Here is a 72,089-nt window from a genome sequence, read left to right as displayed (position 1 = left end):
GATGTAATCTAGAGACGAGTTCGAGCACCAAATCCGGCACCGGCAACACTTCCTCAGTTGTGGACGGCTACAGAGGCAGCATGGCTCAATATTTCCGTAGGGGACTTCCAAGGACTAGTCCACGCCACGTCGAGTTTCTGACAACGCCTGGCAAAAGGAGGTCCGACACGGTGTTAGGAGGGATCACATGACTTTCCTCACCTCAGTGTAAATTATCACTCACATTAGCTATACGATATATAGATTTGAGTCAGTTTCATATACATGTTAACTACCTTTTAACTACATCAAACAGAAGTCGGGGAGACTGCGGAAAAACCTGCTCATTTCCAATTGCTCTACAACAACTGTGATTTTGTAAATGACTTGACTTTTTCTTTCATTTGCAGATACTCCTTACGTGTGCACTGGGTACGGTGTAATACGACTTCAGTGAGCTGTGTCAGCCTCAGTGCGGACAGGACGCTTCAACAGAAGAGCCGTCCAAACGCACACTGCCTGGGATGTGGGGAAAGCTTCGGCGCCGGGTGCTGGGCTCTGACTGGACTGACGGCCGCTGGGCTACCAACCACCTACTGTGGGCCACACACTTCCTGGAGGGTTAATGTTGGTTAGAACGTTTATTGCCTTGAACATCCACGAAACGTTTCTGTGGTGGAGGATGATTCTTAAACGGTAGTACCAGTTTCTTTGAGCCATTCTTAAGGAGAGTTTTCTAGAGGAGATAACTGAATTTAGTGTCGCCCGCTTCCTGAAGACTCACTGTGGTCAGGCGCAACCTGCTAAAATTTTGGTGCTGTGGACATCCGAAAAAAGTTTATCTTGTGGAAGAAGGAATGTGTATTCAGTGTAAATACTGAAGGAGAGTGGTTATATATTGACGTGTTTGCTTTCAAGCATGTTTACTACTTGCACTTTAGTGTACACGATTACTTAGAAACAGAAGGTAAGTAGTTATTTCGATATTCTGTACAGTTTGCATTCAATTAGCGATCCAGTGGTGGATTCAGGAAAACATCCTGTATATTTATATATACACCCAACGCACGTGGCTGTTTTTGATTAAAGTGATGCACCAACATACTGCCATTCTGTACTGGGCGATTCGGCTGCCGCTACCAATGTAGTTTTATGCAACCCCCACTACGTCTGCATCAGGAACTGTACACAGACAGGCGACAGCCATCTAATCGGAACAAATTCCTTCTCAGAGCTTTGGGATACTTTTAGCAAACGGAGTCACATATGCAAAAAGACAAGCGAGGATTGACGATTAGCTGCACGGCATTTATGGACCAAGATACACCTTACTGCACGGCATTTTTGAGCAAGATATACCTTACTTCTGCCGTACTCATCCAAGTGTCTCCAATCTTTTGGATGTCTCTGTAAGTTTATCGTGTTTACAGTACTTTATCTTTCACAAATTGTTGGCAAAAAATGCCTCATACAGTGCCTTTATTATTGGAAACATGGAAGTGAACAGAAGGTATCAAAATGGAAAGTATGGGAGTAACAGATTTCCGGTGTATAACGCAATGAAAAGATTAATATATGACTCTCCGAGTCAATGTGCAACAGCAGTTTTATAAACAAAATTTGTACAATAAATCCAAGAAGTCTTCGTATGCTTTACCAGTTATTCTCTTCCGTTAGACAATGTGCATCACATCTCAAGATCAAAATGACGAACAACTTTGGCCTGTCATATGGTGTTGCATAAAGGACATCGGTAGAGACAGGTGAATCGCCCTGTGTAGAGAGAGACAATCAGTTCTTAATATGATTTCCTCATGGACTGAACACTTTCCTCGAAAAGAATAATGAGGAATTACGATTGTAGTTCTAAAATGTAGAACAGACAGGCGGTACCACCGTTTGACGTTGTGGACAGTGTTCTGCAGAGATAAAAAGAAACTGTTTAATTCCTCGCAAAATGCTGTTATTAAAACAATGAGATTTGTATCGTCTGTTAACAAGTGTTTTGCGATGTGGGAATAAGGTGCCACTTACAGTTCCTACTGTACACTGCTATGCTAGTAGTGATTTTATTCTGTATTGGAGTGTACAGGATGGACAAATATCTTAGTCTGTTATCACACGAATCATACACCAATTATAATTCCTGGATTCCACTGATTTAGAGATAACAGAGACAGTACAGAAAGACGAATTGAAATTTGCAGCAGTAACTGTAGATCATGAATGTAACTGCTAGATGTACAAGAGGGATGACATCACAAATACACTTAGAAAAAAAACATAATATAACATGAGTAATCGGAATTTCCGATAGAAGCTGTAGGACTTTAGTGCAAGCAACAAACATTTTAGGCTTGATGAGAAGCAAGCGGTTAGTACGTACAGGAGATGTTCCTCCGATGGGTAAGCACCGATGGCCTTTGAAATCCGTGGGTGTAACTCCCTATGTAAGAAGACAGTTCAGAAGGCCAACGAAAAGATGGAGAGAGAGAATCCACGAGGACTTGGTGCATATTGGCATAGAGGGTAACTGGCATAGACGATAATCCAATTGAAGGACACAACATGCGTGGCTTAATGGTGGAGACTTCTTGTCAAGACAAAAGTGCCATATTTTCGTACACCTATGCAATTCTGCACCAGCCATAGATACACTCAAAAAAATTATCAGAGAAGCGCTACAAACCGTTTCCAGGAAATATACAAAAGAAAACAATGGCTATGTCATATAACGTAGAGTTGGACAATGTTAACATTCATGACCTAAAGGAACGGGTGCCAGAACTATTTCATCATCTATGTGTTGACAGACAGTCATCACATTATGCATGTGGATATAACACAAAACTTTATTGTGCTTTTTAACAAAATTGAGATTTCTGACTAAATTACATGAAATGAAGACTTCTGAGTAGAATGAGAAGAGTACCAGTGATGTAATTTTATTCTAAACAACGGTAAAGTTGTTACAGCTTCATGGGGTAAAGATCATTGTATTACCATACAGCGAGACACGATAGAGATTACCATGAGTTTGACCTTGCACCAGCCTATATATATTATTGACAAAAAACTGTATATTTAAAAATATTGTCACTGTTCTCTGTACCAATTACCCCCTCCACCTTACACTGCCTATCATGTTGCCAGTGAAAATTATAATTCAGACTCCAACGAAAATAGTAATCTTAAACCTCTCCTTATTCAATATTTAGTATATAAAACATAAAAGTAGCACCAGTGACGTTCTATAATTTGTCTAGTAGGGATAATGGGAAAATACGAAAGGTGACCTCATGGAAGTACATTAGGGCAGAGAAATTGATATTAACTATTCCCTGTCAGTATATAGATTTAATTACACGCCTAAAAAAACAGGAGGAGATTGATATCACAGACTATAGAATTATTATATGGAATTACTAAATGTGTTCACAAACTGCAAATATGATTGTACACCTGTTATTCGAGTTGCTAGTAACATGAAAATTTGTGCCGGGTAGGGACTCGAACCTGGACTTGGCGCTTAAGAGCATCCGTCACCTAGACTGCTTTGCCTGTCCGTGCACGTCCCACTGCCAGGACCAGCTACAAGTTCATTCAAGACAAAGAGCTTCACAAATTGAGAATGTCAGTGAAAACTTAGACCACCTCAGGCCATTATGCAACTGATTCACAGAGATCATGGGACACCCTGCCAGATTCTGTCCAATTGACGCTGTATATCGTCAGTATCGCGATATGGTTCATAACTGGGGAGCGATCCGGCGACATTGCTGGGCAAGGAAGGGCTTAGCAAGAACAAAGACAAGCAGTAGAAACTCTCACCGTGGGTGGGCAGACATTGTCATGCTGAAATGTAAGACCGAGTTGGATTGCCATGAAGCACAACAGAATGGGGCGCAGAATAAAATCGACGCACCGCTGCCCTGTAAGAGTGCCGTGGCTGACAACCAAACAGATCGTGCTATGCAATAAAATGACACCGCAGACCGTCATTCCAAGATGTCGGGCTGTACGGTGGGCGGCGGTCAGGTCGCTATTCTACCGTTGTCCGGGGCGTCTCCATACACGTCTCTGGCCTGAAATCTCTCTGGAGTAGGATTGTCCTCAGTTACGAGTCCCGCTCTGAACTGAGCCCCATGACAAAAGAGGATGTGTCTGGCGACACCACGAATAATAGTGCGATACCAACTGACAAACCAGAGACTGACGAGTGGTTTACTGAACTGAAGCATTTTTGAAGCTTTTTCCCTCGAATAAATCATCCATTTTTTCTGAAATTGTAATCACTTGTTTGCCTGTACATGTACATAATACCTAAGCTTTCCGTCCCATTCGGTCAATTACTTCGTGTTGCGTCGACGTTTTTGTTCATAGAGTGTATTAAATGAGGGTAACGTAATTTTACACAGTTTTGACGTAATTAGTACATAACTTTGACTTTGACATTATTTTAATATTATTCTAGAGGTATGTACGTGCACGCAATTCTGGGTACGTAATAGCACAATTTTTACAGATAAAAACTGCTCTCTTTCCGCCATCTTTCATTCCTAATACTTCTCTGTAATTGATTAGAGACAAGGTAAGGGGAGTGAGAAAAGGTGTTGTTTGTTACTGATACTATTCATGATATTGCCTTCAGCCCTGCATCTATCAGTCAAAAGTCTTAAGTTAAATTTGATCCAGAACCTCACTACAGTAGTACAGTACAAAAATATGGTGGTGACGGACTGCTGATAATACTACTTCCCCAAGTTACTTAAGTGACAATTCGGTTCGAAATAACAGGATGTTCAATGTTTTGTGTAAGTTATAACGTGGAACACGAACACATACACTGTAAAAGGAAGACTGCACTCAGAAACCGATAGTAAAACTCACCTCCACAACCGGAAACTTCCGTGCAGAGAACGCGTATTTAACAATATTATTCGGGGAAGTTATGCGAGATTTGAATTATTTCATTATTTATGCTATTTGCAGTCAATAAATAGCCAAACATGTGCGCAGAACGTGGCGTAGCACAAAAGCTACAACAGAAGCATACATAAATATTTAATCAATGATTTAAGGCAGTGGAAATGAGAAGCAGCGAATGCAGTTAAGTGAGACACTGAGCAAAGAACACAGGCCACTTAGCTTCCATGATAAATGTGGAACGTAAGTTGATATCTGAGTCAGCACACAGATTCGTATTTGTATTCACTACTTCCAGAAAAACACATAATGATGTAACTGGAGGAGAGAGTGACGAAACTGAATGCTCCAGGTTTCGAGTTTAATGACCAGAACACCATCATGTAACCAGTATTTTGCTCACAGAACATACAAAGACTCTGAATTTCTGTAACACCTCGCACCAAAATATCAGCTCGTTTTGCAGTTCATCACAAATTTAGCTCTAAAATTAGTAAAAGGTAACCCGTTCGAAGCGGACACCACACTAATGAACTGACCGCCGGATCCTCCCTGTTAGCAACCACTTCGAATAAAAGAAACGTTCGCACCAAACCTGCCGAGCGGTCGCCAGCGGGTCGGGCCTGCGTCCATCCATAACACGTCTTCCGGAACAAGTTTCTGTATGACACATTCGTGGGCATTCCCCAAAGAACAACCTGCTAACTGACTGGCCGAGAGCGAGTGGAAAGACCAGGGCAACCACGCCTCTAAAGCAGCATGTCAGACACAGACAATTCAAAGAATGTAACGTTACTGGTCACGCTACAGCTTTGTTAAAATGGTGAAAAGACCAGCCAGTTCATGAGCTTTCAAAAGTGAAACTACTGAAAAATTTGAAGTGCCACTTAACACGCTGCTTCCTGTATTGACACAGAGAAGATGTCGACAGTTTTCCATGGGTCTTTCAGTTGATCTTTCCATGAACATGAAGCTGTATCCAGAAGACGGTGATAAGCTCTTGCAAGACAAACACAAATGCGGTGTTGTACTCAGAAGTTAAGCTCTGCGGGCGTTCTTACTACTGCTGCCTGTGTGTAAACAGTGTCGTTCGTACCTGAGAGATTAACGCTGCTGCGACTACGGGGACATGGCCCGCCGGGGACAAGGCAAACACGGGCACGAGTAAATTTCTCGCGGTCGCCCGCTTCTCGTGGCGAAGTTATGCAGGCGGAAGCTTAGCATTATCTCCTAACTCGTGCCGCCGTCTACGTGACGCGAGCGCTAATGTGCAGCCTCGGTCATAGCTACAACTGCACTTAAACAACCCACTGCCACTACCTCACCTCTCGGGTTAGGTTTTCTCCGAACTCCCTGTACTTCACTTCATCCATTACTGGCATCATAACGCGGCATTACGAGGGTGGCGTCTTGATTGCATTTGTTGCAGTCTCCAGTAATAAAATTCTAGTTTGAACGTCATTGATGCCTCTTCGCCAGGCAACAGGAATAAGCTCATTTAAATGTATGAAAACATATCTTGAAACTGTATTCGTAAAGTCACAGCTTATACACTGAAGAGCCAAAGAAACTGGTACACCTGGCTAATATCGTTTAATGCCTCAGCGGACACGTAGAAGTGCCGCAACACGACGTGACGTGGATTCGAGTAACGTCTGAAATAGTGCTGGAGGGAATTGGCACCATGGATTCTGCAGGGCTTTCCACAAAACCGTAAGAGTACGATGGGATGCAGATCTCTTCTGAACAGCACGTTCATGTCTGGTCAGTTTGGTGGCCAGTGGTAGTGTTTTAACTTAGAAGAGTCTTCCTGGAGCCACTGAGTAGTAATTCTGAACGTGTGGGATGTCGCACTGTTCTGCTTGAGTTGCCCAACTTTATCAGAATGCACAATGTATGTGAATGGATGCAGGTGGTCAGACAGGATGCTTACGTACGTCTCACGTGCAGTGTCGTGTCTAAAAGTATCACGGGTCCCATATCTCTCCAACTACACACCCACCACACCATTACAGAGCCTACACCAGCTTGAACAGTCCCCTGCTGACATGCAGGGTCCATGGATTCATTAGGTTGTCTCCATACCCGTACACGTCCATCCGCTCAATACAATTTGAATCGAGACCCGTCCGACCAGGCAACATGTTTTTCATCATCAGTCCAACGTCGGTATTGATTGGCCCAGGTAAGACGTAAAGCTTCGTGTCGATCAGTCATCGAGAGTACACAAGTGGGCCTTCGGCGATCATGCCTCGTCGAATTCTTCGCACGCTTACGCTTGTTGCTGGCCCAGCATTGAAATCTGCAGCAGTTCAAGAAGGGGTTGCACTTCTGTCACGTTGAACGAATCTCTTCTTTCGTCGTTGGTCTCGTTCTTGAAGGATCGTTTTCTGGCCACAGTGGTGTCGGAGATTTGATATTTTTCCGGATTCTTGATATTCACGGTACACTCGTGAAATGGTCGTACAGGAAAAACCCCACTTCATCGCTATCTCGATGATGCTATGTCCCATCGCTCGTGTGCCAACTAACACCACGTTCAAACTCACCCACGTCCTTACAACTGCCGCTGGAGCAGCAGTAACCGATCTAACAACTACGCCAGACACTTGTTGTCTTATATAGGCTTTGCTGACCGCAGGGTCGTATTCTGCCTGTTTACATTGATCTGTATTTGAATACCCATGCCTATACCAGTTTCGTTGGCGTTTCAGTGAAGATGATTGTACTGTAAACGAACCGAAAACTCGTTTAACCGTATTAAGGGTTTATGATAATCGCTTTTTGGGGCACCTTCCGCTCTTTCAGCAAGAAAATATGTTCTACAGTATTTGGGTAAAAACTGTTGCATGTTGTAGAACAGAATGTACTAATTTACAGCCAGTTACCCCATAGCTGAATCGCTTAGGACACTTTATTGGATGAAGAAATGCTGTTGGGAGATACTCAAATTCGTTTCCAAATTATTTTAAAAAGTAGACTATAGTTTGTGTTCGGTGGTGCATACTGCCTCAGTTATGTTGGAGGAAGCGTCGGTAGTGAACACGATGTTACTTGTGTACTTGTAGTCCTTAAGGCAGCTCTAATTTGGAAGCGCACGTCAGCATATTCCGCCAAGAGTTCCGGCCCGTTTGGGTGAATCTGATTCGTGCTCTCCACCTCGCCAACAACGAAATCTTCTTCCGCACTGGAACCAGATACCTCTGTTGACACCAGAAGTGTCCGGTCGAGCTCAGGTTGCTGGCCTTGTGCTTTTGGCGTTCTCTATATAATTTCTTTTGGATTTACTGCCTTTGTATTGGAGACAGATATTTTTTAATTACTAAATGTATATTGACTTTATATTGTAAGAACGGCGGAATATTTTCCAACCTTCATAGCAGCCTATCTTTTTAGAATGTCTGGGAGAAAGAAATGGGCCACTGAAATAGTAGCAACAGGTATAGGCCTCTGCAAAAGAGCGCTTTATTCGGATCAGGTAGTTATTTCCTGAGACGTGTTCCAGTGCATCGAACAAGTGAGGAATTCGCAAATACCGCAGCTCTGTTTCGGCGTGCGGGAGTCAGAAATTCCAGCCACCACGAAGAGATGATGCTGGCCCTCATTCGTATTCTTTGAAACGTGGTTTTGGTGAAGCAGCTGTGTTTGCTTTTAGACGCGTAAATTATTTCAACAAAGTAATCGGTCATTTGGGTGCAGTTGATACCACACACCTGCCGTCGAATTTTTAAACACGTTTTTCGTAAAAGACAGCTAACATTCATTTACGGATTGTGATCGCCCAGTGGCGAGACACTGGACGGATATCCTGGAGGACCACTGTTCAAATACCCGGCAGGCCTTCCAGATTTTGGCTTTGTATCGGGTATATGTAGGGATAGTTATTCTGAATGAGATCTAGCCATTTCCTTCTCTACTCATCACCAGCCTGAAGGCGCACTCCGCCCGTTACGAGCCTGCCGCCCACTATACCTTGACCCCCTACCATCCTTCTTTACGTTCACTGGTTACTTTACCAAGACCTTTACCAAAACATAACGACTCTGTCAATTACCATACGCAAAACACCTATCATAAGCGAGTGGCCCGCACACAGTCATCGAGACTGCTCTGTGGGTGGGGCGTCCGACACGAGAGTTGCCAAAAGCCGGGTTCCTTCTGATAGAGTGACTTCGCGATTCCTGCTGCACGCTGGAATGGTTTCTTCGTCAGGGCGGCCGGGGTGGCCGAGCGGTTCTAGGCGCTACAGTCTTGAACAGCGCTACTGCTGCGGTAGCAGGTTCGAATCCTGCCTCGGGCATGGATGTGTGTGATGTCCTTAGGTTAGTTAGGTTAAAGTAGTTCTAAGTTATAGGGGACTAATGACCTCAGAAGTTAAGTCCCATAGTGCTTAGAGCCACTTGAACCATTTTTTTCTTTGTCAGACCCAGGGAAAACGAACTGCGTGGTTTAACGATGAGCTCAGGCCAACTAGCCACCCTTTTGTTCTCTGCTGCTACCTGCTTCATTTTGATTCCATAATACTAATACTAATAACAGGCCTCGGCGGAGGGGGTTAGCGGTGTCGACCGACCACCGGTCATCCTCAGCCGACAGGCATTACGGGATACAGATTACAGATATGGAGGGGCATGTGGTCGGCACACCGCTCTCCCAGCTGCTGTCAGTTTTCGTGACCGCAGCCAGTACTTCTCAAGCAAGCAGCTCGTCAATTGGTGTCGCAAGGACTGAGTGCATCCCTCTTTCCAAGTGCTAGCCAAGCTCTACAGTGCTTCACTTCGGTGATCTGACGGGAACTGGTGTTACCACCGCGGCAAGGCCGTTGATCATTTTGTGACGTATGGAGGGTACGTCAACGGTACATCCTTCTCCAAGAGATTGTCTAGATTTCCAAATTTCGAAGTCGTTAGTAAAAGTCAGCCTCTGTCGTTTTGGGTCTCGCGAAGTCAAATGCAGACAGTTCGGTGACATTAAAAAGCAACTATCCAATGCTCACGTAGAACAGACATTTTTCCTTTGTGCAAACAGTAGTGGGTATGATTTCGGACGTCAGGTAGAATGGTTAGTCAATGTTGATGAAAGCAAGAGCATCAAACAGTTGTGTCTGTAAGGTGTCTGTTCTTTCGCTCATGTCCGAAAGATCGGACACCATTCGCGCTTCTACAGATATACAGGATAATGTGAAGTAGATTCTAATATCGGCAGAAAATGTTCTTTGAATGAATTCCTAGGTGAGAAGTGAAGACGTGTGCCTGACTGGGACTCTAACCCGGATTTCGAGCTTTACGTGGGCGGCTCGCCTTAACGGCTGCCGCTATCCAAGCACGCTTTCCATTCCACCCAGATTTCTGTCTTGTCACACACTAATTACACAATGCCCCATGCATAGCATACTCTTCGCTCGGTGCATCACACTGGTCTGCCGCAAGGTCTCAGGAGGGAGAGAGCATCCACAGTGAATGGGTCTTAATGGTCGTCAAGCCGTATACACAGGGATGGGGATGGGGCAGCAACGGTGTGGCAAGGACTGCCTAGGAGAAATACTGAACCATACTGCCTCTATAGCCATTCATACACTACTGGCCATTAAAATTGCTACGCCAAGAAGAAAGGCACATGATAAACCGGTATTCATTGGACAAATATATTATACTAGCACTGATATGTGATTACATTTTCACGCAATTTGCCTGCATAGATCCTCAGAAATCAGTACCCAGAACAACCACCTCTAGCCGTTATAACGGCCTTGATACGCCTGGGCATTGAGTCAAACAGAACTTGGCAGGCGTGTACAGGTACTGCTGCCCACGCAGCTTCAACACGATACTACAGTTCAAGAGTAGTCACTGGCGTATTGTGACGACACAGTTGCTCGCCCACCATTGACCAGACGTTGTCAATTGGTGAGAGATGTGGAGAATGTGCTGGCAGGACAGCAGTAGAACATTTTCTGTATCCAGAAAGGCCCGTACAGGACCTGCAACATGCAATCGTGCATTATCCTGCTGAAATGCACTTTTCCCAGGAATCGAATGAAGCGTAGAGCCACGGGCCGTAACAGATCTGAAATGTAACGTCCACTGCTCAAAGTTCCGTCAGTGTGAACAAGAGGTGACCGAGACGTGTAACCAATGGCACCCCATACCATGCCGACTGCTGGTGGCCGAGCGGTCCTAGGCGCTTGAGTCTGGAACCGCGCGACCGCTACGGCCGCAGGTTCGAATCCTGCCTCGGGCATGGATGTGTGTGATGTCCTTAGGTTACTTAAGTTTAAGTAGTTCTACGTTCTAGGGGTCTGATGACCTCAGCAGTTAAGTTCCATAGTGCTCATAGCCATTTGAATCATTTTTGAACCCCATACCATCAACCCGGGTAATACACCAGTATGGCGATGACGAATACACGCTTCCAATGTGCGTTCACCGCTATATCGTCCTATACGGATAAGACCATCACGATGCTGTAAACAGAACCTGGATTCATCAGAAAAAATGACGTTTTGACATTCGTGCACCCAGGTTCGTCGTTGAGTAAACCATCGCAAGCGCTCCTGTTTGTGATGTAGCGTCAAGGGTAACCGCAACCATGGTCTCCGAGCTAATAGTCCGTGCTGCTACAAACGTCGTCGAACTGTTCGTGCAGACGGTTGTTGTTTTGCAAACGTCCCCATCTGTTGACTCAGGGATCGATACGTGGCTGCACGATCCGTTACAGCCATGCGGATAAGATGCCTGTCACCTCAACGGATAGTCATACGAGGCCGTTGGGATCCAGCATGGCGTTCCATATTACCCTCCTGAACCCACCGATTCCATATTCTACTAACAGTCATTGGATCTCGACCAACGCGAACAGCACTGTCGTAACACGATAAACCGCAATCGCAATAGGCTACAATCCGACCTTTGTCAAAGTTGGAAACGTGATGGTACGGATTTCTCCTCCTTACACGAGGCATCACAATAACTTTTCACCAGGCAACGCCGGTCAACTGCTGTTTGTGTATGAGAAATCGGTTGGAAACTCTCCTCATGTCAAGACGTTGTAGGTGTCGCCACCGGCGCCAACCTTGTGTGAATGCTCTGAAAAGCTAATCATCTGCATATCACAGCATCTTCTTCCTGTCGGTTAAATTTCGCGTTTGTAGCACGTTATCTTCGTGGTGTAGCAATTTTAATGGCCATCAGTGTAATTACGAAAGTGTTGCCGGAGCAGGATTTTGTACACGAACTAACATCTGGGTTATGTTACATACATATTCGATATGGGTGATCAAGTCATTCGCTCGAATTATCCAGAACGAATGGCTGCAGATGGTCTCCAAGTAGCCGAGCATAGCCACTTCCAGTCAATGGTCGGTTCACACCCCATCGCACCATTATAAAGCCACCACCAGCCTGCACAGGGCCTTGTTGATTGCTTGGGTTCTTGGCTTCATGGGGTGTGCACTACACTCGAAACGTAGCATCAGCCCTTACTAACTGAAATTCGGACTCGTCTGACGATGCCACAGTTTCCCTGTCGTCAACGGTCCAAGCAGTTGGGTCACGAGCCGAGGAGAGGCGCTGCAGGCGATGCCTTGCTGTTAGCAAAGGTACTCGAGCCGATCGTCTGCTGACACAGCCAATTAACGCCAAATATTGCCGCACTGTCCTAACGTATACGTTCGTCGTACGTCCCACATTGATTTCTGCGGTTATTTCACGCAATGTTTCTTGTGTGCTGGCACTGAAAATTCTACGTAAGCCGATGGACACGGAGTTGCTCTTGATGGGAGACCTAGCCCCAGCTACCAGTCCGCGTTCGAAGTCTGTTAGTTTCAGTCGTGCCGGCATAATAACTTTGAAAACCTTTTCACAGGAATCACCTGAGTACAAATGACAGTCCGTCATCCCACTGCCATTTGTGCCTTGTGTATGCGATACTACCGTCATCTGAATATGTGCATATGGCTGTCCCATTACCTTTTCATCTCAGTGTATTTATACATGTATTGTGTCTGTTCTTTCGGACACGTTTGCTTTTACGTTCAGCTTTACATCGTGGGAAATAAAATTAAGTAATACGACATTTCAAGACATAACAAGCGTCCGGAGTTCTGAGAGGTTTTATTGCTCTCTTCTCGCCGTATGTGTAAACAGAATGTAAGGCACTGTCATCCCCAATATTATATAAAATAGTGCACAAAAGTCTCACCGGATTTACGTTGTCACATCAAGTACTTGATTTAAAATTTGATTATATTGCTTGCAAATTTGCACATGAATTCCGAGAGTGAATGAAATTAAAATTAATTTAATCAGAGCTGTCGATGGAGATCTAGGAATATGTAAATTTCATCACAGTATTGAAGCGTTATATGTCGCCATCAAGGTCATAGATACGGTTACTGCCAGTTATGAAGATGAGAATGTATAGAAAATATGAACCACTCCTTGGTATAGAACATTATTATACGTTGACGAACAGATCTAAATTCAGCATTTGAGAAGCTGTGTTTCCCAAAGCAATCGACGTTCATCGAAGAGCAGCTAATTCGATCTACGTTTATTTCTATATTTTGGCACATATCTAAAACAGCGAACCATACAATTCGAGGATTTGGAGGCTAATTAGAACTTTTTGTGGTATACATCGCATGAACGAAGATTTGGTCTATAGTTCTATGCACTGAAGTACTAGTTTCCGACACATTGTCTCTTCTTACCTGGCTATTAACCCGACCACATTGTCGATTTTCCAACACATCAGGACATCACCCGAGAAATATGGGGGTGTATGGCTCTACAACCATTGTAAATGAAGCCTCTACTTCGTAAAGTAACCCATGATCGTCTAGTGTGATCTAGTGCCAAAAACGTTTGGGACAATATTATGATACAGTCAAAAGCAAAATCATCGAAAATCAAGGGCAAAATTTAAAAAAAGTCGTCATTGTTATCTGGATTTCTTACGTGCCAGTAGAAACTGTCGCACCAATTTCATGAATAAACGATTAAGTGGTTGTATGTGTCTCGGGTACAATGACACCTCCAGAGCTGTGGGGAAGCAGTTCTTCGGGTTGTCACGAGAGCCTTCGGGTCTCCCACCTGGCCCTGCGTGTTCAGTGGGCTGTCGAGGGCTACAAGAGTCCAGAGGAGGAGTAAGCTGCTGCAACGCAAACGGCGCTGACTAAAACTCTGTATTGTTCTTTAATAGTTTTTGAAATATTTGTTGATCGCCCATTCAGCGAGCGTCACAACGACTTGTTATGTGAGAGGGGCAGTCTGAAACGTCGAAATACAACGTTTATCAGTTGCAGTCATTTAACCTGAAATTAACCCAAAAGACCATTTAGTATACATACGTATAGCATACGACATTGTTGAATTAGGGACAGCTATTAGCCATAGTGACTGTAAAATTCGCTTTGAAATGATGAAGAAAGTAGGGATAAAATACAGGAACCTACCATTTAAATGTCATGTGTTTTTTATTGAACAGTGCAATGAGAGCATTGCAAAAGAAAAGAAATTCACCTGATGATGGAAAATAATCCACAAAGCAGGCAGGAAGAGACGAGATATGAGGAAACCCTCACAGTCGGGAATTGAATTATATTTTCCCCCCTCTTCTTCCACTGGCTATTGATGGCGGAGGCTTGCCGAGAGTACGTAGACGTGATAATTTGCGCAAAAGATATTTTAACGCTACTGAAGTCGTCTATCCGTTTCCTAATCTTGTCCTGTGGATACGATATAATGTCAGGATAAGCCGACAAAATCCAGTTCTAAGCTATAAAATGTACACAAGAGGCAAGATTAATTGGTACAGGAAAATACTATCAACTAAAGGATAAATGCCGTGTCATAAAAAAGCAATTTTAAGGAACTAAATAATGATTACAAATCTCAAGTTGTGCCTGTATTAATACTGACCCTTAAACTGTCTGTCTCTGCTCTATAATGTACTCGCGATCTGTGATTAGGCGCGGAGTAGCTGACGTCCCCCCTGGTACTAAACAGCAAGAAGGAGCTACTATGTCAATGAGCAGTGTGAAACCTCAGTGCAGAACGCAGTGGAAGACGTGATTCACCAATGTAAGTTCACTTTCCTTCACGCCGCTGCATAAGCAAGATCACCGTGATGATAAAAAATAAAAAATGTTTCAAATGGCTCTGAACACTATGGGGCTTTTCAGGTCATCAGGCCCCTAGAACTTAGAACTACTTAAACCTAACTAACCTAAGGACATCACACACATCCATGCCATAGGCAGGATTCGAACCTGCGACCGTAGCGGTCGCGCGTCTCCAGACTGTAGCTCCTAGAGCCGCTCGGCCACCCCGGCCGGATAATGATCAGAACTTCTCATCTCAGCCGGATAATAGCAAAATCGTACTTCACCAAAATTACAGCCGAAGACGTCCATCCACCGCTGTGGACCACCTATACTACCGCTTCTTCTTCTCCTCTCTCTTCCGTGCTCAAAATCTCTCTCCCCCTTAAACTTGGGTGGCGAATCTTCTTTCCGAGAAGGCGTTCGTTTCTGAACGCCGACCAATCGCAGTTTAGAATCCAGATCAAAGTTTCTGGAAGTTATTTCTATGTCCGTAGGAAAGCCCACGAATACCTGCTGCCATGTGGTTTTGGCTGAGCAGGCCGTTTTCTCACGCCTGTACGCCGGAACGTGTTCCCGTTTTGCAGGTGGTCCAGCTCACGGGTGGGTTCCGGGATTAGCGCCGGAGGCGGCTGTGCCGTCCTGTCCTCCGAAGGAATGGGTCACGAGTTTCACAGCTCTCCTTGTTCCCCTGTCACCCAACATGCAGACATTATACAATGAATTAAGTGTACTAGACGATGTCAATCACATACATGTGTTCAATTAATGAGCACAAAGGTGCCTTTTCTATCACTGAAGAGGCTTACTTATGTCGTATAGGGTGTAAACGCGGTTTGTAAGTTGTAAAATAACGCCACCTTACAACCTGCAAAAACCACTCAGCCGCCCTTGCGTTTGTGGACGCATTCACAAAGGTGGTTAACTCATTTCACTTGTATTGGACTACATTTGCCAATCATGTATTTCCCCTTCATGAACACGATGCCTGATACAGCAGACGAACAGGAGTTTGATAGTTACCGAAACATGAGTCTAATGCAGACTTAAAGTATAATTATGTGCCATATGCGTAAAAATGCATCAAAATTCAAACGCAACATTTAGTCTTCTTAGGGTAGCTTTTACTCGGACTTCTTTTAACGTCTCCGTGCGCGCTTTGAACTTTTTCCCCCATCAGGGCGCAAAGCTATATCCGCAATCGAAAACCGATAGCTTTTACCGTTAATGAGGCCATCGTGTTAATAGCGCACACCGCACACAGAGATGGGGAGATGCTTCACAGGGACCACTGCACCAGCGGCCAACTTTTTTTGAGGTAAAGGCAGCTTAAGCTGCATTAAGCTCCTCTTTCAGGGGACCTCACTTTTTATGCCGTCCGGCGCGGAGCATGCGGCGTAACTCCCCGGCGGTTGACGCATCTGGTGGAGAGCCGCCTGTACCGTTAAGATGTCTGCACCGTCGCTAGCACTACACCAGCAGCGCGAGGCAGGAAAAGTCCGACGCGCAGCTTCCGCCACACAGCCGGAAAGTGTTCGAGTGAGCTCATACGTACCCTTACTCCACTTTATAGTACTTGGCGGAGTGTATCTCGTAAGAGTATTATCGATTTTACACTGATCAGTCAGAATATTACGGCCACCTACCTAACAGCCGACATGTCCACCTTTGGCACAGACAACAATGGTGACACGTCGTGATATGGGACCAACGACCCCTTGGTAGGTCGCTGGAGGGAGCTGGCACGGTGTCTGCACAGACGTGTCACCTGATTCTCATAAATTCCGGGAGGGGAGCGATGAGCTCTGATGCCAGTTTCATCAAACCCCGAATGTGTTCGATCTGGTTTAAATCTGGCGAGCTGGGGGCCAGCACATCAATTGCAACTATTTGAACTAGCCATGTGTTTGTCGAACCGCTCGGTCACACTTCTGGCTTTGTGACTCTGACGATTCGGTAACGTTTTCCTTGTCGCTAATTAATTCAAGCAACTTTTCACAATATTTCTTATAAAATATTTGATGTTGCACGTATGAAATGACGAAACGGTACGTTATGTGTACAGAGAATGTAAACTCCGAACTTGAGTGGTAATCTGTAAACATCACCTAACACGACCAGTAAATTTTGTGTATCTGGAATCCACGCTGTTATCAAATGTGTTTATGACAAACACCAAAATAAGACAGAAAATTTGTTGCCTCTTGAGCTGTGATGAAAACTTTGTTCTCTGAAGGTTATATTATTTGGGCGGATTTCGTCAAAATTTCGCTATAAAAATATCTTAATTATCTTTTGTCCTACCATACGTGTATGTGAAGTGGGGTAAAGTATTACATAATTTATGTAGTATGTCTATGATAGCAATGCAGTCCTTATGCGAGATGTACGTACACGGTAGTAGAACCCTTCTACAGTCAGGTGCAAATGTCGATTCTCTACATTTTCTTCATAGTGTTACTCTAAAATAGCATCATCTCCCCTCCAGAGATTCCTATTTGAGTTCACAAAGTGTCTCCGTAAATAATAGGAGAGTGTTGATCGAATCTATTGGTAATAATCTAAGCTAAACGTCTCTAAATTGCTTGGAGGTCTTCCTTTCACCCGGCCTCGTCTCGATGCCAAATACTCGAGCGGTACTGAGGAAGGGGTCGCACAAGCGCTCTACGCACCGCCTCGTTTGTAAATCAGCTGCCCTTTCCTACAATTCTTCCAAATAAGCAGAAGCCGACCACTCGACTTCTACCATCGACCTTAAGTAGCCATTGAATTTCATATTAAATCAACTTCCAGTATCCTTGATAGGCTACGGTCAGCAACTTCTGTTAATCAGTAGAACGAATAACAAGTCAAAGTTGCAAATTTGTACTTTTTATTCATTCGATGACTAGTTTCGGGCCGAACCCCGTTTTGAAATCATCGTAATAAAATCGAATATGGTATTTCCGAAGGTATTAAAAATGTGGCATGAGCATTTAAATTTCATACAGATAACTGCATGTTATCTTATAAACTGCAAATGTTCAGTGGACGTTTTCGACATCTTCGGAAACGCCATTTTCGACTTTCTGATGCTGATTTGAAGATGGGTTTTGGCCCGAAACTAGTCATCGAAAGATTAAAACTAAAAGTTTACAACTCTGACTGGTTTTTCGTTATACTTATATTAAATGGGTATTAATGGGTGAATCGTTACCTGGAAATTCACTTGCAAAGAGAAACTGGGGGAAGTCTGTCAATGTGAACCTCAGTAGCTACTGTAAGTTTCTTGTGCAACAAAATTTTGCTTGGTCGCCACCAAGATTAATTAAAATTGGGAAAATTTAATATAAGAACTGAACTAATCACGGAATTGCTAACCATAGCTAAAGTATAAATGTTAATAAAAAGATACAAGTGAATACTTGGAATGAGTACATGGCAACAAATGAAGTACAAACATTAAACCATGTAATTCAGAGCAAGCAGGAGCTTAATCCTCAACAAAATGAATAAGATAATCAGACAAAAGACTAAAAATATAAGGCGTGCATTTCGCGCTTCAGAAACGACAGGTTGGAGGTATTAAAATAATCTTGCAAAAGTGGACGGGTTTGCCGGAGACACAGTCACCAAAGTTAAACATAGTTTATTAAAATAAAACATCATATTAAAAACACATAAAGTAATCCTAAACTGTGATCTTGTTATTTAATCAGTTAACTATCTTATATTATTATTATATTGAGTGATGAGGTACATTGCGGTGATAAATGAAAAGGAAGTCTTAGGAGCGCCTAGGAAAAGTTCACATAAACATGCACGACTCACTCACACACAAAAATAGACGTGAAAAGATTTTTACCCCATTACAATAAGCCAAAGACTCAGATGTTCATCCCTACCGCTGCCATTGAATTACTGTCAATAAGAATACTATGAAACACTTCTTGACTAAAAAAAAAAAAAAAGTATCTGCCTCACCTTGCACGTGAAACCGAGATGCACTGGCCTGAAACACCCGGAAATGCCGTGAATATTCATGAACAAACTAAAATTACTATAACTCGTCAAAACACCAAGAACACAGAAGTAAACTGTATAGACACAAGTACCAATAAATATGACGCAGAATGAAGAAAAAACTTATTTAAGATGGTACTGAAATTACACGCGATGAAATCATCACCACCTGCTATGAAAACAGCAAAGAATATTAAAACTGAAACGAAATGTAAAGTAGAAGAAATAAAGCGCATACACACGAGAAAAATTCAAACAAACATTCCAGATGCAAGAGAAGTTATAGAAGTGAATTTTAAACCTACGAGCTTCCTATACCACATGTTCTGCTTACACGAAGCGAGGAGCGGCTAAACTTACTACATACAGAAATATATGCCTTGAAAAATGTAAGAATTAGGCTACCGAAGTTGAAAATTAACTAGATCAAACGCGTACATGGGTTTTCTCGTGTATATGCGCTTTATTTCTTATACTTTACATTTTGTTTCAGTTTTAAGATTCTTTGTTGTTTTCATAGCAGCTGGTGGTGATTTCATCGCGTGTAATTTCAGTGCCATCTTAAATAAGTTTTTTCTTAATTCCGCGTGATATTTATTGGTACTTGTATCTATACAGTTTATATCTGTGTTCTTGATGTTTTGACGAGTTTTAGTAATTTTGCTTTGTTCATGAATATTCACGGCATTTGCGGGTATTTCACGCCAGTGCATCTCAGTTTCACGTGCAAGGTGATTCCCATAACTTCTTTTTTATCGAAAAGTGTTTCATAGTATTCTTATTCACAATAATTCAATGACAGCGGTAGGGATGAACATCGACACACTCGCCAGTGCCAAGTCGCCCTTAAGAGTAGTCTACCGCAGTCACTCGCCAAAGTTCCAGTCCCGAGTACCGAGAGCGCGCCGTCCCTGTAACGAACTTCCCCCAGGCAGCCGTAAAAAACCAGAGGGGTCCTTTCCGCCAACTGCCGGATGGATACAAATCTCTTTGCCTTGACTGAGATAGCTACGTTGGCTACAGTGTTGCTACTACAGCAGACAGCCGGATGCTGTACTGCTACCACATAGAAGAAAAATTCAAATTGCACACTAACTGAGTGATTAATACAGATGATAAAGAGAGACAGGAAATTTAGAGCACTAACTGTAGGTAATGCAGACATGATTAAATGCTTACTGGAAAAATTGATACTTTAATGTAATTGTGTACCACTGAGTAGGGACACGCATGGGGCACAAAACTAAATTACACATAACTGAGCTTGGCAGCAGGAAATACTCTGTAAGTAGTATGCAACGAATGTAGCAGCGACGTTTCAGTATCACTCTGCGACGTTACGCCTAGATGCCCAGTCGCTGTTAGTCTGTCACGTAGCGCACCACTAATGCTGTATTCTAACATTACGAGATTGTCTTCCTATTCATCTTCATTAACTTACATTGTTCTACATTTAGTGGAAGCTGCTATTCATCAAATCAACAGTAATTCCATCTAGTCATCCCGTACGCTTGACAGACATTCAACACTTTACCGTTCACTATTGTGTCATTAGCAAACTATCGCATATTGCTGGTCACCCTATGTTTCGTATCACTTACTCCATCAATTTTTCCGCCGTGAACATCGTCGCTACTGATTTCACAGCACTATTCAGATGGTACTATTAAAATAAGGTGCGTATCCGCCATCTTTTATAATTTTATCAACGTAGCTTACATTGAGCATCGTAGCTTAAGCACAGTGCAGCCTCATCCGTTCAACTCAACCCTCACATCCTCTCCGGGAAACGTCACGCGTGCCGCGTCGCACCCAGACCCGCAATATTCTGCAACAACCACCCACCACCATCCACCCACCACCAACCACCCACCACACTGACGTCTGCAACTACAACCTCGTTACCCACACCCCACGCACCCAGACCCGCATTTATTCTGCACCAACAACCCACCACCAACCACCCATCACACTGACGTCTGCAACTACAACCTCGTTACCCGCACCCCACGCACCCAGACCCGCATTTATTCTGCACCAACAACCCACCACCAACCACCCATCACACTGACGAATGCAACTACAACCTCGTTACCCGCACCCCACGCACCCAGACCCGCACGTATTCTGCACCAACCACCCACCACCCACCACACTGACGTCTGCAACTACAACCTCGTTACCCGCACCCCACGCACCCAGACCCGCACGTAATCTGCACCAACCACCCACCACCAACCACCCACCACACTGACGTCTGCAACTACAACCTCGTTACCCGCACCCCCATGCACCCACACCCGCACGTATTCTGCACCAACCACCCACCACCCACCACCAACCACCCACCACACTGACATCTGCAACTACAACCTCATTACCCGCACCCCACGCACCCATGCCCGCATGTATTCTGCACCAACCACCCACCACCCACCACCAACCACCCACCACACTGACGTCTGCAACTACAACCTCGTTACCTGCACCCCAACTCCGCACGTATTCTGCACCAACCACCCACCACCAACCACCAACCACACTGACGTCTGCAACTACAACCTCGTTACCCGCACCCCACACACCCACACCCGCACGTATTCTGCACCAACCACCCACCACCCACCACCAACCACCCACCACACTGACATCTGCAACTACAACCTCATTACCCGCACCCCACGCACCCATGCCCGCATGTATTCTGTACCAACCACCCACCACCAACCACCAACCACCCACCACACTGACGTCTGCAACTACAACCTCGTTACCCGCACCCCACGCACCCAGACCCGCACGTATTCTGCACCAACCACCCACCACACTGACGTCTGCAACTACAACCTTGTTACCCACACCCCACTCACCCAGACACGCACGTATTCTGCACCAACAACCCACCACCAACCACCCACCACACTGACGAATGCAACTACAACCTCGTTACCCGCACCCCACGCACCCAGACCCGCACGTATTCTGCACCAACCACCCATCACCCACCACCAACCACCCACCACACTGACATCTGCAACTACAACCTCGTTACCCGCACCCCACGCACCCAGACCCGCACGTATTCTGCACCAACCACCCACCACACTGACGTCTGCAACTACAACCTTGTTACCCGCACCCCACGCACCCAGACCCGCATGTATTCTGCACCAACCACCCACCACCAACCACCCACCACAGTGATGTCTGCAACTACAACCTTGTTATCTGCACCCCACACACCCAAACCCGCACGTATTCTGCACCAACCACCCACCACCAACCACCCACCACACTGTCGTCTGCAAATACAACCTCGTTACCCGCACCCCACAATCCCAGACCCGCACATATTCTGCACCAGCCACCCACCACCAACCACCCACCACCAACCACCCACCACACTGACGTCTGCAACTACAACCTCATTACCCGCACCCCACGCACCCAGACCCGCACATATTCTGCACCAACCACCCACCACCCACCACCAACCACCCACCACCAACCACCCACCACACTGACGTCTGCAACTACAACCTCGTTACCCGCACCACACGCACCCAGACCTGCACATATTCTTCACCAACCAACCACCACCAACCACCCACCACCAACCACCCACCACACTCACGTCTGCAACTACAACCTCGTTACCCGCACCCCACACACCCAGACCCGCACGTATTCTGCACCAACCACCCACCACCCACCACCAACCACCCACCACACTGACGTCTGCAACTACAACCTCGTTACCCGCACCCCACGCTGCCAGACCCGCACGTATTCTGCACCAACCACCCACCACCCACCACCAACCACCCACCACCAACCACCCACCACACTGACGTCTGCAACTACAACCTCATTACCCGCACCACACGCACCCAGACCCGCACGTATTCTGCACCAACCACCCACGACACTGACGTCTGCAACTACAACCTCGTTACCCGCACCCCACGCACCCAGACCTGCACATATTCTTCACCAACCACCCACCACCAACCACCCACCACCAACCACCCACCACACTGACGTCTGCAACTACAACCTCGTTACCCGCACCCCACACTGCCAGACCCGCACGTATTCTGCACCAACCACCCACCACCAACCACCCACCACACTGACGTCTGCAACTGCAACCTCGTTACCCTCAGCCCACTACGTTTTGTCAGTGTGTTCTTCGTCACGCACACTTTTGTTCCGCTTTTGTGACAGCTTTCAGCCAGCATGCGTTAACATTCGAACAATACAAATGTATCACTGCTCGGAATGCTTTGTTCAATTAGAAAGGGGAAAAAATTTATAATTCTCGTTAAAAGTATGGTCTCTCCAACGAAGCTTTGATCTCAAATATTTTATGGATTTTTCATTTTATGTTGGGCAAAACAGAGAAGCAAATGTACTATTATCAACATCTCCTTCTGAAAACTAGCGCCGATCCAAGAAGAGTAGGATTCAATGAAGCGTTATCTAGCCGCCCCCCCCCCCCTTCCACCGTGTACAGCTAACGTGCTGCTGCTTGCCGAGTGGGAGTCCAGTGGCGGCCGAACCGCACAATAACCCTGGGTTCGGTGTGGGGCGACGGTGGGGTGGGTGGACTGCTGCGGCCTGTTGTGGGTTTGTGTAAAACTGAGGGCTACGCCGGGACGAAGCCTCTCCGTCGTTTCTATGTCCCCAGTTCAATACACAATACACGCAAACGTTGCATATGGTACAAGGACTTGAAAATAATTTTACACTAAGGAAAGAGGAAGTGAATTAAAGTAACTCGAGGATGCGATCAAGAATTTGACAGTGCACTGAACGTCCTAACTCGAAAGATGGCCACTGGAATGGACGACATTGAATCAGGACATTTGAAGAACCAAACAAGACAAATCTATATCACTGATATTCAGTATACAGAATACAAGCAAAATACATTCAGACTTCAAGAAGAATTTAACAACTCCAATTTCACAGAATGTAAGTTCTGAGTAATGCGGATATTAAGGGCAATTATTTTAAAATTTCTCGACTGCAAAATACTGACGCAAATTACTTATAGATATGTGTATAAAACTGTACAAGCTGACCTCGATAAAGATTAGTCTGGGTTCCGCAGAAGTTAAGGTGGCACTTAAATTAAATGACACAGTGCTTGTATCCCAGGCGGCGAAAGATGAAAAGAGCTGGTACCATCTAGCGGGCGGGATAAATACTGACACGCAATCGGGATGTGAGAGTAACATTCTACACGGTGCCAGATCATGGGATGGCGTGTTCTAGGACCCTTCTTCCAGGGCGCCACTGATTTGTAAGGGTACTTTAGCAAAGGTGATAGAAATCGCAAGACTTGTAAGTCAAAGATTTAGAAAATGTAACAGAGAGATGTATTCTGAAATCAGAACAGGAAAAGGTAGCCTTAATCTAGGCAGTCTCCACTGAGATGTGAAATAGGCAACGAAAGGGGGCGGCAGACGTGGGTGGACCTTACCGCAGAGCTGGCTCTGCTGCCTGCCCGCTGCATGGCGAAATCCCAGAGGTAGCCAGACTACCGAAACGGCCATGGAATATGAGCAACATTGCTAAACTCTGTCCAAAGTAACAAACCAATTTTACTGCAGCATGGCGAAGCGTGCCCATAGTCAAGACGTGGTCGCGGGCGAGACAGCAGTTACTGCTACTTTCGAGCAGGTGTTGCAGAATTTCCTGGAAAGGCGGAGTCTAGCCGGTTTTGTTAGTTGGCCGGCACCTCACGCCAGTGTGCCCACGGGTGGAAAAAGTAATTCCGGTGCCAACTTGCTGGGTTGTCAAGTGGCTAGTTCTCGCAATAGAACGGAACATTTCCTGTTTGCCCCACATGTTTCCTAACCTGGCACAGCCTGGACCATAGAAACGGAGGGATTTTACGCGTCCGTGAACGTCTGAAGATAAAGAAGACCCTCCGATTAAACCCGAGTCTTCTTAGCGGCTGCCACCGTACTGAACAAATTATTAATTCCTCTCAATATGACAGCACCCTAAATCTGTTTACAGATTTAATTTCCTCTGTACGTAGGGAATGATTATTATGAGGTATCCTTCCTTTTTGTAATAATTTTGTGCTGCAATTTACGGCTGGCTTTTTAGGTAGTTAGAAATAAAATTGAGTCACAAATTATGGATACAGTAGTGGTTTGTACATCATCGAAAGATCCTCGATCTGTCACGTTATTTGGGCCTTGCACGGCCACCCAGGTACTTGTTAAGGCACGTGGCATACTTGGAAGGTTGCGCAAAACGATGTGTTATAACATGGATGAATACTGACCCTAGAGCTTCTCATAACAGATAGGCTGAAGAAATGCAAACAATCGTTTTTAATATTTATCGATTTAGAGAAAGCTTTTGGCCATGTTGGCTGAAATATTCTCTTAGAAAGATGAAGGCAGCGGGTATGAAATGCTGGACTGGACAGGTTATTCTCAGATGGTACAGACATCAGACTGCGTTTCTAAGAATCAAAAGACATGAAAAACAGAGGCAGTGGCTGTGGAGTGAGTGAGAGCCCTGTGTAGCCTACCTCAGATGTTATGCAGTCTGTGCAAGGAGCAAGCTGTGACGCAAACCGATGAGAGATTGGGAAACGGAATTAAAATTGATGGAGCAGTATTTAAATCTTTGACGTTCGCCGATGACAACTTAGAGGCGACACAGGACTTGGAAGAGCAACTGTACGCGCAGGTCAATGACTTCGAAAGAAATTAATGAGAAACATTAACAGAACTAAAGATAAGGTATGCATGAAAATGCATCAAATTAAATCAGGGGTTGCTGAAAGAATCAGCTTAGTAACTGTGAATCTGGAAGCAGTAGATGAGTTTTGTTATTTGGGCAGCGAATTAACTGATGGTGTCCCAGGAAGAGGTGATATAAATGTAGACCGAGAAACTGGTTAACGTCGCATGTAAATGTACATATCAGAAGAACTCTCTGAAGATATTTTTTCTCGACTGTAGTTTCCTATGGAATTGAACGTTTTAAAATAAATACTAGAGCTATTATGGACGTAAGGTCCGATCGATCTCGAAATGGAAACCGCGGTTAAAATCAACACTGTATTATCTGGAGCAGTTTGCTGCCCCTTCGAGCTACTTCTCTACATAGTCACCGCTCCGACCTATACATCTGACGTAGCGGTGTGCCAGCTTTCCAGCAACCTCGTCTCTGCGCTGGTCTGTAGATTGTTATCTGTTCCAAAATGTTGTCTACATAGTCAGTGGTTCAAGTCAGCTTAGATGAATATCAGAGGGAGCAAAGTCCGGGCTGTGCTATGGGTGCTCAAACACTTCCCATCGAAAACGCTGCAAGGGCCCCTGTAGTGTACGACCGAGAATTCTCCTGAAGAGGGGCGTTATGTGGGTTTGCATTAAATCAGGTAAAACCTCTCAGCGGGCACCCATTCTTGGCGGGAGACACTATTTTCGAGACATCTTTACATGTTCACTGCTTGTTCAGAACTTAAATGAGCGAAGTGACGCGACAAAATGGTATACTAGAGGTATGCACATATATGCAGAGCTCCATCGGAATTCATTCACGACCTATCGGAACTTGCTTTTCGAATAACCCTCGTAGTCCAGACAAGAAGACAGTAGATGCTTTTGAATTGTGTTGCTAAAGAGAAATTCTCAAGATGATGAAGGTTTATGAAATAACTGTTTAGTAGGTATACTACAGTGGGAGTCAGCAGAGACAGAAACAAGGAAGGAGAGAAACTGCAATGGCCGGTGCCAGGAATCTAAAATGATCTGTACATAACAGTTGTGGATTAATAGAACGCTTTATTTCTAAGCATCGTTTAAATTCTTGCTATGAGGTAGCTTCCTGTGCTTCCTACACGCATTTACGTTGACACACTATTACGTCTCGCAGCACACAGGCTAAGTATCGTCTTCCTATTACTCAGTACTGACGCTCTCGTAGACCACGGATGGGCTGGTGGTTGTCAGCGCTGGCAGGGGGCGGTGCACTCCGGAGGTGTGGCGTTGGCCGCTCTTTCAACAGGCGCGCCGGTCTGCGACTTGCTGACGCCGTTTCGTGGTGCTGCGCTGCTGGGTACACTGTCGATTCTTTAGGACTGCACAGGTGCTGTCCTCACTTTGGAAAAAGACGAATTTAGGACACAACTGTACTGAAAGCTAGCGGGACCCATCCCGAGGAATCAGTGAATTGTCAGTTAGTGGGAAGTACGGTGGGTGGAGGGGTGCGGTGTACAGCTGTAGACAGATGCCGTGGCTTCACTGCGGAACGAAGGTTCTGTGAATGTAGGTTCCATTACACCTACCGCTGCTCTATTTTTCATCGTCAGATAAATCCTTGAAAGTGCCCGTAAGGTATGTGCCTACTCTCAATTCTCTTTGAGTAGCCATCGTGTCTTCAACTGACCTCGCCAAAGTTTCTAATAACCACTCGGAACCGTAAGTCTGAAAATTTAGGTCTAATGTCGACAATAATAAAAAAGTTGCTATTCGCCGCTCACCTACTCGATAAAATAGTCAAATGAATTTAAATTCTCCTTTTTCGGATCATTTGGGCAGTATTTGATTACTTCCGTACATCCTTTTTCAGTGTCTTAGCCTACGTACCTACTGGTCATTAATAATCTTTGTACATGTATTTTGTAAAGATTCTCTTATAACTTCGTCGCTGCCTCTCTGGCCTTGAATGGGCTTACTGAGACCACCTTTTTATAGACTGTCTAGCGGTTCATCCAAGAAGGAATCTGTTCGCACAGCGGTTGCACACTGTACGCAAGACAACGATCACCTCACCTCGTGGTATGTTGTTGCCTTCATTTTGACTAGCTTTAGTCCAGGGTGTCCTGAAAATTTCTAAAGTTGTCCGATTTTCCGATACTACTAGACCCTACACCTAGAGGAAAGTGGCATAGTTTTGATGTTTGCCGTCAGTTGGCTTTCTGAAAGTTCTGATTTATGGAAGACCTACGTTTTGCAAATATCATATGGCTGCTACAAAGTTGCAAAGTCAGTAGTTCACTAAACTCATCTCCATTTACTTTGAGCGTCATTAGAATCTGTGTGTGGGGTGGAAATAAACCAAATCATCTCTTGCATCTTATTTGTGAAACAGTGCCGTTTCTGCTTCGTCGGAAACTCTGCTGAGTTCAAGTTCTATTTTAATAAGCGTACACAGTACTATTGTTGCAGTTGTGTAACAGCACATTAACAGAAAACTTAGACTGAATCTTCTTCATAAACTTTGTTGATCGTTAGTTTCCTAATTCTTAAATTATTATTGTTATATCGGAACAGGATACAGTTTCCCGTTCCCTACGTTTTCGTGACTGGCATCCTCTCGGAATTGCTCCTTGAAGTACACCCATAGGGCTAAGTAACAGCCTGTTGTATGTTGCTCACAGGCAATGTACTACATTCTCAGGGCAAAGTGTAGCTAGCACATAGCCATTGCCGGCTGCTGTGGCCGAGCGGTTGTAGGCGCTTCAGTCCGGAACCACGCTGCTGCTACGGTCGCAGGTTCTAATCCTGCCTCGAGCATGGATGTGCGTGATGTCCTTAGGTTAGAAAGGTTTAAGTAGTTCTGAGTCCTAGGGGACTGATGACCTCAGATGTTAAGTCCCATAGTGCTCAGATCCATTTGAATATTTGAATCAAATAGCCATTAAGGTGTCGTCTGAGTGCCCTTTAAAAGTTTCCAATGTCGTCCTCTCGGATTCTCAGACTTTTTTTTTCCCCTTCTTCAGAGACTTCATGTCTTTCAGCTCGTGAATGTTTCCTCATAGCTCCCACTTTAGACTATGTTTCGTCTACATAGAAAGCATAACTCGCTCCACCTCTGTCATCAGTAGCCACATGAAATGGCTCAGGATGACTGTTTTGTCTGTATGTTTTTGATGTAATGCTCTTCTCTTGGTTGTCTGGACGTTTCTTTCTCGCTTCAAAACTTCACCTTCAGCTACAAAATAGACTTAATTTTCTTAAACTTTCTTTCCGCGTACTTATTTCGGGAGCATTTGTATCTTACTTAAGCCAAGATGTCTAAGCTCAATATGACTCAGAAAGTAGCACATATAGAAATGGACCCCTTTCCGCACTTTGATGAAGAGAATAAATGTATGAATGTAAAGTCATGAGTGCAATGTTCTCTTTAAAAATGTTGCCCATTCGATACAGTGTCACATTAAGGTAATTAATTGCACTTTAGTTCAGAAACAAGACGTAGTACACAAATACGATTAGCGTTGCAGGTTTTATGAAACTGGATTGTACTTATAGTTAAACCAACCTTATATTTTCATAGTGAAACCGTGTATTTGGAGAAGTGACATAATAAGCCCTTGTAATTTCGACACTTACCAGGTACACAATCGAAAAAATATGTCACAGTACACTATTTTTAAGAGTATTCCAAGGAAAATGGATGTGCTTTTAAATCAACGCATCCACCCCCCCCCCCTCACCCCCCCCCCCCTCTCCTTCTACACACACGTGCATTTTCCTGTTCTAGTGACAGGCAATTATTTTTCCGGACATGGAAACGAAACAGACTGTCAGTATGCTGCTACCATCTTTTCCCTGTTCAAAACTATACGAACAATCTAAATTCTGTTCAAAAGTATTTGAATATTTACTAAAAGTATGTAAATATATTTACAAGATAGTATTTCCACATCTGTATTACCTATCTAAAATACGTGAAGTGAGTAACCTACAGAAATTCTACGCCGCTCTCTAATTTATGCTTCGCTAAAATGTATTCATGTCAAATATTCTGCAGCCTAGCCAGTAAATTTCATTGTTTTATTATATTTCATGACGTACTCGAGTAAATGGGACTTCTGTCTGTTATGGAAATTCTGAGAGCGCATGTGGCATTTGTAGCTCACAAGAAAAATGTTGAGTTATGTAGCTCATAATACATAATGGACCACTACATATTCAACATGACTCCTAAGAGTCATCAGGTGCGGCTTCTCTGGTGTTTCTACAAACATCTGTAATTCCTCTTTTGCAGTGTGTAGCTGTAGTCAGTCCAAACCTCTCTCGTCAAACGCCCAATGTGTCCCGCGAAGCGTCGGTTTCTTTCCTGTTACGAACAAAATGATGATTGAGCAGCGCGCTGCCGCACGTCGGTAGCAGACAGTGCTGCCGCTGATGGGGTGCTGTTTGCTACTCCTCCTTCTTTACTGGCCCCGTTAATTCATATCGACAAAACTTGAATGTCGCAGTTGGCAAATATGAGGCCGCTCTGTCGAATGGGTACGTAAAATTCCGTTTCAAAAATCATCATTTTGTTCGTAACAGGAAAGAATCCGGCGCGTCGCGGGACACATTGGGCGTTTGACGAGAGAGGTTTGTGCTGACTACATCTACACACTGCAAAAGATAAATTACAGATGTTTGCAGAAACACCAGAGAAAACGCGCCGTATGTCCCTTAAGAGAAACAACCTGTATAACGTTTAGCTGACATTCCCAGTTCAGACCGCTGTACATTTCACTCTGTATAGTCTACAATTACATTGGGTTACTGTTAAACCAACTGCAGCTATCATGGCCATGACCGCGCGTAATAACAGTCTCCAGTTTACCATTCAGAATGATGTCAGAGTAGAAGGCTATGAGAGTGTTTTAGCTAGACAAAGCAGATTTGCAGTTGTTAACATCTCACAGACAATTAGTTGCAATAATTTAGTTCCAGTGCGATGGACATAGAGGAATTACGGGCAAAGCTGAAACAGACTGTAAACCGTGCTCTGGACACGTATGTCTCTGGTAAGTAAATTACGGACGGAAAAGAAGCACCTTCGTTTAGTAACGAAATTCGGAAAATACTGACGAAGCGAAGGCTGTTGCACTCTCGATTCAAAAGAGAACGCGCAAATGACGACATGCGACGGTTAGTAGAGATTCGTGCGTCTGCGGAAATACGTTTGCGCGAAGCATACAACTACTACCACTGTCCTACCTTAGCAAAAGATCTGATCGAGAACCCGAAAAAAATCAGGTTCTATGTAAAATCGCTAACTGGGCCTGAGGCCTCCATCCAATCACTTATGGCTCAGTCTGGTGCGACAACTATTGTTAGCAAAACGAAATCGGAAGTTTTAAATTCCACATTTAAGAAATCATTCATGTAGGAGAATCGAACAAACATAACGTCGTCTGACCATTGCACAGAGTCTCGTACAGATAGCATAGTGATAAACGTCCTTGGTTTAGCGAAACGACTGAAAGAGATGAAAATAAATACGTCGCCATGACCGGATGGAATGCCAATTGGGTTTTTCCTTTGCATCTATCGCCAATCTCTCGTGCAACGAAAAGTCCCAAAAAAATTCAGGAGACTCCTGCAAAGAAGGGCAAAAACAGGACCCGTAAAGTTACAGACAATATCCTTAACATCAGTTTGCTGCATAATTCTAGAAAATATTCTGAGTTGGAATACCATAAATTATCTAGAGACCGATAAGTTTATGTCCACGAATCAGCACGGTTTTTCAAAGATTCGTTCTTGTGGAACTCAACTTGCCCTTTTCTCACGTGATATAATGCGAACAATGGATGAGGGGCAAAAGGCAGATTCCATATTCGTAGACTTCCGAAAGGGATCTCCCATGGTACCACACCGTAGACTAGGAACGAAGGTATGAGCATATCGAATACGTTCCCAATTATGTGAGTGGCTCGAAGACTGAACCCAGTATGTTGCCCTCGACGGCGAGTATTCATAAGAGACAAGGGTATCGTCATGAGTGTCCCAGGAAAGTGTGACGCCACCACTACTATTTTCTATTTATATAAATGATCTGACAGTCGGAGTGAGCATCAATCTGGTTCTGTTTGCCAAGGACGGTGCGGCGTACGGGAAGATTCTGAAAATGAGTGACTGTAGGACGATACAAGATGACGTAGTCGGAGTTTCCAGTTGGTGTGATGAATGTCACCTGGCTGCAAATGTAGAAAAATTTAATTTAATGCAGATGAGTAGGAAAAACAAATCCGTAATGTTCACATTGAGCATTATTAGTCTCCTACTTCACACAGAGATGTCGTTTAAGTAGCTGGGAGTAACACCGCAAAGCGGTATGAAATGCAACGACCATGTTAGGATTTTGATAGTGAAGCCAAATGACCGACCAACCACATAGGACGCTGGTGCGACCTAACCTTAAGCAGGGCTCGAATGGGTAGGATTTGTACCACGTCGGATTAAAGAAAGACATCGAAGTAATTCTGAGGCGGGCTTATATATTTGTTTCCGTTATGTTCGAACAAATCGCAGATGTTACCGAGGTGCTTCGGGAAATCCAATGCGAATCCATGGGGGGAAGCATGCTTTTAAATGAACACTATCGAAATACTTTAGAGAACCGGCATTTGAACCTGAATGGACAGCGACCCTGCTGCCACCAACATACTTTCTGTGAGAGGACCACGAAGATGAGATGCGAGAAATCAGGGCTCATACGGAGGCGTCTGGAAAGTAGTTTTGCCTCCACTGTATCTGCGAGTAGGACAGGAGTGGAAAGGACTACTATTAGTACAGGATATCCTGCACTATGCACCTTACGGTTGCTTGCGGAGTGTGTAATTAGATACAGATGTAGATGTACGCATGCATATTATCTCTAGGTGAATGTGCTAGTTTAGAATCACAGTCGAAGCTGTATGCAGAGTATGTAAGAGATTTTTGACGTTTTTCTATAATCATCAGAGCTTGGTTCTTTTGCTGCTGAACATTTCACACATTTCGCTCTCAGTTTCGGCGGCACAAAATGTTTCTTTCCGTCCAAGGAATTCTGCAATAGTCTTCCCGGATAATTCATCTTTCTTTAAACTGACTTCCTTTTTATCTACATTTTGAGTGCTGTAAATGTTGTAATCAATATAAAATCGAGCCTGGAATAATAACAGTATAAGGAAACAAATAGACTGCTAGTCATCACAGATAGATGTTGAGTCACAGACAGGTGCAAGACAAAGGCAACTGTGCGTCTCAGCTTTCCAACACAAGCGCCTTCTTCTAAAGTAGTAAACACACACACATTCACACAACAACTGCCATAAACGTAGCCACTGTATCTGACCACTGAGGCCTCAGAGAACATTTATGTGCAAATAAAATATGCAAAAATAATTTTTATAAGACTACAGGCTAGCAGCTTAAAGCCATTTAGTAACTAATTATCTCTACTCAAGACTTTTACTGAGGTGCAGGAGTTGTTGAGCAAAAACGTCATTAATCTACAGACATTTGGAGATATTTCTGCTATCTGTCGGACATTTTATTTCCATGGGTAGGTTGTCAAACCGTTTTCACGCTTTCTCTGGCAAAGTTAGATTTATTACAGGGCAATCTAGATCATCTTTCTTTCTGGTTTTGTAGTTGTGTATATCTCTTTTCCCCTGAAACCTGGATGGAATGTCGATAACAAATATCTTAAGTGAAGAAATGTACGGTGAGACTGTGGTTAAATTTTTTCAGCTGCTTAAAGAGATGCGTGCATGAATATTTGTTGTTTAAACGAACAGTTATCCCAATATATCATCCCATAAAACGTCAATGAAGGAAAACACGCAAAATATATTAACTTAGCAACTAAACGTTTTAGCAGTTTATATTTTAATCACTAAGCACACCTAAAAATTTATAATTTTCTAGTCTGTTTACTCTGTCTCATTGGTATACAAGGTTAATGGGAAGCACAACATTTTTGACAGTACGAAACTAAACGAGATGCTCCTTTTTCAAAGCTTAAGACTAGTCCATAGTAATTTTCCACTGCTGGTTCAAGAGCAAATAACGATTTTATCTTAAGGTTACCAATAAGGAAATCTTGTGTCGGGTTACCAACATAGGCCCCATGTTTCCCCCCGTCCGTCTCCCTGGGGAATCACCGGAGACTGATTAGGGTCACCTACGGGAATCACGCTGGCAGTTGTACTACTTATGTTCAAGGTCATGCGACATAAAAATGGCGGAAGCCGTCCCCTATACCGTCAACAATGAAGACCAGACTCCCCTACACACCTTCGTCTTTTGTAACTGTAGCGCTTGCGTGGGGTAGTTTACTCAGTTTTAGACAGTTTTCAGTTTTACGTGTTTTTCCTTATTTTTGGTGGTTTCTCCAATTTTACGTAGTTTCCAAAATTTTCCTATTTTGTGATTGGATCATAGAGGGAGGTTGTGTCTATTTGTTTATAACAAATTACGTCACTCTAGGTATATATATATATATATATATATATATATATATATATATATATATATATATATACTCCTGGAAATGGAAAAAAGAACACATTGACACCGGTGTGTCAGACCCACCATACTTGCTCCGGACACTGCGAGAGGGCTGTACAAGCAATGATCACACGCACGGCACAGCGGACACACCAGGAACCGCGGTGTTGGCCGTCGAATGGCGCTAGCTGCGCAGCATTTGTGCACCGCCGCCGTCAGTGTCACCCAGTTTGCCGTGGCATACGGAGCTCCATCGCAGTCTTTAACACTGGTAGCATGCCGCGACACCGTGGACGTGAACCGTATGTGCAGTTGACGGACTTTGAGCGAGGGCATATATTGGGCATGCGGGAGGCCGGGTGGACGTACCGCCGAATTGCTCAACACTTGGGGCGTGAGGTCTCCACAGTACATCGATGTTGTCGCCAGTGGTCGGCGGAAGGTGCACATGCCCGTCGACCTGGGACCGGACCACAGCGACACACGGATGCACGCCAAGACCGTAGTATCCTACGCAGTGCCATAGGGGCCGCACCGCCACTTCCCAGCAAATTAGGGACACTGTTGCTCCTGGGGTATCGGCGAGGACCATTCGCAACCGTCTCCATGAAGCTGGGCTACGGTCCCGCACACCGTTAGGCCGTCTTCCGCTCACGCCCCAACATCGTGCAGCCCGCCTCCAGTGGTGTCGCGACAGGCGTGAATGGAGGGACGAATGGAGACGTGTCGTCTTCAGCGGTGAGAGTCGCTTCTGCCTTGGTGCCAATGATGGTCGTATGCGTGTTTGGCGCCGTGCAGGGGAGCGCCACAATCAGGACTGCATACGACCGAGGCACACAGGGCCAACGCCCGGCATCATGGTGTGGGGAGCGATCTCCTACACTGGCCGTACACCTCTGGTGATCGTCGAGGGGACATTGAATAGTGCACGGTACATCCAAACCATCATCGAAGCCATCGTTCTACCGTTCCTAGACCGGCAAGGGAACTTGCTGTTCCAACAGGACAATGCACGTCCGCATGTACCCGTGCCACCCAACGTGCTCTAGAAGGTGTAAGTCCACTACCCTGGTCAGCAAGATCTCCGGATCTGTCCCCCATTGAGCATGTTTGGGACTGGATGAAGAGTCGTCTCACGCGGTCTGCCCGTCCAGCACGAACGCTGTCGAACTGAGGCGCCAGGTGGAAATGGCATGGCAAGCCGTTCCACAGGACTACATCCAGCATCTCTACGATCGTCCCCATGGGGGAATAGCAGCCAGCATTGCTGCGAAAGGTGGATATACACTGTACTAGTGCCGACATTGTGCATGCTCTGTTGCCTGTGTCTATGTGCCTGTGGTTCTGTCAGTGTGAGCATGTGATGTATCTGATCCCAGGAATGTGTCAATAAAGTTTCCCCTTCCTGGGACAATGAATTCACGGTGTTCTTATTTCAATTTCCAGGAGTGTATATATATTAATGACGATTCTGGCCGGCCGTGGTGGCCGTGCGGTTCTAGGGACTTCAGTCCGGAACCACGCGACTGCTACGGTCGCATGTTCGAATACTGCCTCGGGTATGTATGTGTGTGATGTCCTTAGGTGAGTTAGTTTTAAGTAGTTCTACGTTATAGGGGACTGACGACCTCAAATGTTAAGTCACATAGCGCTCAGAGCCATTTGAACCATTAATAACAATATTTTATGGTACCTGTCCGCCCCCGGTAGCTGAATGGTCAGCGGACGGATTGTCAATCCTAAGGGCCCGGCTTCGATTCCCGGCTGGGTCGGAGATTTTCTCCGCTCAGGGACCGGGTGTTATGTTGTCCTAATCATTATCACTTCATCTCCACCGACAAACAAGTCACCGCAGTGGCGTCAAATCGAAAGGCTTGCAGCCGGCGAACGTTCTACCCGGGCGTCAGATCGAAAGGCTTGCAGCCGGCGAACGGTCTACCCGACGGGAGGCCCTAGTCACACAAGTGGAACGAGCAGAAACCTCAACTAGGCGGCTATGTAAGCACTCTCAGTTTTACGTATATTGCACAGTTCTGCGCTCTGAAGATGGCGTCGTGCCGTGTTACAAGATAGCGCCGCTTCGCTTCACGGCATCGCATCCCGTAGCGTCGGCGTCAGCTTTGGTCCTGATTTGCGTATCATTGCTAAGTCACCTATCCATTACTAATGTGGGACGTCATAGTGATCGAAACGTACACGTTGGTTGAAGTGGTGACGACAGAGATAATACCGTAAGCCAAAGATATTGCTTAAGAAATACCTCACTACGTTATAGGGGTTTTTCACGTCATGGTAAAATTCTCATGCTCCCTACCACACACTAAGTACAACAGCGATGCCAAACTGCTCCTCTAGAGAGCGATGAGCAGTATCCTGCTCAAACCGCCTCGTCTGCTCGAGAGTTGGTCACCCTCCTCAGTCTCACAAGTGATGAGGCGTAGCCGCCAATGCCGGAGCTCGCGGACACAGTGTCCAGCAGTCACCGATACAGCCTAGGATTGCCAAAACGCTGTTCTAACTCCAGAGGCCGGCTTGATAACGCTGGCAGCCTATAGCCTGTCGAGCACAAAGCAGATAGCAGAGACTGTCAGAATAAAAACGTTCTAAAATTAATTTATGATTAATGCTGATAGCACCTTGTCTAGTGGAACCGCGACACATCAGGAAAGACAATAGCTGTGAGAGCAAAAGAAAGCTACTCTCGCAGTCATAATTCTATATGAAGTAACATGGACAAATAAGACATTTTGATTACTCCGCCTGAGTAACTCTGAATTGCACTAGTACTTTTGCGACCAGTATAGCACTTCTGTATAATCAATTTCAATGATGAGGCTATAGGTATGCATCACATATTTTATAAACCATTATAGACCTTGATTGTCTATTTTTAAGTAATGTATCAAGGTATTGCGTCATCCCATTAGTAATAATTCATTAAACTGCAATCTTCCACGACGTGTATATATCCAACAAAAGAGTATAAGATGTATTCAAATTTTAAAAGCCATAATCAGAAAATACTTCATGACCAATTCCATCAGAGCTAGTGCTTCTCGCTCCAGTAAACAAACTACGGAACGATTTTAAATATACGTAGTCGCTAATTTTAATACGTTTACTCGAGAAACAACGTCTCCTAGATGAAAGAGTAAGGCACAGTTTATTTTATATCACAAGAAAACAGATTCTCTAGACCAGCTGCGTATTTGTTCTTTGCATTTTTAGATTTATCCTCATTCGGATTTTCCATAATGTTTTGCTTACGACAAATCGACAGTCAGCTGGATGAGGGGCAAGAACGTCGTTTTATAAACCATTACAGGTCCTGATCGTCTTTTATTACAGCAGAGTTTTGAGATATTACATCCTACCATTACCAAATATTACATGTAATAACAGTCCTCCGCAGCATGTATACATTCAGATAAAAACGTAACACATATGCATTCTAATTATAAGAGTCATAACCGGGAAAGATCTAACGAACAATACCATATGACCCATCATTACTCATCCGACAGCAGACAAGTTCCAGGATGATGTTAACGGATACAAACACGAAAATTTTTATAGGTATAGTTCTAGGTATGATCGACAAGTAACGTATCGTATACCAATCCGGTAGGCATGATTTTTTGCGTATCACAACCAACCAGGACCTTTGCAGCAGATAGGCAGTTGCTCTTTGCATTCCCAATTTACTGTCACTAGTATTATCCGTACTGATATGCTTATGACAAATGGGTCAGCTTCATCCGGATGTGCAACTGTAGTACTGCCAGTACCGTGTTGGGTATTTTGTGTGACCCTTTACCAGTTTCTTTTGTTGAGTTTGTCTTGCATCCAATACCGTGTTGCGTATTTTGTGTGACCCTTTACCGGATTCTTTTGTTGAGGTTGTCTTGCATCCAATACCGTGTTGGGTATTTTGTGTGACCCTTTACCAGTTTCTTTTGTTGAGGTTGTCTTGCATCCAATACCGTGTTGGGTATTTTGTGTGACCCTTTACCAGTTTCTTTTGTTGAGGTTGTCTTGCATCCAATACCGTGTTGGGTATTTTGTGTGACCCTTTACCAGTTTCTGTTGTTGAGGTTGTCTTGCATCCATCCATTCATATGTATGGTAGCCTAATCCCACGTTGGTCCATCTTACTAACTTATTATGTCTGTCGGTTCTTAGATCAACTAGCGGAATGTTTATTTCGACGTAAAATAATGAAATCTATATGGATCCACTTGTATAACCGATTATTCGAAGAGATTGTTAGGAATACATGTCACCCATATCTAACTAACTCCCATCGCCCTGTCTCAGTATTTACCACTTCTCTCCGTCACGTGTCATCTTTTTATGCGTATGGCACACATAGGATGACAATTGTTCATACAGATGACAGAAAACACCTGGGTAACGATGGCAGTTCTTTCACTCATATAAGGTCGCTACCCTTTTAACCACCAAATAACACAATTCCTCAACATGTTACTTCTTTTGGACGTCTATTGTACAAACTGTTAGGCCTCTCCTTATCATTATCACAGTCTAACTAGATTTTTCTCCTGATATTCTTAACACAACAGTAAAAATCTCTGTGGAAGGTGACGCTTGTCGCCGTCTTAAAAAACGCAAATAAAAGTCACGATTGTTAGCGTGTACCAGGCCCTCAGCTGTAGCATGTCTGACGAACGGACGATCATCTCACTCGTTCCGCGCCGAGAAAGAGTAAAAATACGTTTCTACAACGTACTAATTTACTTACGAGGACTACCCAGCAGTGCTTGGGAAAGAAATCTGGTTTATAAGCACTTCAGTTATTAATACAACCGGCGGACAATGACCGGAGGATCTCACAGGATTGGAGATAGTCGTCGACCCTGGAGGATTTAGCAGTGACGGACACCACTTATCACGCCCCATAGCGGTGAGATATGAACTGGTGGGTGGAGCATAATTTCGCAGTCCCTGATCGTTCAGTTACTTCAGCAGCTGGGAGCTAACACACAGATCTGCTATGGTGGTCAATACTGTTTGTAGGTACCACTCCTAATTCGGTGGTACATTATCTGATGGTATTATCGAAAAAAAGTGTTAAGGATTGAAGGAGATACATTTCTCTTAAAGTCGCCTTTGTTGGAGTCAGTGTAAAGAGTCACTATGTAGTAAATAAGTAAACCTGTAAGACAGAACATAACTAACAAGTCTTTCTCGGTCTTAAAACTCATGACAGTTTTAAGGCAATTTTCTATTATTTTTACTGCGTCCAGTAGTAAAAGTGCTACTTTTCTGAGGTTTTCCGTTAGTTGACACCACCTGGATGTAACTAGCACAGAGTAGAGTGAAGCACATTCTAAATAATGTTTGTTAGAGTTCAAAACTACTGGGTGATTATAATTAAAGCTAAGCTTTCCATAAGCTGTAGAAATAACACCACTGGTCATAATGACATCAAATTGCAGCGGAATCCTATCGGAGATGGGGGAAAACGTATGGCAGAAGAAAAATATACTGTCAAAATTGATCAATAGATGGCGCTGTATGTGTAAGAATAAGTAAATGAAAACACCCGTCATGCGCACGGGCCATTGAGGTTCGGATAAACACGCCGTGTACATGGCTTTTTCCCAAGCTCTTTCAATGCAAGATCGCTCTCTGCTTATAAAGCTGTATTACAAGAATGATGACTGTCGACACGTCGCTCTGCACGAGTTCCGGACACTGAAGGCTTTGAGAAAAGGCATTGGTCCTATGACCACCGTGGAGCTGAAGAAAATGATTCTGAAGTTGAAAAAGACGAGTTCTTTTGGTGTGCAACGTGGTAGAGGGAGGAAACGAATTGAGACGACGTCAGTGGAAGCAGTGGCCAGAGCGATGCACGAGGACACAATTGGTGGTGTGCAAGCGTGTAGTGCACGGAGGATTGCCGAAACATTGGACACACCCGTGAGCAGGGTGCGTAAAATCCTACCAAACATCCTTCTTTGCTATCCATGTCGATGTCCACAAATTGCTTCCTGTTGACCTGCCAGCAAGAGAGACCTTTGCCTTAGAATTTCTGGCTGGCATGAAAGTGGACAGTGATTGGCTGTGGGAGATTTTGTGGACAGACGAAGCCCAATTCCATCTGAGAGGATATGCCAATACACAGAATTGTCGAATCTGGGCAACGGAAAATTCACAAGCAAATCGACCAGTACCACTTCATCCTGAGAAGGTCACTGTGTAATGCGGGTTTACGGCATCATTTATCAAAGGGCAATATTTTTTCGAAGAGACAGGTTGCAGGCTTCCTACATGAGATGATGAGGTGTGGTGGCCCTCAACTACGTACCCTCTGACTCAGAGTTGAAATATTAAAAGTTTTGGTTAGTTTCATTGTCTAGGGGCTAGGATGCGTAGTTGCCGCATTACAAGCCAAATACTGCTGACTCTACAGCATACAATACGAATAGGCACATGAATCGAATGGTCGAAGGATCCTATCACTAGGCAATTGCGAATGTAACGTAGAAATTTTGAAATTAAATAAAATGTGCAGGTACCATCTTAACGACTTTAAATGATGAGTACGATATAAGAAGTACTTTTGAGAATGTGGTATATTTCTGAAAAACACTTATTGGTGTCGATGGTCCAGCAATTAAATAAAAGTTTAATAACAGGGAAACAATAGATTCCTACTGCACGTAATTAGTTTTGAGAAACAACATAGCTCTCGAGATATTCACTTCCAAATGCAGACTACGTCTTCACTGAAGAAGCCACGGAAGTCTCACAAGTACACAAGTTGGAACACCGAAGTATTTCTATCTCTCTCGATCGCGCGCCAACTGCTCCATTCCAAGTCTCTCCCGCGACCGTTCGTGAGCCGCGCCTTCGCGTCCAGCCTCCCAGTGTCCCGTGCGACTGTCCCGGACTCTGCCGTGTGCTGTCCTCCTGTCTCGTACTGTCCAGAACTGCCGCACTCCTCAGAAGTACCTCGTGTCCTCTCCGGAAACGATGCTCCTCCCCAACCTCCATACGTCTCTCTTAGTAACGAGTGCTGTGATTGGCTAGAGCACTCCCTCCATGTCTCCAAGCCAACGTCCACTCACAAACATATTGAAACATATGAAATGCTGGGTTTACATTTAAATAACTTGAAACTAAGTAAATGTTCTACGGCTGTACTATTAACACGCTCTAAAACACATTTTTAAACATATAAACAAATTAAATAAACATATATCAAAGGAATAGCAACAAAAGGTAGGCCAGTAGCCCTCTGTGCATTCTAAATCACAGTAAATATTTAAGCAAATTCTTCATATTTACAAGCATGCTCCTACCGTTTGTTTCGTGTAACTGTGGAGTACTTATGGCCTGACGCTATCGATAGTAATCAGCCACTTTGACCTCGAATAACTCATGTACTATTTAAGTTACATGCCTGTAATTCAAACCAATTTACGTTTACACTAACAGCTTTCTAAAGACACGTAGATAGACGAAATCGGATGAACCGTTGAGATTTGGGAAATTAGTTGCTGGGTGTTACTTGTTCAATTTACCCTCAGATACTAAACTTTAAACTAATAAATATATTGAAAATCTGATTACACCATCAGAAATGTCATGCAAATAATGTTAATGTACATGTTTCTTTTTCAGGTATCACGATTCATCTGGCTACTGTTAATTTCCATACGAACTGCCGTTACGGTTTCACCATGTCTGCCATGTTTGGCACTCCCAGCATGTCTCCTTCATCGACACAGCTGCACAATGGAATTCCCAGCCACGCAGCTGGACCATGCGCTGGGGCTACCCTCTCGTCTGGCTAACGTTATGCACCATGTGTTTGCTGCCGCTTTTTATGCGCCTTTTGGCCTCAGGACAATAAAAAACCAATTTTTCCAATGCGATGTGATATAACCTTGCCATGGTGGATAGGCTTCCGCAACTAACAGTTTCACACCTGTACACCTATGCACACTGAGTAGTGCAGTTTGTTTAACTTCAGACGTACACCACAGGCATTGTCGTATGATTCATTTGTCATTTGAAGTCGACCACTATTAAATTATGGTGCTTACAGCACCATCTATTGCTACATTTGTATTTATTTTCCTTCTGCTATGCGTTTTCCCCCTTCATCGATAATATCCCGTTGCAATTTCCCGTCTTTCTGATCAGTGGTGTTACTTCTACCGCGGTTTGAAAGTTTAACTTTAATTATAATCATCCTGTACTTAAAGATTCTTCCACTATGTCAAACCCATGATCTATTCTGTATTTATATATTGTACCCTCCAGCCTGGTGAGACAATGGTCTTTAGCCAACTTCTACGTATAAGTGCCTCTTGAACACATGTTCTGAGACTATACAAAATCTGTAAACTTGTTACCGATAACTTTGTTCAAGCCTGGGTTTGTGATTTGATATATAAATTTATTATACATCATTCCTCTACAATAGGGCGTCACCCACTTTAAAGAGTCTATTCAAGCTGCGTCATCGCTGTCAACAACTACATGGCTTTCACCCTGTCCATCTCCTTCCTTACAACAGTAAAGGTCGCTGTTACGTAATCGGTATGTGTGACATCATCACTACCCCAAAATCTGCTCATTACAACGCTCTCGAGAGATTAAAAGATTTGTATAAGGGTCATGTTTTTTGTAAGTGACTCCGTATCTCTCTTTCCTCTGTGTAAATGACAAAATCCTTATGTTTTATTCATACGTCTCAGTCAATTTTGAGAAAGTTGGTGTAATGATCAAAATATATCATTCATCATTATAACTTTCTAGGAAACTATCCAAGGTATCAATCTGATCTAGTGAATATGTCAAATTTCTACCACACACTAAGCATAAATGAAGGTATCCTGTGAGACAACATTGTATCCAGCTTTCCTACCGAATTTTTTGACATTTTCTACATTTTTTTGATATTTTCCATTTTTTTCCAGCTGTAAGGGCTGAAATATAACCGTGATCTAGGGATAGCGTCTCCATCCCGGGTTCGAATCCCGCCACTGTTTAAATTTGATTAATAATCAGCATTGGTGGCCGAAGACTTCACCCTCATTCTGCTAACGGCATTTCCAAAGAGGGCAGAGCAGCGGACAGAGGTTCAGGGCATTCTCTTGTCCTTGGGGGAAGAAACTGCCCCTAAAGGTGGAAGAATCAGCAATGATCAACGGCATGAAGATTGAGAAAGCAATGGAAACCACTGCATTAAAGACCCATAACGCATATCCACAGGACATGTGGCCTGTAATCGAAAAAGTGTCATGAAGACCTCTCCATTGGCAAGTCAGCCATTCGGATTTCAGGGAGGGACTGCGAGCGTGGAGGTGACCATGAGAAAAAGACTGAATAATCAACGAAAGAATAACGTTCTACGAGTCTGGACGTGGAATGTCAGAAAGTTGAATATGGTAGGTGAGTTAGAAAATCAGAAAAGAGGAAAGCAAAGGCTCAATCTAGGTACAGCAGGGGTCAGTGAAGTGAAAAAGGACAAGGATTCTGGTCAGATTAGTATAGGATAATATAATGGCTGCAGGAAATTGTATCACGGGAATAGGATTCGTTATGAACAGGAAGGAAGGGCAGAGAGTTTGTTACAGTGAACAGTTTAGTGACAGCGTTATTCTTATCAGAATCGACAGCAAACCAACATATACATGCCGACGTCGCAGGCTGAAGAAGAAGAGATAGAGAAAGTATATGAGGATACTGAAAGGATAATACAATACGCAAAGGGAGGAGTAAATTGAAGGCCTCTTTGAGCAGCAAGATTTGTCTGATGTGATAGAAGAAGAGACAGGCGTCGATTTAGAAAAGGTAGTGGATCCAGTATTAGAATTATAATTGGGGAGAGTTTTGAAAGACTTAAGATCAAACAAGGCAAATGAATCGATAACATTCCATCACAATTTCTAAACTCATTAGGGGAAGTGGCAACAAAACAACTATTCACGTTGGTGCGTTGAATGTATGAGTCTGGCAATATACCATCTGACTTTCGGGAAAACACCATCCACACAATTCCGAAGACTACAAGTAGGAGAATCACCACACAATCAGCTTAACAGCTGATGCATCCAAATTGCTGCCAAGAATAATATACAGTGGTTCATGGTGTGGGTTCCTGTAGTCATGTCCTAGTTCATGAACCACGGGAAACGTATGAGTGGCCAAGTAAGTGGTCCCGACAGTCGGGATACCAGCTACTTTGGAATAAGGCTGGGCATCTCGGACATATTCTGAGTCGTGGTCACCTTTAAGCTCATTCAGCAATAACTACCAAATCCACCAGTTAGTCCCTCAGCCGTTAGGGGTAAATCCCAATGGGACTCGGGTCAAGTAAGGCTAGCACCCTGCTTCCCAAATACTTTAAAGATGATGCTGGCAACAATCAGAGCAAAATGCCTCGGACCTTTGGAGATGACGGAATCCCCCCTCTAACTGACAAACCAGGGACTCCTAAGGTATGACTTGGCAAACAAATGCTAATGAGATGGGGAGCTATTAATATCAATAGGGGCTACTCTGGGAAGAAGGTAGAGCTGGGAGAGGCTGCAAGTAAGATGAGGCTGGACGTTTTAGCTGTTGGTGACATTCGGGTAAGGGGTGAGAAAGAAGAGGAAGTGCGAGAATACAAGGTCTACCTGTCAGCAGTCAAAGCAGGAATAGCACAATGGGGTGTAGGGCTTTACATCAGGAAATAAATGGAACTCATCGTAGTTGCAAGAAGGTACGTAAAAGAACGACTGATGTGGATAGGTTTGACAGTATCTAGCAAGAAAATTAGGATTGTGTCAGTATATTCGCATTGTGAAGGGACAGATCAAGATAAGACGGATAGATTTTATGAGGCACTCAGCGATGTAGTTGTTAGAGTAAAGGACAAGGACAGTGTTGTGCTCATGGGTGATTTTAACGCCAGGATTGGAAATCGAACAGAAGGGTATGAAAAGGTTATGGGTAAATTTGGAGAGGATATGGAGGCCAACAGGAGCGGGAAACAGCTCTTGGATTTTTGTGCCAGTATGGGCTTAGTAATCACAAACTCCTTTTTTTAAACATAAAAACATTCACCGGTATACCTGGGAAGGCAGGGGAACCAGATCTGTCATTGACTATATAATATAGATCAGGAAGGCTGTGAGGGACACGTGTATTCAGGGGATTCTTTGATGACACTGATCATTATTTAATCTGCAGTGAAATTGGGATTGTGAGGCCGAAATTGCAGGAGGTCAGGTCCATATGTAGGAGTATAAGAGTGGAGAACCTTCAGGGTAAGGAAGTCAGGCACAAAAACATAACAGCGACCTCAGAAAGGTACCAGTTAGTTGAATGTAGTCAATTACAGTCATTGGAAAAGGAATGGACAAGATACAGGGACACAGTACTAGAAGTGGCTAAAGAATGTCTTGGAACAGTAGTGTGTAAAAGAAGGATGCAGCAAACAGCTTGCTGGAATGACACAGTCAAGGCAGCCTGTAATAGGAAAAAGAAGGCGTATCAAAAATGGCTACATACTAGAACACAGGTAGACACAGAAAGTTATGTTGAAGAAAGAAACAAAGCCAAACAGATAATTGCAGCATCCAAGAAGAAATCTTGGGAAGACTTTGGAAAAAGGTTGGAGACTATAGGTCAAGCTGCTGGAAAACCTTTGTGGAGTGTAATTAGCAGTCTTCGAAAGGGAGGTAAGAAGGAAATAACAAGTATTTTGGACAGGGCAGGAAAACTGCTGGTGAATCCTGTGAATGCCTTGGGCAGATGTAGGGAATATTTTGAAGAGTTGCTCAATGTAGTTGAAAATACGATCAGTAATGTTTGAGATTTCGAGGTAGAATGGGATAGGAATGATGATGGAAATAGGATCACATTTGAGGAAGTTGAGAAAATGGTCATTAGATTGCAGTGCAATAAAGCAGCTGGGTTGGATGAAATTAAGTCGGAACTCATCAAATACAGTGGAATGTCAGTTCTTAAATGGCTACACAGGATAATTGAAATGGCCTGGGAGTCGGGACAGGTTCCATCAGACTGGACAAAAGCAGTAATCACACCAATCTTTAAACATGGAAACAGAAAAGATTGTAACAACTACAGAGGTATCTCTTTAATCAGCGTTGTGGGAAAAATCTTCTCAGGTATTGTTGAAAGGAAAGTGCGAGTATTAGTTGAGGACCAACTGGGTGAAAATCAGTGTGGGTTTAGGCCTCTTAGAGGTTGTCAGGACCAGATCTTTAGCTTACGGGAAATAATGGAGAAGTGTTATGAGTGGAACAGGGAATTGTATCTAATCTTTATAGATCTAGAAAAGGCATATGACCGGGTACCTAGGAGGAAGTTATTGTCTGTTCTACGAGATTATGGAATAGGAGGCAAACATTTGCAAGCAATTAAAGGTCTTTACATGGACAGCCAGGCAGCAGTTAGAGTTGACAGTAAATTGAGTTCATGGTTCAGAGTAGTTTCAGGGGTAAGACAAGGCTGCAACCTGTCTCCACAGTTGTTCATATTATTTATGGATCATATGTTGAAAACAATAGACTGGCTGGGTGATGGCAGATTCGATTGAAAGTTTGCAAAGTAATATTTCAGAGCTAGATCAGAAATGTAAGGACTATGGTATGAAGATTAGTATCTCGAAAACGAAAGTAATGTCAGTGGGAAAGAAATATAAACGAATTGAGTGCCAAATAGGAGGAACAAAATTAGAACAGGTGGACGGTTTCAAGTACTTAGTATGTATTTTCTCACAGGATGGCAACATAGTGAAAGAACTGGAAGCGAGGTGTAGCAAAGCTAATGCAGTGAGCGCTCAGCTACGATCTACTCTCTTCTGCAAGAAGGAAGTCAATACCAAGACTAAGTTATCTGTGCACCGTTCAGTCTTTCGACCAGCTTTGTTTTATGGGAGCGAAAGCTGGGTTGATTCAGGTTACCATATCAACAAGGTTGAGGTTACGGATATGAAAGTAGCTAGGATGATTGCAGGTACTAGTAGATGGTACGAGGGTGTCAACAATGAGGAAATCAAAGAAAAACTGTGAATGAACTCTATAGATGTAGCAGTCAGGGCGAACAGGCTTAGATGGTGCGGTCATGTTACACGCATGGGGGAAGCAAGGTTACCCAAGAGACTCATGGGTTCAGCACCAGAGGGTAGGAGGAGTCGGGGCAGACCAAGGAGAAGGTACCTGTATCCGGTTAAGAATTATTTTGAAGTAGTAAGTTTAACATCAGAAGAGGCACCAATATTAGCACTGAATAGGGGATTATGGAGGAATTTTATAAGAGGGTCTATGCTCCAGACTGAACGCTGAAAGTCATAATCAGTCTTAAATGATGATGATGATGAAGAATAATATACAGAAGAATGGAAAAGAAAATTGAGGATGCATTAGATGACGATTAGCTTGGCTTTAGGAAAGGTAAAGGTGCAAGAGAGGCAATTCAGACGTTGGGTTTGATAACGGAAGCGATACTAATGTAAATCAAGACACGTTCATACGATTTGTCGACCTGGAAAAAGCGTTCAACAATGTAAAATGGAGCAAGAAGTTCGAAATTCTGAGAAAAATAGGAGTAAGCTATAGGGATAGGCGGTTAATAGACAACATGTACAAGAACCAAGAGAGAGTAAGAAGAGTGGACGACCAAGAACGAAATGTTAGTATTAAAAAGGATGTAAGACAGGGATGTAGTCTGTCGCCCCTACTGTTCAATCTGTACATCGAAGAAGCAATGATGAAAAAAAAAAAAATAAAATAAAATAAAATAAAAGAAAGAAAGAAAGGTTCAGGAGTGGAACTAAAATTCAAGGTGAAAGGGTATCGACGATACGATTCGTTGCTATCCTGAGTGAAAGTGAGGAGAATTACATGATCTGCTGATTGGAATACAGTCTAATGTGTGCAGAATGTGGATTGAGAGTAAATCGAAGAAAGACGAAGGTAATGAGAAGTAGCAGAAATGAGAACAGGGAGAAACTTAACATCAAGATTGATGTTCACGAAGCAGATGAAGTTGAGTAATTCTGCTACCTACTCAGCAAAATAATCAATGACAGACGGAACAAGGAGGGCATCAAAAGCAGACTAGCACTGGCAAAAAGTTCATTCCTGGCCAAGAAAAGTCTATTAGTATCAAACATAGGCTTTAATGTGAGGAAGATATTTCTGAGAATATACGTTTGCAGTACAACATTGTATGGTTGTGAAACATGGACTGTGGAAAAACTGGAACAGAATAGAATCGAAGCATTTGAGATGTGGAGCTACAGACGAATGTTGATAACTAGGTGGATTGACAAGGTAAGGAATGGGGTGGTTCTGAGCAGAATCGAAGAGGAAAGGAATATGTGGAAAACACTGTCAAGGAGAAGGGACTGGATGATAGGTGTCGTGTACATAGTTCCGCGTGGTCAGCGCCTACACAACATTCCCACTAGAGCGCGCCCCACTAAACACAAGAGCACAGGCGCAGCGTTCGTCCGTCTCCGCACTACGAGATGGCACTGCCATAGACACGGACCAAATTCTGCTTCCGCCAATCCGTGTATTAATATGTAACGTAGCCAATGAGATTGCTGCTAACGTAGAACCTTTTCTCCTCGCGGATCACACTTGCACAGTGATACATGAACGCGCAAGGTATTATAACGAGTGTACAGACCTCCGATTAGTCAGTCTGCATTTGGCTGCACCAGTCTGCATTTGTCTGCACCAGTCTATAGTCAAGTTTCAATCTGCGCCTAGTAAGATTACCATATTCCTGTACATAGCCATGAAGATAAATGTATAGACACTTTTGTCTAGTATCAGAGATATATGTGAGAATAAGATTAACGTACCAACTTCAGATTGTCAATTTTAGTCACCGTCAATCTGCTACTCTAAGCGTGCAAGTGGCATTTATATCGTCTGACCTAACGGCAGAAGATAAAGACGCCACGATAAGACCACGAGACATATTACTGACAGTCGCTTACTTCGTTAGAGCGACAAGTCAAATAATCTGATGGTGTGTGTACCGAAGGTCTTACAGTACGCACACCACAATAGGATATCTGATAAGACATCAGGGACTGACTACCATGATACTAGAGGAAGCTGTAGAGGGGAAAAGCTGTAGAGGAAGACGGAGCTTGGAATACATCCAGCAGATAGTTGAGGACGTAGGTTGAAAGTGCTACTCTGCGAGAAATTCGTGGCGGTCCGCATCAAACCAGCCAGAAGATTGATCTCTTATTGCTTACATGTCCAGATGTGACTTAGTATTTCGTTTTATGTCATTTAACTTTGACAGAGAGCCGCCACGCATTCAGGGAACATACTACTTCACATGGCAATATTAGCGCTAAAACATGTGGATTGCTGTTGACGGTAGTGTATTGACGTTATTCTGCTGCAGACACACAGTTACGCTATTCTACAGTTAGACTGCCACGTGGGGACTCCACTCTTACCCTCCACCGACGACCTCCATCGACTGCTGAATTCAGCCCCGAACAATATTCCCTGATGTACAGCATGCTGGGTTCAAATGGGTCTGAGCACTATGATACTTAATATTTGAGGTCATCAGTCCCCTAGGACTTAGAACTGCTTAAACCTAACTAGCCAAAGGATATCACACACATCCATGCCCGAAGCAGGATTCGAACCTACGACCATAGCAGTGGCGCGGTTCCGAGCTGAAGCGCCTAGAACCGCTGGGTCACAGCTGCCGGCATGCTGGATAAAAACGAAAATAAAATAAATACGTATTGTTATCGGATCCTCCTTTTGGACAATACGTCGGATCGTAAGTGGATCGATCCAAGAATTTTCTTTTGTGCAGATGGATTCGCTTCGAGCTACGGCGACGACGTTGTCGCAGCTCATCCGACCGGCGGCTCGTCTGCAGCAGCAGCAGCAGCGTCCTCCCCAGCAGGCGGGACTGGCCCTGCCTTTAACAGCAGCTGGCAGTTCTGCAGCGGCGCCGGCGCTGCTGTGGTAGCGTGTGGTCAGTCATCCTCACACAGTGGCCAGCCCGAGCCGCTGGGCACCGGAAACAGCTGCCGAGCGACACTCAACTTGCTGGTGTTATCAGCGGCACTCCGCAGGTAGCTGCCGCAGGATCCATACCGACTGATCCTCACACAGTGGCCAGCCCGAGCCGCTGGGCACCGGAAACAGCTGCCGAGCGACACTCAACTTGCCGGTGTTATCAGCTGTACTCCGCAGGTAGCTGCCGCAGGATCCATACCGACTGATCCTCACACAGTGGCCAGCCCGAGCCGCTGGGCACCGGAAATAGCTGCCGAGCGACACTCAACTTGCCGGTGTTATCAGCGGTACTCCGCAGGTAGCTGCCGCAGGATCCATACCGACTGATCCTCACACAGTGGCCAGCCCGAGCCGCTGGGCACCGGAAACAGCTGCCGAGTGACACTCAACTTGCCGGTGTTATCAGCGGCACTCCGCAGGTAGCTGCCGCAGGATCCATACCGACTGATCCTCACACAGTGGCCAGCCCGAGCCGCTGGGCACCGGAAATAGCTGCCGAGCGACACTCAACTTGCCGGTGTTATCAGCGGCACTCCGCAGGTAGCTGCCGCAGGATCCATACCGACTGATCCTCACACATTGGCCAGCCCGAGCCGCTGGGCACCGGAAACAGCTGCCGAGCGACACTCAACTTGCCGGTGTTATCAGCGGCACTCCGCAGGTAGCTGCCGCAGGATCCATACCGACTGATCCTCACACAGTGGCCAGCCCGAGCCGCTGGGCACCGGAAACAGCTGCTGAGCGACACTCAACTTGCCGGTGTTATCAGCGGCACTCCGCAGGTAGCTGCCACAGGATCCATACCGACTGGTGACTGGCGATTTCCAACACGAGCGTTAACACCAACGTGCCAGTGCTGGAACTACATCGAACGCATTCGGATTCACCTTTTGGATGCAACTCTGAGCCACCCATACCCTTTGTGCCTACAGTAGAATAACGTCAACAGACGACCTCTAACAGCAATCCGTGTGTTTTGGCATTAGTGTTTTCATTTAGGGAAGTAAGTATATACCCCAGCTGGGCTGGAGCTCTATCAAAGTTGGATAGCATAAAACAAAATAACAAGTCGCGTCTGGAAATTAAGACGTTATTTACACTTGTACGCTTACATAACGAAAAAAATGTGCAAATATCGAAAAATGTGATTATGTCAAAAACTTGGGTAGAAAATCTGGATACAAAATGGTCCTACAGGATGTCGGAATCTATAGTACAACGAAAAACCAGTATAAAGTTGCCAATTTTATTTGTTTTTATTGACGCAATGACTATTTTAGGACGATACCCATTATGAAATAATCGTAAATGGGTCCTGGCCAGAAATTAGTCATCGAGTGAATAAAAAAGTAAAATTTGCAACTTTGCACTGGTTTTTCGTTATACTGATTAACAGAAGTTGGTGATCCACAGCTGGAAGTTCGTATATCTGCATTTATTCTTAGAAATGTGACAAAAGCACTAGATCAAGGTGCCTGAATGGATGTCTTGGATGTATTCCTAGAAAGCTTCATGGGTGAGTGATCTAACAGAATCACTACACCATCTTTGTCCAAATGACGGAGCCCTGTGCAAATGACTGAGGGAGAGGGAGCTCGTAGTACACTCCACGGAAAAACTATATGGATTTTGTTATGTTGAAGGACGGGTGGCAACGCTTCATACATATACTTAGAAAAACATAATCATTATACAAATCTAGTATTCTTTGGAGAGGAGTAGTAACGAGTAGATATTGAGTAGTGGTGTCGCCACCTTTACCGATTACATAACATCGACCATAAGTTCTCGATGGAAGGAGGATGTCAGGAACAGAGCTATGTAATTCTGGACAATAAGGCAGTGAGAATAGACTATTTAAAATGGATGACGTCGTATTGTACGTAAAGATATATAGTAAATCTATATATCACAAGCCCAGGCGTGGACAAAGTTATAAGTAACAACTCATGGATTTTATAACGTGTCCAGAGACGTGAGTGTGAGAAGCTTTCCATACTCTTTGGGGAAAGACAATTGTCTTACCAGGCTGGAGGATACACTATACGGGCGTTTGACGCAGTGCAAAACTGTTTACGTATTTTGAACTAAAACAAACAGTATTTACAATGTGCGCCACGGAACTCTGTTCCAATTACATCCAGGTGGCGTCAATTAACGGATAACTTGTAGAAGAGCAGCAGTTAGTCTACTGCATGCAATATGAATAAACGAAAATTGCCTTACAGCTTGTTAATTATGTTCTATCCGTATACACTTTTAATTATTTACTGCATGGGAATTCTTAACAATGAGTCCCGCAAAGGCGACTTTAGTATTATTCGGAACTGTTACATTAAAGAACGAGGAAGATATTTCTCTCAATCTCGGATACTGTTTTCCACAATACCGTCAGATAAATGTGTGACCAAATTGGAATGGTAACCGCAAACAGTAGATCTGTGTGTTAGCTCGCAGCTGCTGTCGTAACTGAATCATCAGGGACTGCGAAATCACGCTTAGCTCACCAGCCCACATGTCACCGCTATGGGGCGTGATAAGTCGTGTCAGTCACTGCTGAATCGTCCAATCCTGTGAGCTCCTCCGGTCATTGTCCGCCGGTTGTATTAATAACTGAAATATTATTGCATGTAAATCAGATTAATTTTTCCAAGCGCTGCTGGATATTCCTCTTAAGTTAAGTGGTATGCTGTACCAACGTGTTGTTTCCCATCACTTAGTGTGAAAGGGATGGGATAATCGTCTGTCCGTCAGACTAGTTACAGCTGGGGGTCTAAACACACGCTATTGAATCAAGACAGGGATACATGACTTTTATTTATGGTTTCTAAAATGATGAAAATCTTGGCCTTTACCAGAGATTTTTAGTGATGTGTTGAGAATGTTGGGGGAAAATCTAGTGACAGCAATTATGATAATACAAAGGAACGGCCTAACTGCTTGTTGTACAGGTGTCTAAGGGATGTATTGTGTCGAGAGCCGTATATTATGTGGTTGAAACGGTAACTACCTAATATGACTGAATGTGCTTTCATTTTAATCCAGACGTCGATTTATGTTGTTGATATGAATTATCGTCATCCTATGTATACCATACCTATACGAAAGAGGATACATGACGGAGAAAAGTGGTTAATTCTAAGACAGGTTGATGTAAGATCTAAAACACAACTTTCTGGGGAGTTACGGTAGATATGGGTGATGTGCAATGAGTCATGTGTGTTCCTGACAGTCAGGTCGAATAATAGGTTACAGAACTGTAGCTCCATAGATTTAATTATTTAACGTCGAAATATGTATTCCAGGGATTGATCTTCACAATATTAGCGAAATAACACGTGTTTAAAATTACTGAGATAGATTGACGTAGGATCAGCCCGACGCCATCTGGAGGATTAATGTGCATATGAAGGGATGGAAGCCTGTCCAACCCCTCCAAAATGAATCGATAGTGGTTTGCGCAAAACATCAACTGATGTTGCACGTTCACATGATGACTGTCTATTCATCATAAGCAACTTAGTATGGAAAATTTTAGTGACAGTAAATCTGAGAATGCAACCAACAAATACGCTTCTGCTGAAAAGGACCATGGTTGCGATATAGAATAAATGATGCCTTCCTGATATATATATATATAGGAGACATTGCTTGTCAAGCAAATATATTAAAATTACCGAATGTGTATACCTAAGACCGTTCCGCAGTTTGTTCATTATGAGTAAATAATACTAGCTCCGATAAAATTGATCGTGTCGGTGGCACATAAACTGGCACAAGACCTTGTACTGCTGTGGTAGGCGTGGACTTCGTGTCTGTCTTGGCTACAATAATGCTTTCACTATGCTGTTTGTAATAGCTGAACCGTGCTCCTACTTTTTTATTCATTATTATAACTACTGCTACATTACCAGAAGTCTTGTTCCTCCTGCCGCCGAACTTCACTAATCCCCACTACATCTAACTTTAACCTATCCATTTCCGTTTTATATTTTCTAACCTATCTGCCCAATTAAGAAATCTGACATTCCATGTTCACATCCGGAGAACGCCAGTTTTCTTTCTTCTGATAACGACGTCCTCCTGAGTAGTCCCCGCCCGGAGATCCAAATGGGGAATATTTTACCTCCGGAATATTTTACCCAAGTCATCATTAAAGCTGTATGCCCTCGGGAAAAATTACGCCTGTAGTTTCCCCTTGCTTTCAGCCGTTCGCAGTACCAGCACAGAAAGGCCGTTTTGGTTAGTGTTACAAGGCCAGATCAGTCAATCATCCAGATTGTTGCCCCTGCAACTACTGAAAGGGCTTCTGCCCCTCTTCAGGAACCACACGTTTGTCTGGCCTCGCAACAGATATTCCTCTGTTGTGCTGAGGTTCCACCTACAGTATGGCTATCCGTATCGCTGAGGCACGCAAGCCTCCCCACCAATGGCAAAGTCCATGGTTCATGGGGAGGGGGGTGAAGTTTTGAAGGAATCTATAACTCGAAATTTTATGTCAGTATATATCCCACTGTGATACATTTAGCGAAGGCTCTCTATTTCCCCAAGTTGTTGCAATCGTAGCAACGTTGGCTGGATATATTTCAATCGTTTCTCCCACTCACTCGTATAGGTTTATAATTACAAAGTATGTGCCATAGTTTGTTACACTGTGAAACACAACAGGCGCCATAAGATTGGTCTATAATCTATATTATTATTCTTTCTTTTCTCAGGCGTTACGTCTGGTCAAAAATGGAAAGTGACGTGGACCTTGATCACGCGTGACTTCCTTTTAACTGTACGGTATATGTTACATTGCATTTAGGAACTTTCAGGTAATTAAACATGTATCAATAATTACAGATTTCTTTAGTTGTATACATAAGTTTCGATGTAGCTGTATTGCGTTGATGTACCGGTGGATACTGTGTGGTATGTCTCCTGTAGTTGATAGCATAATTGGTATAATGTCAACTTTATTCTGATGCCACATGTCCTTGACTTCCTCAGCCAGTTGGATGTATTTTTCAATTTTTTCTCCTGTTTTCTTCTGCATATTTGTTGTATTGAGTATGGATATTTCGATTAGTTGTGTTAATTTCTTCTTTTTATTGGTGAGTATGATGTCAGGTTTGTTATGTGGTGTTGTTTTATCTGTTATAATGGTTCTGTTCCAGTATAATTTGTATTCATCATTCTCCAGTACATTTTGTGGTGCATACCTGTATGTTGGAACATGTTGTTTTATTAGTTTATGTTGTAAGGCAAGCTGTTGATGTATTATTTTTGCTACATTGTCATGTCTTCTGGGGTATTCTGTATTTGCTAGTATTGTACCTCCACTTGTGATGTGATCTACTGTTTCTATTTGTTGTATGCAAAGTCTGCATTTATCTGTGGTGGTATTGGGATCTTTAATAATATGCTTGAAGTAATATTTGGAGTTTATTGTTTGATCCTGTATTGCAATCATGAATCATTCCATGTCACTGTATATATTGCCTTTTCTTAGCCATGTGTTGTATGCATCTTGATCGATGTATGGCTGTGTCAGATAATACGGGTGCTTGCCATGTAGTCCTTTTTTTCCCAATTTGCTTGCTTCGTATCTGTTGATGTTATGTGATCTAAAGGGTTGTGGAAGTCGTTATGAAATTTCAGTGGTGTAGCCGATGTATTTTATGAGTGATTGCTTTGTGTATTTTGCTAGATTTTCCCCATTCTAGAAAGAAGTTTCCTAAATTGTCTACTTGTCCATAATGTAGGTTCTTTGTGTCGATAAATTCCCTTCCTCCTTCCTTTCTGCTTCGTGTGAATCTTTCTGTTGCTGAATGTGTGTGAAGTATTCTATATTTATTGCATTGTGATCGTGAAAGTGTATTGTGTGTTTCTAGGCCTGTGTTACTCTATTTCACTACTCCAAATGAGTAGGTCAATATTGGTATAGCATTAGTATTTATAGAGTTTGTCTTGTTTCTTGAAGTCAATTCTGTTTTCAGTATTTTCGTTAGTCTTTCTCTATATTTTTCTTTTAGTTCTTCTTTAATATTTGTATTATGTATTCCTATTTTTTGTCTGTATCCTAGATATTTAGAGGTATCTGTTTTTTCTATCGCTTCTTTGCAGTCGCTGTGGTTATCCAATATGTAATCTTTTTGTTTAATGTGTTTTCCCTTGACTATGCTATTTTTCTTACATTTGTCTGTTCCAAAAGCCATATTTATATCATTTCTGTATACTTCTGTTATCTTTAGTAATTGGTTGAGTTGTTGATTTGCTCATGCCAGTACATTTAGATCATCCATGTATAGCAAATGTGTGATTTTGTGTGGGTATGTTCCAGTAATATTGTATCCATAATTTTTATTATTTAGCATGTTGGATGGTGGGTTCAGAGCAAGGCAGTACAAGAAAGGATTTAATGAGTCTCCTTAGTATATTCCACACTTAATCTGTATTGGCTGTGATGTGATATTATTTGGGTTTGTTTGGATATTAAGTGTGGTTTTCCAATTTTTCATTATTACGTTTAGGAACTGTATCAATTTAGGATCGACTTTGTATATTTCCAATATTTGTAGTAACCATAAGTGGGGTACACTATCAAAAGCTTTTTGGTAATCAGTGTATATATAGTGTAGTGATCTTTGTTTAGTTTTAGCTTGATATGTCACCTATGCATCTTTTATCAGTTGCTCTTTACATACTCGTGCTCCTTTGCAACAGCCTTTTTGTTCTTCATTTATAATTTTGTTCTGTGTTGTATGTGTCATTAATTTCTGTGTAATGACTGAAGTTAATATTTTGTATATTGTTGGTAGGCAAGTTATGGGGCGATATTTAGCTGGGTTTGCTGTGTCTGCTTGATCTTTAGGTTTCAGATGAGTTATTACATGTGTAAGTGTACCAGGGAATGTGAATGGGTCTGCAATGTAACTGTTAAATAATTTAGTTAGATATGAATGTATTGAGGTGAACTTCCTTTGCCAGAAATTTGCTATTTTATCTTTTCCAGGGGCTTTCCAGTTGTGAGTACGATTAATTGCTTGGGTGACTTCATGTTGCAAAATTATCACTTCAGGCATTTGTTGTATCATCTTGTATGTGTCTGTTTCTGCTTGTATCTACCATGCATGCCTGTTATGTTGTACCGGGTTTGACGATATGTTGCTCCAGAAGTGTTCCATGTCTGTTATGTTTGGTGGATTGTCTATTTTAATGTGTGTGTTATCTATTGTCTGGTAAAATTTATTTTGCTTTGTGTTGAATATTTGGTTTTGTTTCCTTCTATTTTCACATTTTTTGTATCTTCTAAGTCGTTTGGCCAATGCTTGTAATTTGTGCCTCTTTTCATTTAATTGCTCTATCGCTTCTTGTTGTGAGATTTTACCTAACCTTTTACATTTTTTTCTAACATTTCATTTCTTATAAATTGTGTTAGCTGTCTGATGTCTTTTCTCAGTTTTTCTATTCTGGTCTGTAGCCTGTGTTGCCATGCTGGTTTTGTGGTTTTTTTCTGTGTGTTGGTCGGTTCTGATCTCTGCCTAGTATGTACATTTAGTGTTGTGAGTGCTCTTATATAAACCAGTAGTTGTAACTCTTCCATACTTGTATTTTCATTTATTTTGTTGTGTATGATTGTGTTGATAGTTGTTGTTGTTGTTTCGACTTGTGGGTTATTTGGTGGTCTATGCAAGAATGGTCTAATGTCTGTATTTGTGTCTTTGTATTCTATATATGTCAGCTGAAATTTTTCTTCTACATCTAACATGTGTGTCACTTCGTGTTCTATTTGTTCTTCTTCTGGTGGCTGTCTTAAGATTTCGTTTTCCTCTGATTGTTTAATTGATGCGTGTTGTTCTTTGTTTGTTTGCTGTGGGATGTTTGAGTCCATTACTGTATTTTCTTCTTCTTCTTCTGATTGCACATTATTTTGTTCTAGTATTTGTTGTACTTGTAATTTTCTAATTCTGACTGGGCTATCCTGTCACTTTTGATTATTTCACGAATCTGATCAGCTTGTCGTTGTTCTGTTAAAAATTTTAATTCTGGGTATTTGGTAATAAATGTTGTGTATACTTGTGATCTGTATCCATTTGTGTTGATTCTTAAGTATGTTGTTTGGTAGTAACATAACATGAGGTGTCGGTTAACATCATCTCACCATCTCATCCTCTGTTTTCCTTCTAGGGTGGTTGCAGGAAGCATACCGTGCAAAACACCTCTATTTGGATTTAAATAATTTTCCGTGTGGCTAGCAGTGTCGTTACTATTGTGGACGGGCATAGGGTTCAAGCGTCACCCCAACCATGACAGCGCTTGTCCGAGGCTTCACCAGTTCTGTCCTGAACCGACTAATCACACTAAAAGGGGGGTTAGCCCTATTAGTGGTTTGTTCTTTTCGTCGCCTTTTCCGACTGGCAGAACATACCGAAGGCCTATTCTTTTCCCAGACCTCCACGGGTTTTATTATTGTTGTTATTATTATTATTAAATATATTTGCCTCCAGGACTTTGATTAACTTGAATGTAAGATGATTATTCATTTCTTGCTTGTTCTCTACTGGTTTTTCTCTTCTCAAGACCTCTTCATTCTTTGACTGTGTTCCTGTTTCATTTGCCCTGTCCGTATTTTGCCTATTTTCTCCCTTTTGTTTACTTCAGATTCCGTGTTCATAATTTTGTTTTTAAATTTTATCTTTCATTTACCATTTCAGTACTGATCCCTGCTTGTTTTAGATCTTCTCTTATTTCTTGAAACCAGTTGGTTCTATTGTTAAACTGTTTACTACATCAAAAATCCTCTTTGTGAGTCTGTTGTTCATTTCATGTAAGTGTCTGCGTTTTCAGACCATGTCTGTGAGCCTCTCTCTGTCTTCATATAATACATTGGTTGATCTCTTCATCCATGTACGTTAACTGTGTACTGCTCCAAAAAATTTTCTAAGGATTTTACCTTCAATTTTTTCTGTTTCTGCGATGCCTGGTGCTGTGATTGTGGTAATTTCTCAGGCGTAGAGTGTTCTGGTAGTACAACTATACTGCAGTGATTGAGTTTAGCTTGTCTTGAAATTTTTGTTATTGTAGTGCGTCCATGTAAGTTTGTATGTTTTCTGCAGTTTTTCTGTTCCTTGTATGTTGGATGCCTTGCTTGAGCCTCCTGTTTGTATATATTTCCCAAGGTATTTGAAACTTCCGTATTTTGCCTACATGGCTTGGTTGTTGTTTTTTCTTTCCTTGTACTGCGTCTTCTCATACGATATCTGTAGACCTGTTTTCGCATATAAGTAGTCCAGTGCTTCTTGTCTGTTGTTGCTAAGTATTGCCAGGTCATCTGCAAATTCCAGGCATTTTGTGATCGTCTTGTTTGCACATGTTCTTCCTGACTAAATTCCTTTTACTATTTCTTCTCAAGACAGTGTTGAATATAAGCTGTGACAGGCCATCTCCTTGTCTGACCCCTACGTGTATCTCGAATGGGTCTGTGATTTCTCGCATAAATTTAATTTTGGATGTGGTGTCTCTAAGCGTCTGTTGTATGAATTCATAGTTTTTTCTGCCTATTCCCTACACTGATAATGTATCAAAGAGATCCTGCCTATCTATGTAGTCCTAGGCCTTCTTAAAGTCCACGAATCTGACTAGAGTGTTGTTCCTTTGTCTGACCTTCAGGAGCGTTAGCAGGTTCTAACTTTGTCAGTACAGGACCTTCTTTTTCTGTAGCCTGTTTGGTATTCGCTTATCTTTGTATCAGCTTGTGGTTCTAGTGTGCTGAATAATGCTTTGGAGAGAATTTTGTGGGTGACCGGTAATAATGAGATACCTCTGTAGTTATTAGGGTCTGTCTTGTCGCCCTTTTTGTGGAGTGAGTGAATCAACACACAGTTACATTTCTGTGAAATTTTCTCTGTATTCTTTATTTCTGTAAGAGTTTCATGAATTTTCCTTGTGATGGTTTGGTCTTTGAGTTTCCAGATCTCGGAGATAATGACGTCTTCTTCTGGCGCACTGTTGTGTTTTAGTTATTTTTATAATCTCTTCTACCAGTGTTATTGAAGGCGGTTTTGAATCGGGGTTTGGTATTATTTTCGTGTAAAGTAAGTTTTCTGTAGGCTTCTCTCGATTGAGGAGTTTATGAAAATATGTTTTAAAAATTGTGAAGTTTTCCTTAGTATTTGTGTCCAGGGAACCGTCTGTAAAATGAATTTTCTTCATAGTGGATGCGTCTGTTCGTTTGAAGCAAATATTTGGAGGCTGATAATCCTTTATATTTTCCCTGAAAATTATGTAGAAATTTCTCATGTTATTTCTCTTGAGGTGTTCCTAGAATTTATTTATAAAGTATGGTTCTGTCGTGTGTCCATTTTACTCTTCTAATATTTTTCGAGGATTGTTTCTGGACTTTGTGGAAATCTTGTCATGTCTCTCTTGTTGTGTTGCCGCTCAACTTCTTCCAGGCCTACATTATCATTTCAATGGCCTGATAACAAGTTGCATTCAACAGTCTATGTCTTCGTTTCCTAGGAGGTTGATCATAACGTATTGCATTCTGAATTGTCTTCGCGAGGTTTGTCCAATTTTCTGTTCAATTTTAATTAAATTCAGCAATAACTTTGCCGTTGTTTATCTTCAAGTATTCTGGGTCTGGTCTTATAATTTTTTCTTTGTTGTCTTCCTGTTCTTGCGAACTGGCTTAATTTTTATTTGTGGCAATTGATGGTCGGACTCGAAAAAACCCTTGCGTGTCCTCCCATTCAGAATTTCGTCTTTATTTTTGCTTGTGATGGCTACATGATCTATTTGAAATGCTCTCCACAGGTTTTTTTTTTTTTTTTTACATATTGTGAGTTTACGTTTTGGCTTTTGAGATTGTGTTTACGTAATATTACACTAAAATTTTTACTGTTGCAAATGAGATGTTCCCCATTCTTGTTGGTGCGTTTGTGTGCTGTGTGTAGATTTGTGATTTGCTTGTACTCCTTCCCCTTGCCTGGTTGTGCACTGAAGTTTTCTGATACATTTTTAATATTTTTTCTGGTATTTTATTTGTTATTTCTTCCCTGCCTTCCCAAGAGTCTTCGACTTCTTGTGGTTTCTTTATCTTGAGATCGTTTGTAGGTGCGTATGCATTGATATTTGTGTATCTTTTGCTGCTTGATTTGAAGGTTTTTGTGGAATTTATTTCCGATACTGAACTGAAATCTGGGATGTTGTCTATGACTGATTTGTGCACCGCAAATCCTGTGTCATACATTGTCGATGTTCCTCTTCTGACGGGAGCTTTTCCTTTGTATATCCTGAAGTTTTCTGTGTTGAAGTAGTTTTCGTCTGTGAAACGCGTCTCTTGCATTGCAACGATCTTGTCGTGAAAATTTCCCAGAACATCCGTAAGCTGTTTGAATTTGCCTATGTTGTGACCGGCGTATTTGTTTTGAGCGTACCAATATAGTGTTTGCTATGGGTTTTCGAGAATCCCCGACTATTATCCTTCTCATTATATTCCTGACCCCCCCCCCCCCACTCCCTCTCTAGAATCTAATCACCAGGAAGTCCAATATACTTAGTGGGGCCTTGGTAGTGGATATTTGTCTTGTTAGTCCATCACTGTTTCTTCGTGCTGAAAATGGCTGTGATGTCCTCTTTTGGAGATCACCAATGTCAAAGACTTGGTTGCTGAGATCAAGATATATTTGTAGCAACCGCACTAAATGGCATTGTGATGTTAATGTAATGTCCTGAAATTGTAACCATTATGTTGTAGATATGTTATGGTTATGAAAATGTAACACACTAGTTATAAATATAGAACAGTAGACCTGATATACTAAAAATGTAGCACATAGGTTATAGATATATCACAAAAATGTATTGTGACGTACTGGGTATACGTGCATTAAGCTAATATAATCTGCATCCACAGTTCAGTGCTCGGGGCTGCAGAGTCCCATTCGAGGGGCCCGGGTTCGATTCCTGGTTCAGTAGGAGATTTTCTCCGTTCGTGGGCTGGATGTTGCGTTGCCTTCATCACATGTCATCCTCATCAACATGCAAATCGGCGATGTGGCATCATCTAGAAAGACTTGCACCAGGCGACCGGTCCACGTGACGTTTATGCCAATGAAGCAAATCACTTGCGGAATATATTACGAGCTATATAGCTCGGTGTTCGTCTTGTGATCAACACATGTAGTGTCTGTCTGGACGTGCACTGCAAACAGTAAATCACACCTTCTTCCTGCCGCTGCCCAATTGCTTTGATTATATTATGAAATAGGTTTCAGAGTGTCCTTATGTGAGAACTTGTTTGTGTGCAGACAAAGTACATTCCTGGTGAGCATTTCACTCAATATATTTCGCTACTGCCTAGCAAGAGCCATCACCGGTGGCAGAGATATGGGAACAAGGAGGGACATGATGACGTTATTTGTTTATACCTGCATGTAGGCAACCTGATGGCCAAAGGTCAGATTCGATCCAGAATGCCTGTAGTTCTCATCCCATGACAAAAAGAGTACTTTGCTATGCCAGTGAACTGCGACAAATGTTCAGTATAACGAAATCTTTGGTAACACGTGTCTCTCTTCTTTCACATCGGAAAATGCTTTTCAAGTGATTTAAACATTATTCGTCTCTGATTCGTTTCGTAATACAACACATGTGACCTCTTCGTTTGACCGCAATTAGTTGTGGCATTAGTGGTTTGTAGATTTGTCTGCTGTTGATTAAATTACAACCCGCACACCTGCAAATGGCCACGGACATCCTGGGCAGGTAATTTAAATAATTTCGCTGCGTGTCGTTAAAATCAGCGAAAACGCAAGAGACTGAAGGGTAGCTTCCTTTTATTAGAAAATGTCGCGACGCCATCTCACTTATTATGGAGGACCACTGAGCCAAGTTCACTTTTGACTTCAGTATTCTATTAAAAGTGTAGTTATAAAGAAGCAGATTTCCAGAGCACCCTTTTCAGTAAAAACTGAAAGTGTCCACAAGATAGAGGCGGTAGATACGCTTCATGGCACTGATTACCTTTTAACGAGGGAGATCCCAAAGGGAGAGATAGGGCTAATGACATCAGGATCGGGTAATTGCGAACTTCCGGAGGCGCGTGTGGCTCTTCTAAACTTAGTGCTTCCCAGATGAACAAAGCGACGACTTTCATTCTGAAAACTCTTCCATATAGAAAACGATGTCCGATGGTCACGCAGTATGCCGATGACTTAGGAAGGATAAAGCAGGCTGGAACACGTTTGCAGATATCCTCGTTTCCTATTTCGCAACCGTCTTAGTTCGTAAATGCTCTACGACTTTTGGGAAGTTACTCTCCGCTACGTTACATGCTACGTTTACGAGACTAGAAATCGGGCAAGCTTTTACCGTTACTTCCAATAGACGTTTGATGTATGGAGAAGTGAAACTTACGAGTTTACCTGCAACATCTGACTAACAGAAGTTCATAATACATCGTCTACTAACATAGTCGATGTCCACTACCACAGCCCGCAGAACAATGCAGCCATGTATCTTGCATTATGTGAGACAATCATCATGGGAGTCCCACAGGGTTCAATTTTGGCCCCACTCGAATTCTTTATGACTTTCTACTTTATGTTGAACACGACATACTGGTACTTTTTGTACGTGATACTAATGTCATAAGAAAAAATTCCATTAGAGAGAAAAGAGGAGAAGAGTTAGTAAATTATATTTTACAAAGAATTATTAAGTGGTTCTCTGAAAATGGACTCTCCCTAAATTTTGAGAAAACACTGTAGATCAAGTTCTGTACAATAAATAGCGTCATACTAGCAGCTGACGTAGCAAATGCGCAGGAGTCAGTTAATAGGATAGAATGCTTCAAATTTTTGGGTGCACATACTGGTCAAAACTTGAAGAGGAAAAGGAATAGTACTGAATGCCTCAAACAATTAAGTTCAGCAACTTTTGCTCTTCATGTAATTGCTAATCATGGAAATAAACGTATTAACCTCCGGACATATTTTACTTACTTCTACTCAATAATGTCTTATGGAATAATTTTCTGGGGTGACACTTGACTTAAAAATAAATTGTTAATAACACGAAGGCGAGTAGTGAGTACAATGCGTGGTGTCCAACCGCAGACGTCATGTAGATACATCTTCAAGGAGCTAGGCATTGGAACTGTGCTGTCACAATACATACATTCGTTAGTAAAATTCGTCGTCAATAATACATCACAATTTGAGAAGAACAGTAACGTACATTACCTAAAACGTTTGAGGGAAAAATGACTTTATTTCTCACTGTTGATGCTGTCATTGGTTCAGAAACGAAATCAACATGCAGCAACAAAAATTTTTGATCATTTATGCAATAACATAAAACGTCTGACAGGTAGCGAAGCAGGTATTAACTTTAATTCCAGTATAGTTGCGCCAGTGGAACTAAAAATAATGGAGTGTTTATCACTGTTAACACTAATCACGTATACGTATCCTGTAAACTGACTCATTTCACAAGATTTCTATAGTAGAATCGTTCAAATGATCTATGGAATTTGTAACTAACTAAGTAACATGGTAGGTATGCCGTGAAGTACATCAAAAATCTGTCGTAAAATAAAGAGTCGTCATTCTCATCTGAAGGTCCTGCAGTCTTTGACGCAATTCTTCTCTGTCCCTATGCCCTCATCTGAAGACATTCCAGGAGACGTATGCCGCTTTGGTACCCTGGTATCTGTACAGATACGTCTTCTGTAGTTATTGGGTCTGGGTACTAGACAGTTTAAACCTGCTGTTTTGTTCGAGTCTATATGACCCAAAATGGTTAAACTTCGTTTGTCATTACCTATGTACCAATAAAACGTTGTTATTTTAAGGTAGTTCGCCCATAAACTTTAATAGTGACATATGTAACGTTCAGGTCATAGCAAACCGCTTTTAGTTCTGTTCATAGTAATAATGATTTTAGTGTTTCAGATTTACTCCAAACAAATAGTTTTAAAACTGGGACAACCTCAGCTAAAATTGTTATACATGATTGATTGAAAATTCATACAGTAAACAATTGTTTAAATGCTATTTGAGTTTGTAACTTGGGGCTCTTATGAGCTAACTAGCTGGTCACCTTTTTACATCTTTTTATATTAATATTCATGTTTATTTCTACTGCCGGTTCACTTGTAGGTCATCTAACTATTTAACGCGTACACTGTTTTAATGAATCAGAAACAAATAGTTCATCTTATTAACAGTATTATATTCGTATTACCTAAGTTCAGTTTCATGTAATGCTGAGAGCCGAGTCTAACAGTTCGCGTGGTGACCGCAATTCTCCAGCAGAGCGCTAGCAGCGCTCTTCTCTTTTCTTCCGTGTTTCCCGAGATAGTTCAGTCTCTCTCACCGTCTCAACACGCGGACAGCAGTCACCGCACTCGCTTCGACAACACACTGGACTCTCGCAGCTCGTGTTGTCAGCTGCCACGTCGGTGACAAACGCACACCAGCGTGTAGGATCTCGGTATGTTTGACCTGCAGCATAAGCTTCTTCTTTTCTATCATTCGTGGCTCCCAAAACAATTAAAATTATTTTAAGTAGATTTTAATACATTAATTTAATTAGTTTCCATGACTAATTTTATTTCATTCTTCAGTCACTACAGGACGCGATACTTACTGGATAACATTTATGAGGGCCTTTCTATAGCTTGACATAGTTCGGCGAGAACATATTTTAATCGGTAAAGGGGTGACAGTTCTTGATTTTAACGCATGTCGGTATCGCTTTCAGCAGTTGTTCCAGGTTACATGGTGACGGTCTCCATTTCCTTTCCATTTGAGTTACTGCTTCACTGTTTTTTAATCAAGGCTCAGTTTCTTTCCCTAATTCTATGGTTCTGTTTTCTAGACATGACATTCATAATTGATGATGATGATGAATTAAGGACAGCTGAGAACTTTGCCTAGCCACGCCGACTGTTACTCTGAGACATTCTGTAACTGCTTCCTAGACCATATGACATAGCATCTGTATGTAACCTTCTTTTGGTATGAAATCACAAATCTTATTTTTTAAATACATATAGGCTCGTTCTTTGTGGGGCGCTTGTGATCCACGATTAGTTTCGTAACCAGCTGCATAACAGTTTCCTGCTTGTTTAAGTCTATTCATTCAGTACGTTCAGATAGTTTACATAACTTCAGTTCCTCTTCATCAAAGTGTAAATTTCAAAAAAAAAAAAAAATGTTTCCGTACAGATATACACAACAAAAAAGCAACCGGTTGTGTAGATCTCAAATCGACTGGAGTAAATACAGCTACAGCGGACTATTGGACTCTTCTTTCAGTTTTATAATTTAATACTTTTAAGAGCCGTATTTAAACGGCTGTTTACTGTATGAATTGTCAGTCAGTTACGTGTTACTCTGAAAAAGTCTCTGCGTTTAGAACAATAGGTTTGTTTCTTACTTCTCCCAAATAACTCTTTAGCACTTCTGAATTACTTGAATATAAGGTGACAAGAACGCCAGCAGGTTAGCGACGCCTACAGAATGTCTAAACCTACATCTACATCTACAAACACACTCCGCAAGCCGCCGTGGGGTGCGTGGCGGTGGGTATCCTGTGCTACTACTAGTCTTTTCCTTCACTATTCCGGTAGCAGATAGTGCGAAGGAATGACGACTATCTGTATGCCTCCGTAGGAGCTCTAATTTACCGTATCTAATCTTGGTGGACCTTACGCAAAAATGTATGTTGGCGGCAGTACGATCGTTCTGAAGTGAGCCTGAAGTGCCGATTCCGTAAATTGTCTCAATAGAGAAACGAACGTCGTATTCAATCCAGATATTCCTATTTGAGATCCGAAACATCTCCGTAAAACTTGCGAGTTGATCCAGTCTACCGTCAACACCAGAAGCACAAGAAGCACCGGACTTGTCCATAGCCGTTGAACTACCACTGTCGTCGTTTGTGACCCACCCTGGGAGACCATCGCGTTATTGGTATCTGGGTGGTGTACTGCGTACCGCTATTTAACAGTACGTTCAGGAGGACTCTAGAGAGTAACTAATGGATAAATTGGTCTCTAAAATGAGCAGTCTATTGTCAAAAATAAATTAATGGAAATAAACTATTTCTTAATTTAAAGTCTATTGAAGAAATTCGTCAGTATTTCATCAGACAACATTGAAATATGTAAGTAAACAACGTTACACGGCTTATGCTTCTAAAAAGATTGAAACAGAGTCAAAAATACTGTTTATGTGAGTACTAATAGCATTTTGGACCACTTCAACTGTCTTCATCCCCGTATCAAATTTACTATGGTGGTTGAAAATGATGGGATGCTTCCATTTTTGGACGTAATGGTTTATAAAAAACCAGGTGGAACTTTGGGACACAGTGTTCACCGAAAGCCGACACACACGGATTGGTATCTGCACCCTAAGAGTTGTCATCCACCACACCAAAGTAGTGGCGTCCTTAGGACTTTGGTACGGAGAGCATATGCCGTTTCCGACGCAGACAGCTTAACCGAAGAACTTAAGCATTTGATGACTATTTTTAAGGAAAATGGATACACCGAGAAACAGATTCGTCGGGCTATGGAGTTTGGACCATCTCGGTAGGTGTACGAAGAGGAACATAGATCTGTGGCCTTTCTTCCTTAAGCTGCAGGCTTATCGTTTAAGATTGGACGAATTTTAAGGAATTTTAACATTAAGGGTGTGTTCCGTCCACCTTCTAAGATTAGGGCTCTGCTCGGCTCTGTGAAGGATGATTTGGGATTTAGGAAACCCGGGGTGTACAAAATCCCGTGTCAATGTGGGAAAGCTTACGTTGGCCGCTCTATTCGTACAGTGCATGACAGGTGTGTTGAACATCGACGTCATACGAGGCTACAACAGCCGGAAAAATCGGCGGTAGCAGAACACTGCCTAAATGAAGGACACAAAATGAAATTTGAGGAAAATGTTGTGGTTGCCAACATTTCCGGTTTTTGGAACAGTGTCTATAAAGAGGCGATTGAAATTAGATTGGATGATAATTTAATCAATAGAGACAATGGGTTTCCTCTTAGCAAAACGTGAAATCCTGTATTATCTCGCATCAAAACTGAACGTTCTTCGGTGCGGGCTTGATTGCGATATATCGTTACCAGCAGTGTTCCACTAAGTACGGCGCCACCTCCCTGTTTTGGAAGGCAGAAACCGTGATGGGCGGCGCATGCGCCGTGTACTGAACGGTGGCCTATATAGGACGTCGATTGCAACCTGGCGTCAGTTCTCAGCGTGACTCATCAGAATAAGCAGCATTTTCCTGATGATGGCGAACAGTTGGATCGCCGAAATATCGAGTCAAGTTGATTTTATTATCCGGCAGCAAACCCGAAGAGACTTTCAAGATTTATTACGCCGGGAAAGCCTACGTAATCAACACTTTTTTTTTTTTTACTTTTACAGACAGACTTTTCTGTCACCGTATAAAATCTTGGTGGATAGAAGGCATTCACGTACCGAGTATGCCAGTGAGCCTACGAATCGTGTAACTTCCTTCGCGGCACATATTACTTTTAAGATACTTCCTGTAGTAAAACGTGTCGTTTTATGATATGATATTTAATAAAACTGAGGAATCGATGGAAAGGGCATGACAAACTGTAAGAAAAGGTATGCAACAGCTTATTAGTACGCTAATTCTGACATTGGTTTCATTGCTTTATACATTTCTTGTCTTCTCGTAACCTCTGTTTTTCACTAGTTACTTAAAAATACAGCTTTATACGCCACATCAAAATGATTGGAGTGATAATGTTCATCTCTACATATATGGACATGTATGGCAACAGCTGTAGCATTTAAATCATCTGTCACCTTACACTGAAAGGAAACGCAGTCGTCGATGCCTACGTGATAGGACGGTTACAACACACAGCCGAACTGTGGAGACTGGCGCTGCTGCTTACAAAGCCTTCGGTTCCACACGCATTCGTTGGCTGTGCTTTAGCGATACTTGTTGGATAGAGCCTTCGCCCCTACGAGCCATGCGTCCACAGTTCGGGACTGAAAAATTTCGCAGTTCTTGAAATTTACTGGAGCTGCAACGCACCAGCTGAGTGCTACCGATTTCACTGGACTGCAGACACGGGCTAAGGACGTGAATATTTTATCGAATTTGGTTGAATTTTAAGCTGGTGGTTACAGGTATTTCGATCGTGATTTAGCCCGATGTAAGTTTGATTTAGCAGCATAGCACAGTTGTTACGTTAAATGAAATTTTTAAAGGACAATGTTAGCTTTATTTACATTAAGAAACTGAAGTACAGAAAAATTTGTTATTATTCGAAATAATATAATTGTAGTTGAGGGGGTTATAACTATTGTGCACCCCGTGTATTTTTTTTATTGGCACTGATGTAATGGAATTCTGACTATCTACTGATAGGGAATGCGCCTCTTCATGCAGGTGTCGCGTTTCTTTGGTGGGGCTGGCTGTTAAGGTTGACCGCTGGACGACTGAACGAATCCAGAACTACCACGTTACGCGCCGCCACGCACTTCGGCGGACTTTTGCGTCTGCCGTGCGTAAGCGGGCGACTCGCACCGTCTCCCACATTTTGGCTGTGAACATCGCAAGTTGACGAGGAGCCTGTGCAACCGCATCCGCGGACCAACTTTGCAAGTTTCCGAGGCGCGTTCGCCCAGCTCTTTCATCATGTAGCGTCTCACAGTGCAGACCTCGCGTACCGAGTCGCGCCTTATCCACCGTCTGTAAGCGTGACATCCGCTGAGGAGTTTTGAGGAATATGTTTTGTTAAAAATGTTTGTTGCTAGGTTGCTACTTCTCTTTTCGTTATTTGTAATAGTTATTATGATCGAATTTAATAACCCAGCCGTAGAATTCGGTCTGGAAAATTTAATCACCGCTATTTTACGTGTAGTACACTTTAGGTCAGACATTAGTGCATAAGACATGTAGTTGACATACATGAATTACTTTTAAAGCTTAAAGTAGCGTCATGTCTATTTCCAGTGTATACTAAGTAGATTTATAATAGCGGACGTATGCCTCGCTCACTGCACTGCGTTCGTAGCTGCATGTACGTACTGTCTGCTGTACATCCAGCCGTGTGTTTCTTTGCGTAACAGATAGTCCATCTTCGTGTCTATAACGAACCAAAAGGAAGGCAAATACAGATATGGTGGACAATGATCATACCATGTACTGTTAAAGCTGTCAGGGATGTGTGTTTTCTCATTCATTTACCATTCATTTACTGATTTTAGATGGTAGTTAAACATAGGACGTCAACTTTTACTGGCGTGGAATAAATTCGAGTTTGTGTGTAGGAGATGGAATAAAAATATATTGTGACGTAAGATAATAACAAATGATTGTATGGCGATACTGTTTCATGTTCATTCACATTATACAGTATTTTAGAACGTAATTGAAGTGATTCGAGATCGTAATAAAACGGTTGCATGCTATTCCAAAAAAAACGCAAAAGCTTTTCTTGTCTAGACGAACGTGACGGGCTAACGTAAGTTTATAACAAGTGGATTCTTTCTAAATTTATGCCACACAGCCTAGAATGTTGAGCTAGGTCACACATATCGTTCTGTCTTTTGCGAGTGCATCGCGCTATTCATCGTCACTCAGTGTCAAATTTCAGGAGTCATTTGTGGCAAATCGTTCTTCACTGTGAAACAATGTATAGAGGAGACTTATGTACAACAACGCACAATTTGCTGCTTCTTTTTTACGTTGTCTCGACTGTTTTTGTGCAGAAGAAACAAAACTCTATTGTCTGAAGCATTTGTTCACTCCAAATAACGGAAACATCCAATAAAATATGGTCTGATTCTTTTAACCACTGATCAGTAATGTGTTGCGTAAAACAGTAGGATACTCAGCAAAGTACCTCACAAAATGAGCTCAACAAGGTGTCTACCTTTCATTTTTTTCAAACAAGGGACGGATCACTTCTGACGCATCGTCTACCATAAATTTCATTACGAGGCAGAGACGTTAGCGATGCTGAGTGAACCAAATTACACATTTACTGGCAGAAGCAGCCACTGCACTTCTGTACTGCAAGGTGTCCAACAAGTTGATGTAGGATTTGCTTCTAGGTAACTAATGTGTGATGGGGAAAATGGTGAGTGTGCAAACAGTTACAGCTCTTGCCCTTTCACTGCTCAGCTGCTGCTTTCCCTTCACATACTTCCACAGCCTCTGATGACGCGGTGCCTCGCAGCGTACCAGACGTGGGCATACAGCGCTCTGCAGAATATAACGTGTCCGCATCGCACTAGACGGAAGTTGAGGGTGGGGATGAGCAGTCTGGTTTCACCCATTCTCTCTAAGAGCAGAAAAGTTTCTTCTTCTTCAGCAGGATCCAAACAGTGACAAGAGGAGAAAGAGGAGCGTAGGGGTGGGGGTGGGGGTGGGGGTGGGGGTGGGGGTGAAGGAGGCGTGGTAGGACTTCCAAGTTATTGGGAGCTCCACTGTTAGATGTGTTAGAGAGCCCATAAGGGATGTAGCGTCCAGGGCTGGAAACAAGTCCAGTGTGTGCTCCGTATGTCTGCCGGGGGGCGTCACCCCAGATGTGGAGAAGTCCACCTTCCTGCACTATCGAGCATGCTACGTGCAGTCCTCTTCAATTTGTGGCTCATCTTGGATTATGAGGATTATGAAATTGGTAGGATTCCCCCTGACGACCAAAGGCGCACTACACAAAGCAAGCACCTACTCGCGTAGCTGACTACTTGTGAAGTGGACATGATA

The 72,089-nt window shown here is 42.9% G+C and overlaps 1 protein-coding gene across 1 annotated transcript; it reads left to right on the top strand.

Moving 5' to 3' along the window:
• Positions 1-21,415: 21,415 nt before the first annotated feature.
• Positions 21,416-50,280, top strand: LOC126272790 (mucin-2-like). The gene is made up of 3 exons (XM_049975940.1): positions 21,416-21,940; positions 22,374-23,192; positions 50,122-50,280. The coding sequence occupies exons 1-3, from the start codon at positions 21,416-21,418 to the stop codon at positions 50,278-50,280; spliced, it is 1,503 nt and encodes a 500-aa protein (XP_049831897.1).
• The last annotated feature ends 21,809 nt before the right edge of the window (positions 50,281-72,089 follow it).

Source organism: Schistocerca gregaria, chromosome 5 (assembly GCF_023897955.1).
Source record: "Schistocerca gregaria isolate iqSchGreg1 chromosome 5, iqSchGreg1.2, whole genome shotgun sequence".
In the NCBI taxonomy this organism is placed as follows: Eukaryota; Metazoa; Arthropoda; class Insecta; order Orthoptera; family Acrididae; genus Schistocerca; species Schistocerca gregaria.
Note: the sequence above shows the minus strand (reverse complement) of the source record. Positions and strands in the feature narration are given on the sequence as shown.

Excerpts from the sequence above, each read along its gene's own strand:
- LOC126272790 (XM_049975940.1), top strand. The coding sequence starts at position 21,416 with ATGTATTCTGCACCAACCACCCACCACCCACCACCAACCACCCACCAC. Across the intron at positions 21,941-22,373 it reads CACCCACCACACTGACGAAT|CCACCCACCACCAACCACCC; the intron begins GCAACTACAACC and ends ATTCTGCACCAG. Across the intron at positions 23,193-50,121 it reads CAGCCCACTACGTTTTGTCA|ATGGATTCGCTTCGAGCTAC; the intron begins GTGTGTTCTTCG and ends TCTTTTGTGCAG.